Source organism: Pyxicephalus adspersus, chromosome 5, assembly GCF_032062135.1.
Source record: "Pyxicephalus adspersus chromosome 5, UCB_Pads_2.0, whole genome shotgun sequence".
NCBI lineage: Eukaryota > Metazoa > Chordata > Amphibia > Anura > Pyxicephalidae > Pyxicephalus > Pyxicephalus adspersus.
The window spans coordinates 62,212,717-62,284,805 of record NC_092862.1 but is presented as its reverse complement, the minus strand read 5'-3'; the positions used below and the strand labels follow the sequence as shown (position 1 = coordinate 62,284,805).

Genomic DNA, 72,089 nt, shown 5'->3' with positions numbered 1-72,089 from the left:
AATAACTGTTAATTTTATTTTAAAAAGGGTGTTGCACTTAAAAAAAACAAACAGAATATCTACTTAACATAAAGGGGTTGTCTACCCCTTGTGGTACACTTTAATTGTTGCCTTTGCATATGTAAATATCAGTTTAAAATGATTTTTTCTGCCTTTCAGCAATGGACAGCTACCTCTGACTTCACAAATCATTCTCACACAGCTTCACTATCAGTGGTTGCAGTAAATAACAGATTTGTTGCTACTGGGAGCAAAGATGAAACAATTCAAATTTATGACATGAAGAAAAGAGTGGAGCATGGAGCTCTGCTACATCATAATGGTATGTACCATGAAATACTCAGAAACAGTAGAATATGAAAGGTCTGGTAAACTTTATTCACTTCCACACATTTGCAGCTTATTGTACAGACTTGTCATGATTCCACGGGGACATGGAGTCCTTTTCACATGGAGTGATGGGTCAACACAGCATGCAAAACGCTGGGCACCAGCAGTTGAGTTAAATTCTGCTTTAAGACTTGCTGCCAGACTTTTATAGACACACTCTTCGATGAGTTGTGTGCCAACATCACCATTTTCAATAAACTTTTGTTACCCCTGTCCAAATGGTTCTGTTAAATTATTTGGGCTTGTGCAAACAGCAGATGTTTGTAAAGGTCGTTTGTGGTCACAACTCATGGTTGTGTGATGCCAAAATCATGCATCCTTCCAAGTTAGTAGTTCAAGCAAAGGTCACACCTTGCTAGTATGTATGTTAGTGGTGAATGTACCTTTTTAAAATATGTTCTAATAAATCTGATTTCTCAATGTTAAATATTGCTTGAAATAACTAATCTTTTAAACATTTAATGAATGACAGCTTGACCTTGAGAAAAAGATTCTGTTATGCTAAATTCTTCCTTTGCATGTCTAAGTATGCAAAGCATCATAGCTGTGATGACTCCTGGAAGTGGGGATTCTCCCACTGCAATATCACACAGTTGCATGTCTGTCCTAGTAGAAACGGAACTTGCAGGGTTTGGGCATTGGCAGCCTGCACCACATTAGAAGATTTATTCAGCTTATTTTATTGTATTCAGGTACTGTTACATGTCTGGAGTTTTATGGGAATACACACCTTTTAAGTGGGGCTGAAGATGGATTGATTTGTGTGTGGAATACTAAGAAGTGGGAGTGCCAACAGACTTTCAAAGCACACAAGTGAGTAATAGTTTCTTGTGCTCTATGTTCTGTCCAATATGGTGATATTAAATTGGGTTCATGTGTATTTTCCAAAAACAGCCAGGTGCTTACTGAAAAGTGCCGGGTGGTGCGCCTGGCTAATAGGGGCTGGGGAGAATACTAGGTATCTCAAGCATTTTAGCACAAAAAGAGGGCTACAGAACCCATTTTCATTACAGTACATGTACCTGTGCTCATTTTCAAAACACAGAGACTGTTCTGCAGGGATGGAGCTAGCAAGCCACTGATGGTATTCAAGCAGATAAGTAGTCATTTCAATTGGCTTTTTTTGCTGGCCTTCAGGGGGGGAACCACTAGTGTCAAATAGACCTTTCATCCATCAGTAATATGCATCCTGCTATTGCTCACCTCTTTGGAAATGCTAGCACCTTGGTTGTTTCTAGCTTTAATATTTTGTCACTGGCCTAGAACAACTATGATCCTAGTAAAATCCGAGAGGAGGCAAAATTCTGAACCTAATTAGGAGTCATAGTTCCAAAACACACTTGCAGCAAGTGAAAGTCAGGCAAAAATGACTTTTTTTATTTGTATTAGATCTGGGTTAGTGATTACGACAATATTGAAGCTAGAACACCAGCAAAACTGCTAAACAAGTTCAATGTTTTGCTTGACAGGTTTACTGTTGCCTCATATGAACCTCTATTTTAACTTTTGTTTTGGAAGAGAACAGAGACTACATGTAAACTTGTATTTCTGTTTTATACCTCAACACTACCGTTCTTGTATATGGGTATATGAGTTGATGTCCACACGGTGGAGATTTCCATGTGTTGCTTTAGCAAAATTGTTTTTGGGATGTAGCCAAAGATGTTGGTTTGGTTGCCGATCAAATCCAAATTGCCCAATAAAAAAGGCACAATGTTGTGTTGTGGCTGCTATACTTTATATAGCCAGCTTTGATTAGACATATCAGTGCTCAACCCAGAAATTGTTTGAAGCTGGGTGGGTAGAAATTGTAGGCAGGTGGAAGCCCCTGAATTGTGACCAAACTTATCAGTAACCACACATAAACCGCCAGGTGGTTACTGAAAAGTGTCGGGTTGTGCACCCTGCTAAAAGGGGCTGGGGAGAACACTGCTTATGGTAATATGCCTATAGCATGGCCGTCTGACATGTAATATCATATCTGTACATAAGCATACATCCTTAATGCATATGAAATCCATTTGGCACCATAGTGTGGATCTGTGTCATTTTGTTAGACATATTATTGTTCTGTCTTCTCACCATACCTCCAAATTACTGTTTAAACCAAATCAGTCAATATTAACAATTCATGCTTGTTAATGGAATTAGTTTAAGACTATCCTGAGAAAATGCTAAGTTTCATTAATGCATTTGACCTTCAGTTTACCTTATTCAAGCAGGTTTTATTAACACTGTTACTCAACAAAATCCCACTGACACAAGCACTAACAGAACACAATTTGCTGAATCAACTCTGATACTTTACTAGTGCAGAATAGGAAGTCATGAAGTCATTTTAATGTTTGATTGGTACACAGGTAAATGTAACTTTTGTGTGATTTTTTTTTTTTTTTTTTTTTTTTTGTATAACAGAGGGAAAGTCTTGTCCCTTTCAATCCATCCTTCTGGAAAACTAGCCTTATCTGTGGGGACTGACAAGACTTTAAGGTACGGCTATTGCAGTGTTGTTTATGTGAAAGAACTCTTGTGCTTACACATTTATACCTGATCATGAACATTTTAAGTTAATGTATTGTCTGTATTCAGTTGAATGTTCCTAAAATATGTAAAAGAGATCAGCCTTAAACAAATATTCTTCCTTTATATGCTATTGACTTAAACAACCTTATTACCATTAACCTCCCTAGCGGTAACCCCGAGTCACACTCTGGGTGTGTAAACCTATGGAAGGTAATAGTAAATACAGCCTTACCTAATCCGCCGGCATCCTGCGTCGTCCATCTTTGTGTTCTTTCTTCTTCCTCCAGCCGGCTTCTGCACGCGATGAGTCACCGGGAGTTCCCGGTGACGTTCGTGCATGTGTACGTTGCCAGCAGGATGCGGGGCGGGAAATTCAAAAACCATTTGTATTGCATTCAATGCAAAATAACTGTATTGAATGCAATACATTGAATTTATATGTGTAAAATCAGTACATTGTTTTCAAGAACATATATTTTACAGTATATATAATAGTATAAGAATAATATGTATTTTTTTTCTATTTAAAAAAAATTTAGATTTTTTTTAATTTATTCAATTTATTATTTTTACATGATTTTGTGTTTCAAACTTTAAAATACTCATACTATTATATTATACTGTAAAATAAATTTTCATGAAAAACAATGTATGGCTTTTAGACATATAAAACCGGAAAGAAATGAACCGCTAGGGAGGTTAATAATCAAATACTTGTATGCACATATAGGTAGCAGTCACTCTGTGTGGCTGTTAATCATTATATCAGTGCTAAGCTCCCTCTATTTGCTGTGTTACATAAGTCTATATGTAACTACAATAATAAGTACCAACGTTACCATCATTTAGGCTCAAAGGCTAATTAAAGTTTTAGTAACTATTCCTATTTAAAGCTGAACATTGAGCAAGAATTGATTACTTGTTTATACATCACTCCTGCTGCTGGTTTCTCTCCTTACTGTCTGATGGTTTAGTTTTGTGGAGGATGCTTTTGGTGAGGACAGTGCAGAGCTCATGATCTTGCACCAAAAAGGAATGACAAGTGGTTGGAGCAGCCAGGCAATAAAACGTAGGCAGTGGTTGTGAGGGAGCAGTGCAGTGCAGCTTAGCAGACCACCAGCTGCTGTGGGAGTGAGGGATAAGGTTAGTTTTATTCCAAAGGTACAAAACAGTTTAGCTTTAATTTAGAAGTATAAATATATATATTTTTTTACTGTGTTGCTGTGAGTTTTTCTTTCCCCCCCCCCTTACTTTCTGTCCTCAAGACAATTGTTGTATTAACAGGAAGTGAAAAAATCTCCAGCTACACTAAATTTTGACAGGAGTTTAAATCTTTCCCCATTTTATACAAACTATGAAAAAAAGACAAATTTGGGTAGTGATAAACATTGTTTGCAGAAAACTGCTACGTGCAATCCCAAGCAAGCATTCCTTATAAAGTACTTCACATTCAATTAAAGGGCTGTTGCTATCATTAAAGCAAACATGTATGGCTTCCTTTTCAAAATTCTGGCTGGCTTGCCGTGTATGTCTTTAGTTCTATTTAATTACAGAATTGAAACCCATTACTATGTTGAGGAGTCTTAGGCTGCATACACACTTGCAATAATTGTCATTGAAAACAAAACATCTTAGTGGCTGGTGATGAAGCGTAGGAAAATTGGGGTGGGGTCAGGCACAAGACCTTATTGCCCTAGAAAGTAATTGTGTTTTAGAGAACCTGGATGCAAACAGTGCAGGGGGACCTTAGCAGCTCCTCCCCCCCTTCCCATATTGTGGCCCAACTCCACAGTAACCACCCAGAACAGCAGGGTGGTTACCGAAAAATACTGGGTGGTGTGCCCGGCAGAAAAGGGCTGCCGAGAACAATGATACTTCAGAGTTCTTTAAAGCTAGTAAGTAGCAAACCACAAATACTGTGGACTACAAATGAACCATGGGATGCATGAATTGCAATTTTTTAATAGCAAGTACATAAGCTATCTCATTTAAATCATGTGACTATGTTACATTACATTTTTTTAGGACCTGGAACCTTGTTGAAGGCCGATCTGCATTCATAAAAAATATAAAACAAAGTGAGTTGAACTATTTTGTCATTTTGCTCTTTATATCATTTTAACAGGCTACTGTAATAAAACATTCTCTTATTCTTGCTTACAGATGCAAATATAGTTCAGTGGTCTCCCAATGGGGAAAAGTATGTAGTAGTCATACAGAACAAAGTGGATGTATACAAGCTTGAAACTGCTTCAATTATTGGTACAATCAGCAATCCCAAGAGGATTTCTTCTGTACAGTTCATTAAAGTAAGTAGACCCTTGTGTTAGTGGCCTATACGTATTTCCCAAATTGTACCAAAACATGTGCTGCAAAGGAAATGTCTCCCTTTTTGTAAAGGCCTGTGTCCTGGTATCTCCTTCACTCTTTTAAGGCTAGGGAGACACAGCAAACCACCTTGAATTATGTATGGATGTGCCATCCTTGAGGTTTTAGACTACTTGTACAACCTTGGTACTGCCTCGTGCTACTCTATAGTATTGGTAATGAGAGGGATGCTGGACAAATCCAAGACTAATGTAAAATTCGTGAGGATGAAAAAGGAAAAGTGATATGGTCTGTTGTGAACCGTTTGAGGATTGTATTCAAATGTAATGATAAAAAAACTTTTTGTGTTTTTATATGCTGACATTGGTAAATAAGTCTGAATGTCACATGTTGTAAAGAGGATGCCAATTATAGAAGTACTAATTTTGGGGCACATAAAGCAGCTACCGTACTGACATCAAGATTTCTCTGGGATTTTGCATACCAGTACATGAAGTTTGGCCTATTATTTGGGCTTTGTATAATTCTGGTATAGTTGCAAAGAGTAATGTTTTTATTCTGTTCTGTTCATTTGTGTCCCTGTGACCCCTGGTCTCCCATATGTCCTTTTGTCATAAGGAAGTTACTGGGGGAGGGTGAATCCCCCTGTGCATTTCAGGAAAACAATAAAAACCTGGCAAGTTCAGCCACCCTCTGTTCTATCTAAAACAAAGTAAAAATCTGTTTGCTGATTGGCCTTAAGGAGCACCTAAACTGTCAGGGTAAGCAGAAGTGGCATGTTGCAGTCACATATATTCAAAACTGGAAGAATTTTGTTTTTGGGTTATTAAAAGCAGGTTTTAGGTCTACACACAGTTATAAATTTACATTCATTTAGTTCACCCTTAACTGACCTTTGGCTAGAATCCTAGTGATTACACCAGGACTACATAAATTACATTACAATAAAAAAACAATAAGTCTCCTAATTTATAACAGAGAGCTTATTTTGTTCTCCACTCCTCTCTGCATGCCTTGGCCCATCTCATTCAATAAAATAGGGACAAGCTTTGTAGCTGTAGTTCTCCCATAAATTGGAATTAAACCAGACAGTGCCCCTGTTCTGTCATAGGGCACCGCCATCTTCTTCAGTTTCCCCTTGTGATATTTGGCCATCTTGATTGCCCAGGCTAGAATGATGTAACTTCAGTGCAGGCTCACAGCAAGGATTTGCTAGGTATCTTGGGCAGCCAACAGAGCGATCTGGCAAGTAGGAAGCAATATTGCAGAAGTGACATAACCTGTCCCTTTCTGCAATAATGATCTGCCTGATCCAACATTTGGAACTTTATTTAGAAGTGGTATGACTGCAGTGCTTTTTTAAATAAATGTATTTATTGTTAAGTTAGGTTATTTTTTATGTTTCTTTAAATTTAATCTGCTCAAAATTAAGAGAATTTTCATCTGGAAACAATCAGTGGAAGTTTGTAGTTTAGCAAAGCACTTCTAAATACTTTTTAAACACAATCAAGTTTTGTAAATGTGTTTTTTTAAACTACCAAAAGTCTTCATGAAATTCAAGTGCAGTGTTTTTCAGGCTGTATAAATCAGAGTTCAGCAAATCCTGGCACACATCCTTTTGTAATGTTGGCTTTTTATTGTAGATGGTTTCCATGTAATGCTGGTTTATTTGTGTCCATGATTTTTTGAATGATATTCTCAGATATTGCATAAATCCATGCATACACTAGGCCCTGTTAAGAACAACCTCTCATTTGGTTCAGTGTTAAAAAACATGAGAAGGCAGATTCTTTGTTTTTCCGAGAGAGAACTGCTTTTAGTTGAATGAGTTGGAAATGCTCCAAGTTACTTTGTTGTTGTATAAAATTCACTTCAGCCAACAATTTACAGTAGTGTCAGCCTGCAGCCAGTTCATTTGCAGTGTGTGGTGTTCATTATTTCAGGCTGCATAAATATTTAATTATGGGAATACTAAAATGTTTTCTCTGATTTGGAAAGACTTTCTGTATTGATATAACAGTGTAATACAATTTAAAATGTCCTGTATTATACATCAACAGGATGATGTTCTGGCTGTAGCAGGAGATGAAGAATTTATCAGAATTTATGATGTGGAGTCTCAGAAGTGTCTGTGTGAATTTACAGCCCATGAGACAAGGTTAGTTCGTGTTTAATCTGCTTTGTACTATATATGTTATGGTGTTTATTGAGAACTGTTATGTGAGAGTATTTGTCGTCTTTTTTTGCTTAACTTCTAACGCACTCTTTCTTTTGTACCAGAGTGAAAAATCTGTATTCTTTTAAATATGAAGACTTTCATGTACTTGCATCTTCCTCAAGTGATGGTTATGTTAAACTGTGGAAGCTGAATTTACAGAAGGTGAGGCATTAGGACTTCAGTTTTTTTCACCTTGTTAATCCGTACTGTTTAAAACCACATAGTGTTGTGAACTGTCTAGCATTTTTTTAAATCTATTTGTATAAAGGTGTGTTTAGGCATTCTGTATGTGCTTGTGTGCTGCATATTGCTACTGCTTTTTATTTTTCTGGACTCTGAGAGCTGCATATCCTTGGTGTCATTACCTATCACCAATAAACAGAATAACAAGTTATAAAAAACCCATATACAGCCATCAATAAGTCAGGTAAAATGTTTGTAGGCTTTTCACTTTTTGATCTTTGCAGTACCAGGAATCCTATTTGGTTTCCTTAGTGCAGTTTCAGCCATAGAAAACCAATTGGCTGCATATATCTTTACCTAGTGCAGAAATAATGACATTAAACTTTTTTGCCAGGTACAAGTTAAATATGGCACAAGTTTTTGGTGCTAAGAATAATTGGGACCCTGCTTGGCCTATGTTAAGAGCAATGGAGAAGGATGCAATTTATTTACCTGTAGATGTTTAGGTATGGAAGGGGCATATTTAAAATTTCAGATATTTTAAGAGCATGAAATTATCAACACAGAAAGCTAATTAGAAAAATAATGTAGAGGGGAGGATAGTAACAAGCGGGAGGTCCTGTCCTAGTCAGGCAGGATGAATCATTAAACGATTTTAGGAGACTTCTGTTCTTGATCTTCTCATGTAATAAAAATCTGTCATCTGTAGACAGCTTTAAAGGCCGTTCATATATATCCTGGGTACAGCTTTTAATGTTGCATTTATGCTGTAAAGAAAACAAACCATAAAGAAAGGTAGCATATTTTGTTGCTGTTAGAAAAATGCAGCATGTGTGCAAGTAGAGTAATTTTCATATTGCCACCCTAATTGCTTTATGAATTAGACATGTGTTTCTCAGCTTGTGCTCCAGAGACCACTGTCTGAAGAATTGTTTTTATTTTCATAATGTTTCAGGTTTGTGGTAAGGACTAAAGAAAGCCTGTTATAGAATTAATTTTTAAGTTACCATAAAACATTGATTGGGGTAAATGTTGAAGAGTTCTCAGTGTTATAGCTTTAGAATCTAGTAATGAGAAATCAGCCACTGGCATGGGTGTTTATTTCTGGAACTGCAATCGGGAAATTGTGACACCTTTATGTTCTGAAGCCACTGGATTTTTTAAGATGCTGTTTATCCTCTTTCGGTTATGGATAGCTTGTTTCCATACACACAGTGAGAGAAAGACATATTTGATCGCCTGCTGATTTTGTATGTTTGCCCTCTGACAATGAAATGACCAGTCTATAATTGTAATTGTAGGTTTATTGTAGCTGTGAGGGACAGAAAAACAACAAAAGAACCCTCAAAAACCCTGTGCTCAAAAGTCAGAGCTTGATGTGCATTGTAATGAGTGAAATAAGTATTTGATCCCCTATCAACCAGCAAGATTTCAGGCTCCCTGGTGTCTTCACTGTATGCAGGTAACAAGCTGAGATTAGGAGCAACCTCTGTAAGGGAGTGCTCCTAATCCAAGCTTGTTACAGTACCTGTATTAAAGACACCTGTCCACAGAAGCAATCAATCAATCAGATTCCAAACTAGCCACCATGGCCAAGACCAAAGAGCTGTCAAAGGATGTCGGGGACAAGATTGTGGACCTACACAAGGCTGAACTGGGCTACAAGACTATCGCCAAGCAGCTTGGTGAGAAGGTGACAACAGTTGGCGCAGTAATTCGCAAATGGAATAAACACAAAACTGTCAATCTCCCTTGGTCTGGGGCTCCACTGGCAGTGGCACTTGTCAATGATCTCAGGACAGCTGGGACCATAGTCACCAAGAAAACAATTGGTAACACACTGGGCCATGAAAGCCTGAAATTTTGCAGATAGCACATGTACAGGCCAGTCTGCAGTTTGCCAATGAACATCTGAATGATCCAGAGAAGAACTGGGTGAAAGTGTTGTGGTCAGATGAGACCAAAATTGAGCTCTTTGGCATCAACTCAACTCGCTGTGTTTGGAGGAGGGGGAGGAATGCTGCGCATGACCCCAAGAACATCATCCCCACTGTCAAACATGGAGGTGGACACAATGTGCCTTGGGGGTGTTGTTCTGCTAAGGGGACAGGACACCTTCACCACATTGAAGGGACAATGGACGGGGCCATGTACTGTCAAATCTTGGGTGAGCACCTCCTTCCCTTTGCCAGGGCATTAAAAATGGGTCGTGGACGGGTATTCCAGCATGACAGTTACCCAAAACACATGGCCAAGGCAACAAAGGAGTGGCTCAAGAAGAAAGCATATGAAGGTCCTGGAGTGGCCTAGCCAGTCTCCAGACTTTAATCCCATAGAAAATCTGTGGAGGGAACTGAAGGTTCAAGTTGCCAAACATCAGCCTTGAAACCTTACTGACTTGGAGGGGGTCTGCAAAGAGGAATGGGACAAAATTCCTCTTGAGATGTGTGCAAACCTGGTGGCCAAATGCAAGAAAGGTCTGACCTCTGATTGCCAACAAGGGGTTTGCCACCATTTACTAAGTCATCTTTTGCGAAGGGATCAAATACTTATTTCACTCATTACAATGCACATCAAGCTCTGACTTTTGAGCACTGGGTTTTTGAGAGTAATTTTGTTGTTGTTCTGTCTTTCACAGCTATAATAAACCTACCATTACATTTATAGATTGGCCATTTCTTTGTCAGAGAGCAAACGTACAAAATCAGCAGAGGATCAAATACTACTTTGCCTCACTGTACTTGAAAGAGGGAAGAGTGGAGAGGTATACCTGTCCAGTTCTAGTTGTTGTAATGGTAAACTGGGAAAATGTTTTGCAGACATAGCTAATATATGTCCATAGAGCATACATTCCGAGTAAAAAAAAAAAAAAAACACAATATATTTTTCATTTTTAGCTAAATACTGAACCCTTGTTACTTTGCGAAGTCAACACATCAGCCAGACTGACTTGTCTTTCCGTATGGCTTCCGGAACATGGTGACAATAAAGAAAAAACAAAGGCGCATACATCTGCTGGTAAGGATGGATTTTCTTTTTCATTGGTTTAACCTCATTATAGTTCTTTGTCAATATTGGGGTTTGGGTTTTAAATCAACTTAAATGTACAAAATGTATAAGGTATGTGCAGGTTAAAGTGCACCCATGCTTTTGTGGAAGGGAAAATAAACTTTTTTTTTAGAAAAGCTTCCCACATTTCAGGATTGATGGTCAGGATTTCACATAGGTGATAAATGTGGAGAAAAGGAGGTACTCCACAAGTCTCATTGTACTCTGGTACAGTTACTGTGGGGTTGATATTTAAGTCTGATTACGAGATTCCAGAGCTTAAAAACGTGACAAGAAGCAGTCCATGTAGCTGGAACTTATTCTGTGAAATATCCTGCTTATGTTTAAACCTATTCTAAATATTTATTTCCAGAGAAGGATGAATGTCCCAAAACGAAAAGGAAAGTCCCTGAGGACAAAGATGAAAATAGTGACGCAGAAGAAGCAATTGAAGAACAGGTGGTGCACAAGAAGAGGAAACGTACAGATAAACAAAAGAAGAAACAAACAAATACGGACTGAGTTCGTCATTGAGCATATTGTATTCTACAAATCCGTGTGACATCCACTTTGCTGACATGCGCAGAATAAAAGTTTTATTTTGTAGCTTTCTGTCCTAATGATTTGACCACTTTAGTTCATAGTAAGTGTAAAAGACTTTTTTCTGGTAAGAGCCACAGAACAGGTATTTTCTGTACCTGCAGAAATATTTCTTGGCCTGAAAAATGGGGAAAAAAGCAGCCACCTATATATACACAACAATATTTCTTTTTCTATCTTTCCCTTGGGTTTAGATATGCTCTTATGCTTGAAATGCATGTATGGAAGACACGCTACCTGTTTTAAAAAGGAGATTTTCTTCCATGTATTTCTGTACTGCACCCATCCACCTAAATCCCTTGTCAGTAATTTGGCGTTCTGGAAACACTCCTACTGGTAAAGGTGAATTACCCTCATTTTACACACTTGTATACTTTCCGGTATTTTTTCAGATATTTGTTATTAAATACACTTTGTTTTTTGTACGTTTTAACATTGTGTTGCTTTCTACTAAACATCATAGCACCAGAAAATTGTAAATGGTGTCCTTTTATAGCTAAATGACATTCTGATGTCTTTTAATAATTTAAGCAGAAAGCTCTGTGCACTGCAGAAATATTTCTTTAATATGGGTTATATGATTGTGCAATGACACTTAAAGTCCAAGTCTTACAAAGTTGAAAGTTGCTTCAGTTGAGTCATTCCTGTGCTTAATGACCTAGTTTACTTACATTCACTGGCCACTTTATTATGTACACCTTGTTGGTACTGAGCTACTTTGTGCCTTCAGGACTGGTAAAATTCTTCATGTCATATATTCAACAAGGTGCTGAAAACATTCCTTAGGGATTTTGGTCCATACTGACATGATGGCAGATTTGTCAACAAGCACATCCACGATGCATATCTCCTGTTATGCCAAATCCTAATAGATAATTTGAGATCTGGTAGCTGGATGCCATTAAAATACAGTGAATTCTTTGTCATGGTTAAGAAACCAGTTTGACAATGATTTAAGCTATGTATGTATGCATGCAAGTGCATTATCCTGCTGGAAGTAGCCATTCGAGGTGGGTACATTGTGGTTTTAAAGGAATGGACACAGTCAGCAACAAGATTGAGGCGGGCCATGGAATTTCAATGACTCCACCACCAGCTTGAACCATAGATATCAAAGCAGGATGGATCTTATTTAATATTGATGCCAAAATGTGACCCTACCATCCCAATGTCGCAGAACAAATCAACACTCCTCAGACCAGATGGGTTTTTTCAGGATCTCATGTCCAACATACTGTGTGAATTGTGTAAATCTCAGATTCACTGCTTTATAAAAAGGACCCTAGGGAGTTCTAAACAAAATAAATTCTAGAGTCACATACTAATAATAGAACTGTAAGAGACCTGGACCACCTATAGGTACCTGATTGAGGACAAAGATGTGGCATGCAGTTAAGACAGGGAGGAAATGGGAAATGCACAGCGCGGTGTTTGATAAATGCTTTCCTTAAAAGATTTATTGGTAGCCTGAAAAACAATCTAATACAAAAAGCTACAGAAGTTTTTCTTATGTCCTTATATTTGTAAACCGATACCAATGATCACCTTATGTCACTTACAGGGTACAAAAGTATTACTCTGTAGTACAGTAGCATTGCTTGTAGGAGAAAGAATGTCCCTGTGTTGGAGATCAGAGGCAGAAAAAAATGCTTTATATTGCTGTCAGTGTCAGCGATAACCCAACATTGGTGATGGTGGGACTAAAAAACAAACTGACCATACCTTGTGTGAATGGGATTGACAATACCTTCAGCAATGGTCCTTATATGGATGTCAATCGGTGCCCAGTGGCTTATTAGCCTAAAAGACTCTGCTAAGGAGTATTACCACTACAAGAACTATGCAGACACTATTAGTTGGAGGATCAATCCTTTTTCCAGGCTAAATGTAACTAAGAGCATGATGTCAAATCATCCAGGCAGGTAAATCAACCTTTAAAACAGCAGGCTTCCCTTGGACTTAAAGAGAATGTTATATTATACCTTGAGAACAAAAATACAGCAACGCTAAAACATAAAAAAAAATGTTATACATTTCAAGTAAAAGTCCCCCAAAATCTTTCATATAAGTGCACAAAAGCAACTTGGTAGTGTAAACACTGAAGCAGGGCCTTTTTTTCTGCAAACCCCAAACTTTAAACAATTTTTCTGTGTAAACATGCAGCACTGTCATATAATCTAGGCAATAGAAGTGATCATTATAAGAAATTGACCCAGTGCACACATAAATGTGTTTTAGGCAAAAAAAAAAAAAAAAAAAAAAAAGCTTTCATCCTCATTTTATCATGTGGCAAAAGATTCTCAAATCAGTACCTCTTGCACTCCAATTCTGGAATTTTCACGTAGTTCATATACATTAAATAATAAAAATTTGTGCAGAAAGTATGCACAGGGCAATCGCAGTGTACAGGTTCTATATGATCAACTGAAAATACAATATATATATCCACACAACTCAGCACTTCCATTACAGTAATCCACCTAGTACAGTAACACAGAGCTGAATATGTTCCTCCATGACCACTAGATGGCAGCAACGTCCTGCTGTACTCATTTTATGTGTATATGTCAGTATGCTCATTGGAATAAGAGGAAATGGAAAATCATCAGGCATAACAAAGGAGGGATACAGAGGTGCAAAGTGTGCACTGCACAAGAGCCCTGAACCTTTCCAGCCAACAGGGGCACACTCGTAGGCTACATATACCACTGAAAATAATGGATATATTGACACAATAAAATGTATTCTGAATAGCACTACAATCACTGTCCAATCACTTTAGCACCTCCCTTGCTGCCAAGTGACTGCTGGGAGTAAAATTAAAAAGCATGCTTTTATCTATGCGACTCTTCCTTTTCCTTATAGTGGGCCTATTTTAGGGTCCACAGCAGGGGTGTAGTGTGGCGGGCATGCCGTGCCTTTCCTTTTTCGGGACCCCCGTATAGGCTCTCCCTGTGTGCTCGCCCTGGATAGCCTTCACTATTATTGTGCCCCCTCTTCTCTTTTTAGAGCTACACCCCTGGTATCAGCCTTGGTAGGTTTATTGTCACCATGCAGAAATACCACATCTATGAACATTATAGAGGACTAAACCCTTAGCAGCTGGCATCATTCTTTGTCTGTACTATATAACCCCATATTAATTATTATTATTCAACAGTATTTATATAGCACCAACATATTATGCAGCGCTGTACATTAGAGGTTGCAAATGACAGACAGTGACACAGGAAGAGGAGAGGACCCTGCCCAGAAGAGCTTACAATCTAGGACAATCATATGCTTCAACATACCATTTAATCAACAGATAATGTAATGGTCTGTATTAAGAGTTGTACCAGAATCCCAATATTGCAAAATATAAAAGGATAGGCAACTTAATAGGTCAAATCTACAAGGGTCTACTTAAAAAGAATAATTTAAAAAAGATAAAATTTCAATCATTTAATTATGCATAACATTAAAAATCAATTTTGCATTTCACAACCATGCTTCATCACAGGAGTGCAGAAAGCACAAGACCTGGCCATGTTCTCCATTGTGTGATAAGAGTTTTTCTTGTTCACCATCACATAGTTATCCAATGTGTGTACAGATTACAAGGTCTGCACTGTGAATAGGGAGAACTCATTCATGTTTACAGTCACTCAATATCAAGAGACATCACAAAGAGATGCCTATCATCAAACAGTAGTATTATGGATGGCTTACAGAAATTACAGCAATGTGAGTTCTGGACAAATCAAACCTTTAATGATTGGATCACTTGTGAGTAGAAAGCCACATTCAGCAATTGCAAAAATGCTTATCAGGCTGTGCACACAACATCTTATCTAAGTCCTGAACTATACAAATTTTCTACTTCTGCAGTATCCTCTGTTAGACATAGACCAAAAGGAAAAAGGAACTAAAACTTCTACAGTTAGGTTCATAAATATTTGGACAGAGACAACTTTTTTTCTAATTTTGATTCTGTACATTACCACAATTATTTTAAATGAAACAACTCAGATGCAGTTGAACTACAGAATTTCAGCTTTAATTCAGTGGGTTGAACAAAAATATTGCATAAAAATGTGAGGAACTAAAGCCTTTTTTAACACAATCACTTGGCTCAAAAGTAATTGGACAAATTAAAAAGCTGAAAATAAAATGTTCCATTTCTAACACTTGGTTAAAGACCCTTTGCTGGCAATGACAGCCTGTAGTCTTGAACTCATGGACATCACCAGATGCTGGGTTTCCTCCTTTTTAATGCTCTGCCAGGCCTTTACTGCAGCGGCTTTCAGTTGCTGTTTGTTTGTGGGCCTTTCTGTCTGAAGTTTAGTCTTCAACAAGTGAAATGCATGCTCGATTGGGTTCAGATCAGGTGACTGACTTGCCCATTCAAGAATGTTCCACTTTCTTGCTTTAATAAACTCCTGGGTTGCTTTGGCTGTATGTTTTGGGTCATTGTCCATCTATATTATGAAACACCTCCCAATCAATGTGACTGCATTTAGCTGGATTGGAGCAGACAGTATGTCTCTGAACACCTCAGAATTAATTCGGCTGCTTCTGTCCTGCCACTGGCAGCCATGCACACCTAAGCCATCACACTGCCTCCGCCATGTTTTACAGATGATGTTGTATGCTTTAGATCATGAGCACCTTGCAGTGCACCCTCTGTATTTACTTTCATGCAGTCTTCTCTTTATGGTAGACTTGGATATCGATACGCCTACTTCCTGGAGAGTGTTGTTCACTTGGTTGGCTAATGTGAAGGCGTTTCTCTTCACCATGGAAATGATTCTGCGATCATCCACCACTATTGTCTTCTGTGGACGTCCAGGACTTTTGGCGTTGCTGAGTTCACCAGTGCTTTGTTTCTTTCTCATGATGTACCAAACGGTAGATTTGCCACTCCTAATATTGTAGCAATTTCTCGGATAGGTTTTTTCTGTTTTTGCAGCTTAAGGTTGGCTTGTTTCACCTGCATGGAGAGCTCCTTTGACCACATGTTGTCTGTTCACAGAAAAAAAAAAAAAAATCTTCTACATACAAGCACTCAAATGATCTCCAGGCCTTTTATCTGCTTAATTGATAATGAGATAATGAAAGAATTGCCCACACCAGTCCATGAAATAGCCTTTGAGTCATTTGTCCAATTACTTTTTAACCCCTGAAATGAAGTGATTGTGTAAAAAAAGGCTTTAGTTCCTCACATTTTTATGCAATCTTTTTGTTCAACAAAAAAGTTGTCTCTGTCCAAATATTTATGGACCTAACTGTATGTGCAACATTTATATTACCTAAGCACACAGGTCACAAAACAGGTCAAAATGTTCTTATACAGTGGAGAGTTTTCACTACGTTATTGGAGTTACTTTACTGCAGTGGTTTGGGGAAGTTTATTCATTTTAATTATTATTTTTTTTTATTACCAGCAAAGCATGCCTGTTCTCAAAGAGAGCAGGATAGAGTTATAAGTAGAAATGTCTTATATGTGTTTTAGGTAGTCATTGGAAAAGAAATGATATAGAGGATTTCCTAACACTATGTAGTAATTATTTAGGAAGAAATGTCTGGTGTACATGAAGGAGGTTGTGACATTGCCAAAGTCCAGTTACAATAATGTTTTGTGGTTATTACACAGTCAAGTTGTATAACAAGTAAATAATATTGCACTTCTTTTTTTTTTAATGAAAATATGGTTCTCACACAGAATGTAGTGATCCAATAATCCCACTGCATAGTTACCAATCAACAACATTAATGCTCCCTATGCAGCATGGTATTGGATTTAGTGTTAGCATTTCAGTAGTATGATTATTTAGGATTTTTAAAAGTAAAAGTGGTACATTTAAAAATCCTCATTATTTTAGATTTCCCACCCAATCCCATCTACCTGCCAAATGGTCCCACCCTCCAGTCTAAGACTCGCGACGCCTAACCGGCATCTGCTTTCCCTGGTCTCACGTCCCCAACGTTCAGATGCCAGGCACTGTTGGAGGATACTGCTGGAACGTGGGAACCAGGTAGGACTTGGTAAACCCCCTGGCCGCTGGACCGCCTTTGGTATGGAACATCCAGCCCAAGCCACACTCGGGAATACCGCCAGGGAGGTTAATTTAGTTGTATTCATCTCGTGCTGATTCTAAGTATTACAATCTTAAAGCAGACTAAAATAAACATAATGAATTGCAACGATTATTTTGAATTTTTTTAAACTTTTTTTGTTTTAAAGTTCCCGCCTATAGCAATAAAGTATAAAGGGGAGACCAGCAGCCTCCTATAATACATACATCACATATTGCAGGAGGCTGCCGTATATTCCTTCTGTGCATGCCTGAGATTGGGGCTGTTCTCAAATGTAAAATAAAAAAAAAGTGCTCAGTCTTACACATCTGCAGATTGACATCAAAACCTATTATCATTTGGAGGGGAAATGTCACCTAAACTTCTGCAGTGTGAGATTGGGGCAATGTCATCAGGAACATGGCAGCATGGACGATAATGAAGAGCCCTGGAGAGAAGATAAAAAGCAAGCCAGCATGGAATTCCCTGTGTGAGGTAGGTACATTGACCCATGGTCTTCAGCAAGAAAAGGTAAGGTATGTTTTTATGTTCTACTTTAAACACTGACTTCCTGTGGATCATTTCATGGCCCTACATGACTTGGGGGGAGGGTTCTTATGGTAGTGTTGCTGGATTTACCAAATATTTATTGTGGTAATATTTGTGCTGCTCAATTGCATGTCACCTGAAGAAGAGTTACAATTCTTCACATATCACAACTACATAATGTACAACATTCCCCCCTCCCCATATTCCCTTCTAAATCTATCATTAGATTGCAAGCCTTTGGGGCAGGGTCCTCTCCTCTTGTGTCGCTGTTTGTCATCTGCAACCCCTATTTAAGGTACTGCGCTGCGTAATATGTTGGCACAATATAAATACTGTTCATTATGAGGTTATATAGTACAGACAAAGAATGGTAAAGATTTTCAGAAGGATTTAGTCCTGTATAATGTTCACAGATGTGGTATTTCTGCATGGTGACAATAACCCTGCCAATGCTGTGTTATTTTTCAGTGGTATATGTAGTGCACCCCTGACTACCATGACAGCTCACACTCCTTCGCCAATTAACAGACAGCCTTTCGCGGCTCCACCTTAGCATGTGACCAGTCACATGACTTATGACGCCCCGCCCCTGTGCTTATACAGCGTGAAGCAGGCGCTGTATCTGGAGGTCGCGCAGCAGCTGTGTCAAAGGGTAGGGTCGCTCGGTGAATCAGACGTTTGGTCAGGTGAGTGTGACGTCATGCAGGGGGGTGCAAATACATACTTCCGCGTTGTAGGTGTATGCTGCTTTAAGTCACGTGGGTAGAAGGTAATATATAAATCTGTGAGGGGCAGTCAAGAGTTACTATTAGTAAAGTGTTTGACGTGCTCCGACCTGTGTGTGATATAGAATAGTTATATTGTAATATCATAATATTCCATGCATTCTATAATATGGAGCATGGGCAGGACAGCTACCGAATTACCATCAGCATTACCATCAGCTACCGAACATTCCTTATCTTCTAAGGCCAAGTGCTGCCTGTGTGGGAGGATAAGAATTGTGGGAGGGTCTGTGGTCGCACATGTATGGCTGCAGGGTTATTAGAATGCATTATGTAAAGAATACATACCTGTAAGGAAGACATCATACTTACCTTTCTGGTCACGTGTTACCTAAAATGGGGCCACTTCTGTGCACACCAGTCGCTGCTTGTATTCTACACTTTCTGGCTGTGTGAGTTACTTGCTCCCCCACTACTTGCTATGGTTTCTCCTGCTGGTAGTACATCACTGCAGGATTTGATAGTCAGTGGGAGAAACCACAGCAAGTGGTGGGGGAGCAGATATTCCTCACATCAAACATGCCTGCAGCAGCTGGGGAAGTAACAAAGAGGGGGCACTTTAACCAGCCAGCTCCCAGTTAGCTAGGAAACCAGGGTCACTTTAAAGGAGTCCTGCACTGATAGGGTACAAAGACTGCCATTGCTGGCTATTTTCAGGGTCTTGGGGTCTCCCCCTCCCCCGAAAAAAACTTGGAAAAACTTAATAAATATGAGCTAACTAAAGTATTGATGCGACAAATAATATCAAAAACTACACAGAACTTTCCCATTCCTGTGAGCTGTCTGTTTACATGATGGTTCCATCCATGACAACCACCAGTCTATAGAAATGCTGCCCACTGTTTACCTTAACAATGGGCTCACAGCTACTGATTACACCGGTTCCTAGCAGTAATAAACCTATTGCTATGTAAACAGCTGGATCACAATTCTGCCAAATTCAAACCTGCAAAAACATAATACTTTAGGGGATAAAAGGAAGGAATATGGGGTAAAACATTTTCACTTGTGAGGTTGGTTTATCAGACACCAAGTCCAAAAAAAAGTCCCATGTGATCTTCCTGCTTTAAAATAGGAAAATGTATGACTGGCCTGTCTAGTTTGGGTCCCCCTTAGATGGGATGGAAAATCTGTTAAATGAGCAGTATATAAATTTGCTAAAACCAGTATCATTTATATAATATGTATAATATGCTATTTTTTATTTTTTAGAATGGGTGTGGAATGGTTTGGCTTTGGATATGCGGCTCTGGTCGCCAGTGGAGGAATTATTGGCTATGTAAAAGCAGGTATGTTCCTGAAATACAGAGCTGTGAGGCTATCCTGTAGTTATACACACCAAGATGGAAGACCCTGGCTGTTGCTGTCATATTTATTAGTTGTATTTTTGTATATTTTTTTAAAACATTGTTTATTTAGATCAAAATAAAATCAATACAATAATGAACTTATGATGATCATTTGTCATCACAGTGATAGCACATGAAATAAATACAATCGCGGTAAAGAAGTAATATACCTTGAAATAGACAAAGTAGACTTGTGGAGCAGATAGGCACGTGTTCATCACATGTAAAGAATTCTCTTATGGCCCAAGAAGGGCTTTATTTTTTTTATGGAGTACAAACAATGGTAAGACAATTGGCATGCACGGTTTTTTGTCTTAGTCACTTGATAATGGTGGGGTTTTGAATCTAAACAAATAGCAATATAGTAACGTACAGTGCCAAAGACTAAAAAATATTTCTATATAAACCACCATGTCCCTTGTAACACAAACTATTCCTGAGTCTGTGCTCTGGCACACTTACCACCTATGTCCTGGCTGAGGCAGGTTCTGGAGTGGAATGAAAAAGAACCACCCAACCTTCCCTTTTATTCGTGAAATGTAATATAACTGTACAGCAGCATATATATATATATATATATATATATATATATATATATATATATATACCGTATTTTCCGGCGTATTAGACAACTTTTTAACCGCGAAAAATCTGTGCCAAAGTCGGGGGTCGTCTTATACGCCGGGTACCAATACTTACCTGCAGCTTGCTTCACGTCCGGTGTCCCCGCGAGTCCTCCTTCACGTCCGGCGTCCTTTGCAGCAACGCGAGCCTGCACAGGAGGATGTGAGCCTGGATTGGCTCTTCACTGGAACACCCCCATTCATTAAAGGAACGCGCCCATTCATAACTTAGAACTAGTACTGTACTGTTCCTTCTGCCTCTCAGTTCTCGCACAATAGCGAGATCTGACAGGCAGAAGGAACAGTACAATACTGGGCGTATAACGCGACCCCCAACTGATTGGTTAGAGTGGGGGGTCGTCTTATACGCCCAGTCGCCTTATACACCGGAAAATACGATATATATATATATGAAGATTTCTTTGTATTGGACTCAATACAGCTATTTTGTATTGAATCCAATACAAAATTATTTGAAATTCCCGCTGCTCCTCCCGCCCGCACCAATGTCACCGGGATACCTTGGAGATCGTCTCTGCAGTTCGTGGCTGAAGATCGGAGGAGGAGGAGGTGTCCTCGGGACCTGCTGGGGAACAGCAGGATGACGGGGGACGCCGACGGAGCAAGGTAAGTGAGATTTTATTATGTTTTTAGGTACCCCGAGTGTGACTTGGGAATACTGTTTTGTTTTTTTTTGCAAGGAAAAACCCACCCCGAGTCACCTTTGGGAATACCTCTAGAGGGGTTAAAATAACAACTATTTGTTGCTATACTGACCCTGGGCTCCTTTCCCAGTACTCTGGCACCTGCCTAGGGGGGCTAAAAGCAAAAAATTGAGGAATATACCACCCAATCAGAACCTGTGCAGTGGTCAGGTTTACAGGAACAAATCCTTTAGGCTCCTTGGAAATTGTTTTGTTAATATTGTAGAGGTTGGGGCATTTGAAAAATGATTGCTCATAGGTCCACAATTCATTGTGTTCAGAAATATGTTTTCTAAATATGTAATAACCAAATACTGTTGTGTATTGTGTTGTAATTCATAGCAATATTCAATATATATAAAAATATGTTAACATCTGTCAATCACTGAAGTGTAGCTGGTTGTATATATCACTTTTCTCTGTAATGTCCTTCTAGGTAGTGTTCCGTCTCTTGCTGCTGGTCTAATTTTTGGAGGTGTAGCCGGGCTAGGGGCCTACCAGATGTCCCAGGATTCTAAGAATGTTTTACTGTCACTGAGTAAGATTTTTTTATTTATTTATTAAGTTTCACCTTTTTTGTATATTTTTAATAAAATGGGGGAGGGTTAATACTTCTGACAGTTTTAATGCTGAATAAGTGTATATAATTATGATTATTCTCCAGCCTCTGGTTAAAGTTGAACTCTAGACGCAGAACCATCTGTTTTGGAAGCAGTCAACATTCCTTTTCCAGTAAAGAACGGTCCCTTAAAATCTGGTTTTTTCTAAGTGCAGGAAATCCTAATGTTTACAATGCAGCTTAAGCCTACTCATACTCTTACCTGTTAGTTGATTCAGACAGTTTTGTGGTCCTCCACTTCTTGCCATTAAAAAAAAAAAAAAAAAAAAAAAAAAATGAAGAATTTGGTTGTGTGTTTGATTGACCAGCAGAAGATGAAGGCCAGGATGCGACCACAGCACTGGTTGTATCTAGTTAGAATGAAGCTATATCTGAGAACTACACACTTATGGTATACACAGAGTGCTACATGTACAACTGGATAGAGCATGCATATACCCTCCAAGCCACCTACAGACACATTCATTTACAGTGGCTCCTGAAGTAACTGGTAGATACATTGCTGCCAGTAAAAAAGCTTGCACCAAATGGAAAAAATAATTGTCTGTGCTGTCCCCAAGCAAGTAATCAGTTTCCCTCTTTGTTTTTTCTTAACTGGTTGTAAACAGGAATAACATTGATTTTTATTTCAGGCATGAAAATGTGATATATATGTAATAAAACTCTAATATTTACTATGTTGTGAAGATAATCCCTTCTTGTATAAGAGTTTTCTTTATTTTTTTTATATTCCAGTTGCATCAGGCACGTTAGCTGGATTGATGGGTTACAGGTTTTACAATTCTGGAAAACTTATGCCAGCTGGAATTATTGCCGGTGCCAGGTGTGTACATGTAGTGCAGTTTTACTTCTAAAACTGCATGGATAACAATACCTTTGGTACACTGAACTTTAATCAAGTCCCTAACCCCAAGTGCAGCTCACCATCTCAAATATTTACTTTCCTCCTCAATTCATTAATTTTTGCTGTGTGTCCCTGCTTGGCTCCACAAAGCCTATCCTGCAAAACATCCTTTTTTAGGTGTGCATATGACTTCCCTATTTAATGTTATGCCTAATATGAAAGTCACCATTAGTCACCAAGGCTCACCTTTTAGAATGACTGGAGCCATGGCTTACACACATGCTGATTGACAGGGACATTTTAGGAACAATGTGCATTCTGCCATTGCTAACCACCTTATTAAAATGTACATTGTCTGGAAGTCTCTGACCTCTATGCCTTGGGTCACTAAACTAGAAAAGGGATGTAGCAAGTTAGACTGATTCACCAATTTCAAATTTAAGCAGCAAATTAATGACATTTGAGTAACTGGTGTTTTTAGAAGGGGAAGTCAGCAGCCACAGGCTCCACATTGCTGTCGGTAACCAATTCTTTCAATCTCCTAAATAACTTTGTTCAAACCATTAAATACAAATATGAGAGCATATATGGCAAAGAATTTTTACTTTTGTCCATTTATTCTTGAGATTTACACAGCTCTGCCACACAACACAACCAGGCTTATGTCCTGACTTCTACTTTAATAAACCCAATCACCCTCCTGCTACCAGCCTGTTAGAGGACACTGGGAGATCCCCATAAGTCATTGCTCTTCTGTCAGCATTTTGATAGTCAACACATGTGCATGCAGAAGGGCCAGAATCCTGACCCGTCCTCATATTTTCAGAGTTTTAATGTACATTTATTTATTCCAGATGGAAACATAACTGCATTGATTGCTGGGTTTTTATCTGTCCAGAATTCGGCTTTGAAAGTCTTCCTCAATAGGCTCAACAATATGAATGCTATTACCTTGGGGGAAAAATGTTGTGCTCTACTCCGCTGGTGGATTCTGCTGTCATATAGACTAATAAGTAGTCCACAACCCTGGTGGCAAACACCCCAATATTCCAGGATGCTGTTAAGTAGCACTAGGTGGCTCTTCTAAAAATCCTTGTTTAGACTGGCAGGCCCCATACTTATCCTAGACAATAGATTCTCAACCAGGATTCTGTGGAACCTCAGGTTTCCTCCAGAGGTTGTTAGGGGCTCACTTGAACTGTGACTGACATCCCAATTGATAATGCCTGCACAGTTCTGAGGCCAAGACTACTTAATAGAGTCAGCTGCATGACTGTAAAGATGTTAAGATTGTGGGCAGGTAGGAATTCTCTCCACAGGTCAACAATGCAGGAGGCTTTTTTCCCTACTGACCCCCAATAAATAGATTTTAGCAGGGTTTCCCAGACACATGAACATATTCCTATTCCTCAGTGCTAAAAAGTTTGAGAAAGGCTGTCTTAGAGGATCGCAGAGTGGGTCAAGTGTTTTCACTGTGAATTTCCTACTTGTTATATAGTTTGTACGTGATGCTTAGACCTTCCAATTTGGGTTTTATGGAAACTTCTCACCTCATTTTTTATAGGTCTGATTTCCATACCTATCTGCAGAACTATTTGTCTGTGCCAATGGTCCGCAGATCCTTCTGCTAGTCTGGTTGTATCTGCTCAGAGGTTTTGCTGGTGAATAAGGATCAGTATAGGCACTCTGAACCATTTTTGCTGTGCAGCTTATTAAGCAGCAAATGGATTTATGTTTTCTAACACCTTTCTCCCGTGGCCAGCAATATGTGTGTGTTTTTTTTTTTTTTTTTAATAGAAGTTTGTAGTTTAGTACGAGTGCTGCAGATTTTGGTTAGAAGGGCTAGCCTATCTACCACCACCCTTTTTTTTTTTCTCTCTCTGACTATCAATATATTATGAGGTATTTGTACTTGAATCGTACCAACAATACCGGTTTTGGAGATATTCTGACCCAGTCATTTACTTGTGCACTTGGTGGCTAGAATAGTTTATTGTTTTGGCTGATCTTTTTTATCTGTTCAGGTTTATTTTATTATTTATTTATATAGGAGATGTATTTAAGTTGATTGCATTTTTGAGTATGTTTACAATATACTAGTAAGACCATAATACATTTAGTACACATGCAAGGTTACTATTTTATGTGTTCTTTCCTACAGCTTGCTGATGCTGGGAAGACTGGGATTGAAAATGTTGGAAAAACCTCATAATCCTTAATTGATCTCACCTAAGCAGTGACAAAGATAAAATACATATCTAACATTTCACTTTTCTTGTACATGTTTAATATTTCTCATTCTTAGTAAAACAATGTTTTTACCTAAAATTGTTTCTGTCATTAAAAAAACAGTTATGAATAACTTTCATGTAAGCATTAGTGGAGAACATCAATACAACTAAAGCCACATTGCAAGAGTTTGGTGAACCCTCTGTGTTAGGGAGAGTGTTTCTCCCATTGGTATAGAACCACAGAATATCAGGTCTGCACTAGAAAATTTACCTAACTTTTGCTGATTCCTTTGGAATTTACCCTCTTACTGCCCCCAGGGAATGCTAAGTTTGTACCCTGTACTATAGAACAGCTGGTATACAGTCTTTTATTACTTTTACTTTTATTACTGCAATTTTTGTCATGCAAGTACAAATTCAAATACAATACTAGCTACCGTGATAAAACAATTTACAGGAAGAAATTCAAAATGCAAGGTATCCATATCAATAATGGCTAAGAGTAAACGCCTAGACCAGAGGCAAGGCAAGTCCAAGGCATGGACTTGAATGGTGGGATTTTCATAGAAGAATATTGGTATTATTGTTAGCCTGTGCAAAAATGTTACCATTGAAATTTAACCCAGAAGGCTACAAATAGAGAAAGAGGCATAGGATTTTTTTCTTAAATGAAATTAAAAAAAAAAAAAATGTTTATGCCTCTTTATTATAAGCTTGTTCCAGATTGAATGGGAAGCAAAACCTCTTTGTTTCCATATGAAAAGGGTTTAAATCTAATGTGAAGAAATAATTTTCTCAATTTTTTTCAATAAATTTCAAAGTTGGCCCGTGACTTATGTTTTTAATTTTGGCCCTCTGTGTATTTGAGTTTAACACCCCTGGCCTAGACCTTGACTTTACAAACCCATCTGTGGCACTGCAATGCTGAAAATGTCCAAAGGAAGGCAGTGCTGAGCATGAAGGCACAAACCTAATTATGTACTCCAGGAGAGGAGTGGAAATCCTTGTTTGTAATCCCTAAACACAGTTTAGATACAGCTGGGCTGGTTCAACCGTTGCTCATAACAACCACTTATAATATCAGTTGGCATCACACATCGTGGTGAGTATTTCCTTTAATGTGGATGTTTAGACACTTGACACACGATTCCATTCACCAGCATTTGAGCCCTTTCTGCTTGAAATAAACTTCAGTGTTTTTGACTATCTTGTAAGTTATGTGCTGCTAACAAAGCTGGTTGGATTCACATTTCTTTACTGACATTTTGTTAAAACGCACAACAAATTATTGCTGGTTGGAAGCATTCATAGAATGGAAGACAAAATGCATCTTATATAGATCTTCTCGGCTAATGTTGGAATGATTACCGTATTTTTCGCCGTATAAGATGTTCCGACATATAAGACGCACCCAATTTTAAAGGAGGAAAATCTAGAAAAAAAAAAAGATTCTTAACCAAATACTGTACTATTCCCCTTCTGATCACTCATGTGCCATTCATACCGTATTCCCCTTCTGATCACTCTGTGCCAATTTAAGTTTTGGGGGAGAAAAAGTGCGTCTTATACGTCGAAAAATACAGTATATCTGGTCTGCTTCACCACAGCTCTGATAATGAATGGTGTTCCAGCAATAAATACATTTCAATCTCTAAAAAAAAAATCTGACTATAACTGAACAGACACCCCAAAGCTAAGTAGTTACAAATGTCTTTATTAGTGTTCTGAGTACAATGGTGTTATGTACAAAATAAAATCTATCCCTTCATTGAACAGTTTAAAACCATGTAAATTCTAAGCTGGTAAGTAAAATAAATTTATTAAAATATATTACTATTTCTGAACTACAGAAAACACATAAGCTTGTTTATACAACTGTAGCTGGTGATATGTGGAGAGGAGTTGATATTTACCTGTTAACAACATCAAGCATGTCTGTTTTTTTTTTTAAGATAAATTTACAGAAACTGGACAATGAACACTGCAGCATTATGATACTTTTAACATTTGTGTTCACTGCTAGGTGCCATATGATTACCTATGTTAGACATTAGTTATGAATTGTTATGTTTGTGTTCAGATGCTTAGAAAGTTATTTAGGTTACATGGCCCATTTCTAGCTTTTTATTTTTTTAAACAAACTAAGATGTGCCACAAAAAAAGCATAATTGTAAAATAGTTCTACTTTAAATAGGAATGTATGTAAAGATTATATTATGTAATCTTGCATGTTAGGATATTTACACTTAAAATGTTGTGTTTTGAATGTCTCCCTGTACAGAATAAAAGTGCAGTATTGCTCATAAAATATATATTGGGTATTTATAGCTGCAGTTCTCTTTTGACAGCTGTCAATTTTTGTAATATGAAGTATCCACTAGAGTGCGCTATTGTATACCAGTAAATGATGGATTTCCTAACCTTAGGCAGCTCAATGCCACTTTTCAGAAAAAAAAGCTATGACCCTCATAGTCCGAAAATACACATTCTTATTTTGTACTACTGTGGCCAGAAGTAACCTGCAAATTGTATCAGAACGTCTTCCATACTACATGTACATAGGTAAGTAAACAGATTATTAAAAGGCGGGCTTTCATTTTCACAGTATTCTTGTATGTGCATAATATATATACACATGACATTGATAGGTGCCTGGAAATATGTTTAAAGAGGATCAGTCATAGCAACTCGCCTGGTACAGTTAAGGCTTCTTTTTGGAGGCTGCCACTGATTACCAGAAATACAGATGGTTCTGAGGCTATAGAGGTTTGCGGTGTAGAACTTTTATCACGGTTAGAGGGTCAATCAGTGATGATCACTAGCCCTAAAAATATAGTCTTAACTTTACAGGAAAGAGCTAACACCAGATGCTAAACGTCAAAGCTTATTTACAGAATCCTCCAAGCAGTATGCGGACGTGCCAAGTCGTTTAAAAAGAAAAGTAATGTAACATGTTTTAGAGATTTCTTTGATTTGTCCCTTTACTTAAATCAGTATGTACCGGTGTAGAGTAGCAGGTCAGAAAAGTGCATAAATGAAAAATTCAACTATTTGTTAAGTTCCATGTTACCTATGTGAGCATGGACATTAACACCTGGACACTATGTAGCTATTGCATCACTATAATAACCAGACATTGGGAAGCAGTGGGTTGTGCCCTATAACTGATAGGAAGATAGGCTGCATGTCCTGTATATATTTCAGGGTTGAATTTTCAAATATATAACTAGTATATGGTATATGGTATATATATACCATTCTAAAATCTAATTTTAAAAATATATTTAAAACTGAAATGAAGTGTGCTAATATTTTGCCTTTCCTGGTCCCCCCCTTCTCCCCTCCTCAAACTGCTAATGAAATTACAAAATACTGTCCATACAAATTATATACCTAGTTTTAGTGAGAACTGCAAAACAATGGTGGACATCTTTAATTCTTAATAAAGTTCACATAATGCCACAATGTAGGGTAATGGACTATGGCTAATGGGAAGCACATTGAATATTAGAGTCTAAAATGAAAATTGTATATATGCGATTGTGTAAGACAGCAGCGATGTCACTGCAGCAATCGTGTCCCCTGCTCTGTCACCATTGCAATCATTAAGACTTGTTCTCCTCTGCGTTCCTGTTTTTGGTGCTGTACTAGTGACTTAGCATTGGGCAGCTGCAGGGAGATTGCTGTTCTCACACATTTAAATTTAATATTTTGCTAATACTTATGGCCACTATTTGTTTTATTTTAATTATAGGCTGTTGCATGTGTGTAGCACAGACTACATTCCCTGCATTTTTCTGCTGCAACAGAGTGAATATATACTACTACCTTAACTATGACATGATATCCATTGATAACTGAATATAGAATATTTAGAGACAAAGTAAAGACTTCACACCAAACATCTTGTTACGTGGAAGTTAACAGCCACCAAGGATGTTGAAATTAAATTTAAGAAAATGTAACAAAGCCCATGTCCATAGGGAAATCTAAAGCAGGGAATTCAGTGACAGGAAAAGAAAAGATGAAAAAAAGGAAACAATGCAGAATAAAGGGTAGTGGGATAGAAGAAAATAAGCATGGTTACAAGACTGATGTATAAGGATGACAAGGGCAGGGTACTGAGATGCAAAATGTGTGTAAAGGGTGTCTAAAATGTTACCAAAAAAAAAGGGGGGTCTAATCTGACAAGAGCATTGTTTGTACAAAAGACATGAAGGTGTAAGGAGAAAAAGAATAGAAAAATACATTGAATAAAAAGGAGGACAAGAGGAGAAAGACACAACATTGGGGTCGGAAAATGGAAAATAAACTACCAAACACCTTAATGGAGCAAGAGTGTAGCTTTTGTCACTATGACAGGCCCTAAAATATAACTTTTATAGTTACAATGACAACTTTTAATGAAGTTTATGGAAACGGGAGCAGGTTTGAAGGAAGTTAGAGGCTCCTGACCTTAGTGGTGAGGGTGGTGAAGAGAGAATAGATGAAGGCAAAGTTATTACAAAGTGGATTGATACCAATTATTATTTAACAAGGTAAAAAGGGTTACACATCTTAACCCTCCATATCCCAGGAATACTGAGAGGAAAAAGAAATACACAAATAAATGGCAGTACTTTAAATTCATTTACTACCACAACCAGTACATCCGATTCACAGCTACAGCTTATGTATTTTGGAAAGGACTAAAGCAAGCTTATGGTGCTCATGCTTTGACAGATAAAAGATTATAATTATTAGGTATATTTATTATCTTAGAAATCTTTGGAACTTGCGGGCAGAACAGTGGCTCAGAGGTCAACGCTCTTGCTTTTGCAGTGTTAGGACCAGGTTCAAATATAAGCAAATATAAGGACACTATCTGCATGGAGTTTGCAGATTCTCCCTGTGTCTGCGTGGGTTTTCTTCCCACATTCCAAAAACATGCAGTTAGGTTAATAAGCTTCCCCCAAAATTGACCTTAGATTGCATTAAAAGACATACGACTATGATAGGGGCATTAAATTGTGAGCTCCTTTGAGGGACAGTTAGTGATATAACTTTAGATTTTGTAAAGCGCTGCATAATATGTTGGCGCTATATAATTGCTGTGTAATAATAATATTAATAGATATCAATGACCTCAAGCTGTCATTTGTTGAGTGACAATATCCAGTGGAACACTGCATATCTGAACATATTAAACTGGTATCTTTTATAGCCCATAGATAATAACATTGAGAAGGAGTGTTCATATTTGCTTTACTGGAATACTTTGGCAGATGTTTCTGGCAAAAAATTATAACAGTTCAGTAAGGGATGTACACTAAATGGTTTTCAGAGCACATCAACGATGACCACCATACTTGGCAATCCAGTCTGTCCTTCCATGCACTGGTTGAAGTTGTTGAGGTCTGTTGAGCACAGAAAGGTTTTTAGCTGCCGATTTAAAGGGAGGGCCTGGTAGGTGAGGTCGCCCAGCTTTTGTTTTCCACATGTCATAGTCTAGAATACACACAAAAAAAACATAATTCAATAAATGGCAAACTTTTGCACTTTTTGACTGCTGTGTTACTGAAGTAGTAGTATTCTGTGTATAGCCAGCTGTACATCAATTACACACTATAAGTGTATTGTCCCAATCAATTGGTTTTGGTGCCAAAGCCTTTTTGTCCAACAATTGGACTATACTTTAGGGAAAGGAAGAGAGAAGATAGGCTTTTTAGTGGCACCATGAAGGTAATTATGTATAAAATCAATATAATTTTTGATTAAGGTACAAGAAACGTTAAAATAGTAATAAAACAATGTTACAAAATGGCATAATAGGGTACTCTATCCACACTATATTAGTTGATAAAGAAATTTACAGACTTGCATATAGATCATGAATCAGAGGACAGGGTCTAATAGTAATGTATGTAGATATATATATATATATATATATCAATATCCCTTAGGTACATGTAATAATATACCGAAGAATACAGCAACTCCTGTAACACTCAGGACATTCAGGAAGACTATATTCATGATAACAAACTTGGGACTTACTATAATATAGCGTTGGATTTATGTCAGACCAATAATAGTGGGATTGCCGTGGGTCCACCCCTAAAATTATATGGTTAGTAATCTTTTCTTCCCCTCTTGTTAATACTTGATTGAAACACTTTTGTATAATAATCACATTTAATATATTTGCTAGTGATAGTCTCACATATCGCTATACACATATACTCATTAGATTTTGGTTTTATGTCATTTCATCATAGGTTTTGCCTCATCAGAATCCTGCACTTTAGGATTTATGCACTCATCTTCAGCTGCCTTCTATTCCTGTACATCGGTTTCAAACACAGAATATCAGACTCTAACAAGTTACGGTACCCATTGAAATTTATTACTATACATGGTCAAGGGTCGCCATCTTGTGGTTCTTTTATTTATTACACACATAATGCAATTGCAATTCCATATTTTTGGGATTTAGGAATGTAAGTAATGGTAACTCTATACGTCATTTATAACCCCAATACATATTTAAATTTTTGTTGCAGCGATGGTTTTACTGTGAATCTCTAATTTATCGATATTTGAGAAGGAATTACATATACTCCATTTTACTGTAAGCATCCTTTATTATATCAAATCACATTAATTCATTATTCTCTCTTTTATAACACTATTAATTTTACTAATCATTATTATCTATCCATTAGATTTATCTTACATTATTACTTCAAACTTAAAATACAACATTAAGGTTTTACTTCAGAGACCCAAGTAAGACTTTTTTATCTATGATTTAATGATTCCCTCTATTTTCGGTTCATGATATATACAATTTATTTTTCCTCTCTCAGAGCACCCAAACACTTCTGCGATTGTTACATCAAAGTGTTGCAAGAGTTGCTGTATTCTTCAGTAAATTATTACATGTACCAAAAGGATATTGCGATATATATATATATATATATATATATATATATCCATTACGAATGTTATTCTCAATAAATATCATTGTATTCCTAGGGTCTCTGTATCCGCTGAGGAAGCCCATCTGGGTGAAACGGGTCGGGTTGAGACCCCGTCCTCTGATTCATGATCTATATGCATGCAAGTCTGTGAATTTCCTTATCAACTAATATAGTGTGGATAGAGTAGCCTAATATGCCATTTTGTAACATTGTTTTTTTACTATTTTAAAGTTTCTTGTACCTTAATAAAAATATAATATATAAAAAAATATAAGCCTATCTTCTCTCTTCCTTTCCATAAGTTAATGGAAAACAGGAATACATAGCCCTGGGAACATACAAGGTACTGAAATCAGATTTCCCAAAAACTGCCTCTTTTAAACAATGAAGATCAGTCCTTTCAGCTACATTTATGTCACATTTTTTAGAGAGGAACTCTGCTATGCACGGCTTACCTTATACATTACCCATATAACATGGACCTTCTGAAATTTTCTAAATAAGTTTCTTTTTTGGGGAAAATATAGTAAATAATCATGTATAAAATATTTATTATTGTAATGTGACATTTCTGGATCTTTATCATGGTTAGCTCAACTGAAAAATTTAGATTTATATGAAATCTTTCTGAAAATACATAGGACAAGATTAGGACTGGGTAAAAAGGGATCAGAATAGGCAGAGCACAGATTACCTGAGCTATTCTCATTGACTGCCTTTTGGCAGCTGGGTTTTGGTTTGATAATTTTTGGTTTACCATTCACAGCATCAGTGGGTAAAGCTAAAAGTAGAATTAGAAAGAACAGAAAATAAAAAGACAAATGAAAGTTGACGAAAGAATGAAAGACAGAATAAGACAAACAATTGCAGCATAGTAAATTGAAATTTTTTTAAACATTTCCGAATGTGCCGCTAAAGATACTCATAGAAAATATGACTAACTGTATTTCTTAAATCATCTTAGTTATACATTCATCCCAGAACTGCTGTAGATACACCAAAAGGTTTCCACATAACTTTAAGCAAGCCAGTGGCCCTAAAGTGCTTACAAATTACATTACAATGCATTTGATGAGAATAGAACCTAATCATCCACAACTCAACCCTAGGCAGGAGCTTAATGCCCAGGGGATTACAGGGGGCAAATAGATACAACCATGCTGTGTAATCTTATATCATGTCTTGTGCTTAGTGCTTACTATTTGGAGTCAGTATTAGTGGCCACATCTTGGCTTTCCTATACTAGCTGCTGAATCTAAACTGTTTTTAATTTAGGTTGCCATTTATCTATATAACTCTAGACCAAACTTTATTACCATTATTATGGTAAGGTTTTATTATGGGGATTGGTTAGAATCTCTGTTAGAAACAGAAAACAGTAAAACATATTAGAACAAAATCTACTCTCATTGTTTGTACTGAGAATCATTGTCACTTCACAAAAATCAGAGGGAATCACAATTTTACACCTGCCACTGGCACAGGAATACAGGACATTTTTTTAATGGGAACATTTGTTCCAGGTACAATGTCAAAATTAGGATTGTGATTTTGGTTATAGTAAACCAGAAATCAGATTTCCTTTTTTATTAGCTTCCTAGATACATCTCTCTTTTCACATTTGCTTCTATCGAAACATTTTTTTAACACACAAAATCTTACTTGTAGTTGGACCAATTGCTGCAAGCTGAATCCTCTGTCCTGCTGATCCAACCTCCTTTTTGTGAAATGAAGGAATGTATCCTCCTGCAGTGTTGAATGTAGGACCAGCAAATCCTGCAAGTGTACCTTACAAGGAGAATAAAAGCAAACATATTAGCTTTAAAGTTTAATTTCAGGCATGGAAGGGAAAAAGAAAACATACTAACTCTATGCCTACCCAACTGCCCCACCCCCAATTCTCCATCAATGGCTAGATGGTAAATATAGTAAATGTTTTGACTTCCGCTACTAGTCATCTTAAACCACAGCCCAGCAAACTTTTTCTCACCCAGTTCCAATGTTGATGAAGCCACTCATTATTCTGGTCTTGTTACAGCCTCCTTTCCCTCACCCGACTACTTATGCTTCCCATTCAGTAGGGACATCATGAATTGTGAAGAAAAAAAAACCAAACAGGCTATTTCATCTATCGATTACCTTGTGAGTCCGAATTAGGGAGTTGGCAGCAGAGACTCTACAAGGTGCTTGTTTTGCTGGCCATAAAACAATTTGCCTTTCTGATCTCCCCTGCTCTACGCATATCCTGAACATCAAGAACAAAGGGGGAACCTTGATACTCAGGGATTACAGGGACTAGGTTGAATTAGCATTATTTGTCTCAGAATAGAATCCTTCTGTCTTTCAGAAATAGCTCCACAGATCATGTAGGTATAACAGCTGCAATTACTTTGTTTACTATGTTTGCAAGCTGCCAGGGCTTAAATGTGTTGATTTTCTAAACAAGTTGGACTTCAGCTATCAATCTATCAATCAATAAACTTTTTGGTGACTGCTAACACATAATCTTTCAATAAAATATTACATAAAAATATTGGTAATTTAATAATCCATGGAATGGTGGCATACATTTACATTACATTATTTGACTTGGTAAGAGTAAACTATACAACACATCATACTGTGCCAAATTATTTGCTTATCAAGCTGTAAATTATTTTTTTCCCCAGTCTCCATTAAGAACGATTACCTGCATTATTTCTGTTAAATGTTACTCCGCCACTAATTGGAGCGAGAGGTTTGGTGGACAATGCACTGCTCCAAGTTGGGGGGTTTGCTTCCTTATTAGCAGATAACAGTGTTACACTCTTGGGGTTCATACCTCAATTAAAAAATAAAAATAAAATCAATTTATAGTCATATAAAGTGCATACAAAACAGAATTGTTACATACCAAATTCAATTTCACTGGAGCAACAGAAAGATCCTGATTTTCAAAGACTTAATAATGATATTTAGTAAACGAAACTTTCATTTATTATTGTGATTTAAAAACTGATATTCTAAACATGTATAAATGCTATACCCTCCACTAACAAGGGATGTGCACTAAATCTAACCTTTGGTCTTCTTGATTGGCTAGCTAGGGATGATGTAACTCCCACACAAGTGCATGTGAGTTACTTCAAACCCAATACCTGGCAGATGTGTAGATCAGTGTGCATACCAAAGAAGGATGTGAACAAAAAGGTAGGAAGGGTTCATAGGAGGGGGAGACAAGATATGTTAAAAAACCTACAGTGTGCATTATTGCTGTATATATATGGGAGAACCAATTTCATTTGACAAGATTGAAGTTGTACTTAAGTAAGAAATGCTCCAGTGACCTTTAATCTATCATATAGACCTATAGAATATGAGTTGCAATCTGAACCTTATTATGTGGAAAAGGTAACTGCTTAAGTACTGAGTAAGGGACCACTCACTTATTACAAAAATGTCTCATTCACAAAACTGTGAAATCAATGAGTAACATAATGTGAAAACAACCAAGGGACCAAAATATTAAAAAGCAGATGCAAAGCTGAATGGAAAGAGTGAATAAATAGAAACAGAAAACAATTGTTTGCTGAAAGCTGTAAGGTGCTGATCAGTGTTGCCTCTAATGTTAGACAACAGCTTCACCATGTTGAAGATCTGTTAAGGGGCCTAATTTTTGTTGAAATTATGGTAGTATGGCAGAAAAGTGTACTGCAGATTGTGTATGCAGCAAACTACTAAAGTATAAAGATATGGCTTGTACTTTGAAAACAAAATATTAGAAAAGGTCCATTCAACCTCCTTTTATGTCTGAAAAAGTGTGTACAAGCTATTGGCCATTCTGCACTTGTTGCAGAGCAGTTCCTACTTCTTGCTGTAAAATACCCACGTTAACAAGTCATTATTGACACTACAGTAAATAAAGATTACCTGGTAGATATCTTGCTTGTCTGAGGTAATGCTGTTTGGCAGACAACACCTTGCCCGAGTCAGTTCTTGATGCACTCACATTTACACCTTTGTTTATTTCTGTAGAAACTGAATCTGTAAAGCTAAAAATAAACCAGTAATCAATGTACAATGCATTGACTATGACTGTTCCTTTTGAAGTTGAACTACAGGCATTAGTTATATTATGTTGTAGTGGCGTGATAAATGTGAAGTGATGTTTTTTGGCAATGTTTTTACTTGGGAAAGTGGTTAAGGAATGCAGGTAAGGCTGCAGATGAATTGTATGATTCCAGATTTGGGGCTCTTTATTTGAGATTTGGGTCTGGAGTGTCTTGGAAGGAATGACTGGGCCAAAACTTCTGCCCATTTCTTAGGCCAGGATTTTTAGGTGCCTCTGGAGCACCTGACTGATCATAATAGGAAAAGGAATTTACATTTGTGAAGCAGAAAATATGGCCTGTGTGCTGAGAAAGCAGAAGTGCAAGAACCCTAGCTAAGGGTGAGGGGATTCAAAGGTGCTGGAAGTGCCAAAAAAGGTCTCCAAATTATTGGAGCTGGCCAAAAAGACCTAGTGTTGTTCCTTTCACATAAACATATGTACGTAACCTTAAAAAGTTTACATACAAAAAAGAAAGCCATTTCAGGTGCAAAAATAGAACCTGAGGATTTGCGGTTAACCAGGTTGGCGGTTAACCTACTGGAGTGTTTCCATGCATTTTGACCTGTGACAGAACAGGGAAGGAGAATCAGCCAATGGATAAGACCTTCTTCCCGGCCTACTGAATTTTTAAATACATGGACATAAAAAACTTTTTTTTTATTTGCATGAAGTTCACCATTCTGAATTGTAAAAATACAACAAAAAATGTAAGTATTGTGAGTATTGGCAGGGGCACTTCAGGTTTAAAACCTTAAAGCTGCAGATCAATACATTACAGTGCAACACAATATACTCAGTTTACCCGATCAACAAATTCAAGCATATTGTGGTTCTGTAATAGAGAGCAACTCACCCCAAATCGTCATTTTTGTTCTCTTTAACTGCTGTCATGCTGGGCTTCTTTGAAAAAGAAATGCCAAAGTCTGTGTCAAATTCATCCCAACTGTCCTTCAGAACTGATTGCCCCCAGCGTCGTCTTCCATGTTTCACACTAACAGCACTGTTTTGTGGTCCACTTGCTGCTGGTTTCTGTGATGGAGAAACAAAATTCTGATTAGTTAGACTGCATGTTTTCTGTAATCCTGTCCTTTTTCAATATTAAAGACATATCAATATCATTATTTTGGATAGTGTGTGTTTTTATTTGTTTATCATAGAACAATCTCAGATCAACACAAGTTAAGAAGCATTTTAAATGTCTAGGTGCATGTCACAGAGTGATGTTCCAGGGGGCATAGCGATTTGCTTTACATAGTTTTAGTACACACAAAAATGTATTCTTAACAGATAAAATATCATTTTGATTGGATTTCTCACTTAGAAAAATAATACATAATTTTTCTACATACATAATAATAATGTAAATAATCCCCCAGGAAGGGTTCCACCAACCATATGTCTTTGTTTAGTAGCACTCGCTTTTGTCCAGTATATTGTTTATGATTACTGGTTCACTACACCTCTGAAAAGAATTGAGCACTTGTGCCAAATCTTGGCACATTCAATGGCAAACTGGCTCATGGGGAACAAATAAACTAGTTTTAAAGTGAAAATACAATTATTATAAAGAAAAAACACACACATTTCTGCAATGCAATTCTCTTATGTTATGTCACAACAAAGTGCTACAAGTACAGAAAAAAAAACACTGACCTGACAGAATTTTGACAAGCTCCTGGTGTAGCTGACCTATGCTGCATTAAAACCCCAAGCAATGTTATCAACCCTGCCTATTTTACCCTGCTTAACTATGGAACAACTCACCTTCTCCATAGCGATATATAGTGGTTTTCTAGTACAATTTTCAATGCAGCAGAGGCACTTTGCTGTCAGTTCAAACAGGAAGTTAGGAATTTTTTGGCACATCCATACATCACAAAGTGTGCCACAGACCTTCACTAGTTACTTACTGGTGAAATGGTTTTGCTGATGCTGGGTAGAGTCATCGGAGGATGCCTGGATGGAAGCTGGTTGTCAGCTATGCTTTGTGGCAGATGTATTTGCTGGAGGGGCTTGTGTGGAGCAGGTGAGTCATTAGATGTCTTCTCTGGTACATTAGGAGAAGAGGGAGATTGCTTTTTTATCTCAGATGATTGCTCAATAGACTGTGCTGGCTTATTTACAGCCTTTTTCTGTTCTACAGTTTGTGCTGGAGGGCCCAGTGCTTGTCCAACTTGAAAATATGGGTACCTTAAAGCCTTCATACAATGAGAAAAGATTATTTTCATCCATTTTTATTGTTCTAAAGTCACACAATTACTAAAATGTCCACCTCCATTGGCTTTTTAAACAAACAGATACTATTGTAAATTGCAGTAGTTCAAACAAATATTTACACAAAAAGATTAAATAAATCATCAGTGACCAATCACTTATTAAAAAGCTCTGAAGTTTCAAGAAGACAAAATGTTTCATTTGTCTAACTGTAACTTTGGAGCATTAGTATTACATTTGGAGCAAAGTATTACATGAAAGCTCCTACCAGGCAACATCCACTTTTCATATACTACAGATATTTTACAGATATTTTCCTATGTTTCCTATATTTTCCTATTTTTGTAATCTCTTGTTTTTCAAGATTTTTTCTTGTGATGGAGTTTTTTAAAGTTCACTTTTTTTTTTATTCTACAGTGTTACTCTGGCTATACAATAACAGCAAAGCCTAAATTATACAAATTCAATCATATGATAAGAGACAAAAGAGAAATACATTTATCTATTGATTTCGTGTTCATATTGGGAACAATAAATGAACAATATTTGGCATTCAATTAAAGTTGAATTGATGTTGTTATGGCATATTATGTTACAGAGCAGCCAAACGGCCAGAAAAGGAAACGCATGGGAAAAATACAAACACTATTTAATGATGATGCTCACAATTTATATCACATTGTTACTTTAAAACAGTTTTTTCATGTTAAGTGATTTAAAAAGGATATCAAAACTCCCAGACCTTTTTTTAAACTAAAGTAGTTGAGCAACAATAATTTTATCTGAGTTCAATCAAAGCAATTGTACCTTTTGGTAGTTCATACCTGGCCTGAATACAAATGTTTACAGCAACAATTTACAAAGCATTCTGCATTTTTTCAAAACCTTAAGGCACCCTTCAGTCTGGGAGTGGTGAACATGAATCTTCTACCTTTTAGTGGCCATGCCAATACTGAGGTTTGCAAAAAGCCTGTTATAAGCTTGAAAGCAGCAGTCAGAATAATCATTAACCACCCTAGCGTTCTAATTCTGTCAGTTTTTTTATGCAAAAAGCGATCCTATTTTTTTTTTTGCATAGAAATTTTTGTTTATATTGTGGGCCTGTAATTCTTAGGATTAACTCCCAGGTATGATAATTATATTTATTAATTATATTATAATCATAAATTATAATATAATACATATTTCTAAATAATAATTTTAAAAAATAATGAAATAATAGACAACAATGTAATCCTAAAATAAAATAAAAAAAATTAAAAATGTACTTTAAACTGTATTTTTATTTCATGTTGTGTGGTGTTTTTGTACTGCAAAAACCATTTAAAAGCAGATTACATTGTAATCTGTTTTTAAATTTTCCTCCCAGACACACCCCCCAATACATCACCACTTGCATCACCCGGAAGTTGACTCATCCTCCCGGGTGATGCGAGTGGGGATGTCCCGCCTGCTTCACACAGACACTGGAGCTGCTGCTCTGCATCTCCAGAGAGATGCAAAGCACAATGCAGAAGTCCTGCATTGTGCTTCACATCTCACTGCAGATCCGAGCAGTAAAACCAAATTCCGGGGGTGACCAGGGGTTTGCTTTTGCTGCTTGCATCTGCAGTGAGATGTGAAGCACAATGCAGAAGTCCTGCATTGTGCTGGGCATCTCACTGCTGATGCAAGCAGCGGCGTGGCCGGGACCTGGGTGGTATTTAAAAGCAGATTACAGCGGGACCATCAGATCGCCGCTGGAGCGCGGGGCAAAGGTAAGAGGGGCTTCTAAAGTTACCCCGAGTGTGACTCGGGATTACCGCTTTTTGCATGTACAAGCCACCCCGAGTCAAACTTGGGATTACCGCTAGGGGGGGTTAAAGTAGATCATTTTCGCTATCCCTAAGTAGACCTAAACCCAATTTTACCTAACAATGAACTTCTTTAGTTTAAATCTTTAAACATACTAATTAAAGCATGTTAGATAAAGGCAAAAAACTGTTAATTATGCCAGAAATTTAGTGAGCTGATAACTTAATTTACAGCAAAGTTATCAGTCGGCAATGTTCTAAGTTTCCTCTAACAGGGGGAGACCCCTGTACCTCTAACACACTTCCTGTCCCAGGATGACATCACTGTCCCCTATAAATACAGTACTGTGAGTGAGTTAGAGTGCTGTAAAAATCCTAAATACCTGACTAGCTGTGGGGCGCTTCTTGGGGTCCCACTGTAGCATGTCTCGCATTAGTGTTAATGCCTCTTCACTGGCATTGGGGATCAGAGTTTTCAAATTTATAGGGACACACTGTGGAAAACGGAAATTCATAGCTGATGCAAGTTGATATCCTTCAGGCCAGTCACTCTGTAGAGTAAAAGTAATGTTTTAATTTGTGTAAAATGCCGGATATCACATGAAAGTGTGAAAAAATGGAACAAAATATTTACTTTCTTTGGTGTACCAAGAACTTGGCAAATTTTAAAGATCTCATCAACCTCACTTGTTCCAGGGAAGAGAGGTCTAAGGGTATACAATTCAGCCATAATACTCCCAACTGCCCATATGTCTATGGGAGAGCTATACGTTAATGATCTCAGCAATACTTCTGGAGCTCTGTACCTGTAAAGAAAATAACAGATCTACAGTTGGACAAATGTCAGCACAATATATTCCTGTGTGGAGAACACAGCTAATACCACACAATATTGGCAGTCCAAAAACAGGTGGAACTGACATACTGATAAAGAACAAGATGAATATCTAAGGTCAGGGTTCACCTCAATTAAATTAACAAAGTGATTCCAGGAAGCAGAGGATTGCACTTGTCTTTCCAAATATGAACAATTGCTTTTGGATAACAAAGATGTGCAAAGACAAGTTTTACTTTAATGGAGGGACCAGAGTCTGGTTGTATCTAACTTTCCAAACTCCACCACCACTCATCAGGCTGTTAAAGTTTGACTTACCAAGTTGAAATTTACACAAATCTATACATGCTCCCCCATGACATGTGTTGCATGATAATGAGGCAGGGGGAATGTCTCATATACCTACATACCCCAAATACTGGGATCTTTCTGGGTGTGGGTTACAGAGGAAATAGGTTCAGTATGCTTCTGAAAAATATAGGTTAACTTGAGTCAGCTAAGTATTACACAATCTCTAAAATCTCTAAAAAAGTAATCACATGTAATGCTTTGTAAGAAATCATTTCTATTGTATTTTCAATCTACTGAACATAATAGATACACTAATGTTTGCATTACAATTCCAAATTTCCATAAACTTACCACCGGGTAGACACATAATCTGTATAGGGAGGCTGAGATCGCAGTTCTCTCACTAAGCCAAAATCAGCTATTTTCACAAGCTCTGGACCCATACAAAGAAGATTTTCAGGCTTCATATCTCGATGAAAAAACCCTGTTACAGTAAAAGAAGACAAGGTATGAGTAAGGAACATGTGCATGTTTAACAATAAAAAATAATGCAGCCCTACTTGAGTGTTTTCCCTTTCCATAAATGCCTTATTTTTAGTCACATGACTACTACAGAAGTGTTAATTCTCTATTACAGCCCTCCTTGCACAGCAGAGCCGTCTTCTGTTGATCACCGGTTTTGGTAGTGTCTAAATACTTTGGGGAGGCAGCGATGATGAGCCAGCACATAATCACCTACTTACCTAACCTTTTATGTACCTCCCTTGGAAAAAACAAGGGGGAATACTTAACAGACAGCTCAGAGTCTTCTGGGGCCGATGCCATCAAATACATGATAGCGCCAATCTCTAGCATTTGGACGTCTACACAAAGGAGGATTTTATAGGTAGGTAATGTATAAAATATGTTACATGCAGATATATTCCTATGGCAAGGCTGTTGTTGATTGTCTGTTGGCAAGGTCTCAAATACAAATAAATAAAATAATAGCACTATAGAAATTTCAAAATGGACAAATCCACATTAAAAATGTAGGAAAGGATCTTAAGACGTTCTAATAATGACCTAAGGTTATGAAAGGAAGGTTGTTTTTCTACATAAAGTTCTAAACTATTACAAATATATTTCATAAAGCAATACCCTATTGAAGTTCTAACAATACAGCAGTAATAAAAAGGCATAGCACATAATAAAGCATACAATGATAAAAAAAACAAAACTTCAATAACTAATACTAAAGCAGTACACAAATGAAAAAAGCACTCTAAACGCTTACCATGCTTGTGTACAAAAGCTAAGCCTGAAAGCACCTGAAACATAATGTTCCTTATTTCGCTCTCTGTGAACATCTTATTCTCTCTGCCAAGAGTGTGATTTGGGAAAGCAGTAGCAGAAAAACAGAACAAACAGGAATGAAAAGAAAATGAAAATCAAAAGGCCAGTTGATACCATTTAAAAGTCTTATCAAAAAACACAAAACTCTATTCTTGGGGATATCTGTATCCTTTGTTTAAATGGCAAAATAAATGTTTCAATACATTGGGCCTGATTTATCAAAGCCCAAGACTAAAGACGATAGACTATCATGGGTGAACCTGGGTGATCCAGAAAACCTAGAATGGGTTTCTTAAATCACTTAGAAAGTTTGGTATGTGATCAGTTTCTAAGAGATAGGATTCATGACTACTTAGGTAGTGTTGCCGGGCCTAAACATCTAAAGATTAGAAGAGGATGAAAAGAAAAGTGGCCCTTTAAGGCAGTATTATTATAAAATTGATTAAAATCTTTTATTTATATTCAATAAAATAAAATAAAAATGTCTTAACATACATACATATAAGGTTTAGTACTCTGGTCAATATACCAAGGTCTGAACTCCCCTGAGGAAGCCCACGAGGACGAAAGGCGTCAGGAGAGACCATTAACAAGAAAATCACCTATATTGACCCTCACTTCATTGGGGTTTGGTGTACATTATACCCAAACCAATGTAATGTATCTAGATTCATAATGTCAGAGTACTAAAACATTATATGTATGTATGTTAAGACATTTATTTTATTAAATATAAAGAAAAAAGATTTTAATCGATTTTATAATAATACTGCCTTAAAGAGCCACTTTTCTCTCCTCATCTTCTCCTTATCTTCTTAAATCACTTATTGGCAAATGTTTTCAATTCTGGACCAGATCTGTACCAGGTTTACCGGATCATCTAGTTTCACCAAAAACTGTCTATCAGTTCCAGGCTTTGAGAGCTTAAATAAACCAGGACCATTGTGACAATGACCTATAAGGCAAAGTAGCATCTGCCTACTATTCATCCAAATGGTATCAATGACCCTTTCTGCATGCTGAAGCAAGAAAAAGAACAGTATAAGTAAATTATGTATAGTTTGGCATCATTTATAACACAACTTTACATTTTTTGACACTATACTCAGAAAATAGGCACTGGTTGGCAAAATTCCACCTAAATGACAACTAACAAAAAAACGGTATCTGAAGAGGTTTTGCACATACCACATTCCATAAAATACTTTTCTATTTATTTAGTAAATCAACTTCACTGTCTCAGTAAAGGCAGTAGCGCTTTTAGATAAGACAATGGCTGCTTTGCATGTGTAGCCGGTAGATTCACTTTCTCCTGTCTATCCCTTTTTAAATAAAATAAAAATCAAATGGGGAATATACATTCTCAATAGAAACCAATACAGAGGTTAGTTCTAAATTTGTAAACCTACCGTGCTTATGGATAAAAGCTAGGCCTTGTAAAATCTGATACATTATGTTTCTGATGACTGACTCGGGAAACAATTTATTTCTGTGAAAAGACAAATTAAACACTTCAATAATGATACAAAGGAGCTAGTGTAAAGTCTTAAGCTACATACACACTTCCAATTATTATCGTTGGAAAACGAACGACGAACGTTCATGCACGATATATATGAACGATCGTATAGCACCGATCCTGCACATAGAGTTAACGACACGATCGTTCGTAGATATTGTACACACAATAGATACGATCGTTTGAGCGATAGAGGAACTATGTGCACGACAGGAAAGTGAACGGACGTTCGTTCATCACGCATGCTCTGAACATGGGCGATCAACGAACGACCGTACACACGAACGATGTTCAACGATCGTCGTCCAATCCGATCCGTCGGTCCGGTCGTTCGTTTCCAGCGACTTTCCTCGTTCGTCGGCGTCGTTGGTTACTTTTTTACGAACGATTTTTTGCCCAATCGATCGTTCGTCGTTCGATTGGAACGATAAAAATTGGAAGTGTGTACGCACCTTTAGGGTACATAGAGTAGCTGCATTTGCCATATTTGCTAGGCCTATGGCTACATGCTTAGCAACCATTACCAATACTACACAAAGCACCAGTACTACTTGTCTAAATTATTTGATTATTTTGCCCATGTTTTTGATAAGCAATCTGAAATCAAAGACACTTGTTAGATGTATCTCTAACTGTACATCGATAAGAATATGCCAAGACAGCCATTATTTGGTACATATGACCACAAACTCCTAAAAATAATTATCCAAAAATGCTTTAATTAAGAATTAAAATATTCTCTGGTGGAGAATTGACTGTTGCCATTGAAAACCATGGACCCGGAATTTTCTTCACCAGAGAATATTTGCTGAATGTCAGATAAACCATTTTATAAATAGTCCCTAAAGTCAACTTTATATGGAATTTAGGGGTTCACATGTTATAATTGCTTTACCTTTCAGTTGAAAGTTAGTTTAACAAGGTCTCATCCTATTTTGTATTTTTTTTTGGATTATAGGGTTAATAACACAGGGAACTAGGCTGATAATAAAATGTAGGGTACACTAAATTTATTCTTTATCCTTAGCTTCTGGAGGCGGGCATTATTAGTTAAATACACTCAGTGCCATGTGGTTGGAACTAAAAAAACAGGTAATCTAAGTAATCCTCCAAAAGGGTAACATGGCTGGTCTGCTATTGGTTATTGAATACTTGAGTTTTAAATGAACAAAACCACTTCCAATTTGAGAGCAAATTAAACTGTTTACTATTGAGGAGGTGCGGTTGCTGCTGGAGCTTACTTTCTACCTATTGTCCCACTTACCTGTTCACCCACTGGAGTCTCCTTCAAAATATCTATGAAATCTCATGATCAGGCTGGAGCTTACTTAGGCTAAAGATCTTCTACCTGCCTCCATATTACATTGTCAGGACCTATCAATAGGCCACTTAGGCACCTGAGAGCTGTATTGTGGGAGGAGGGGGAGAAAAATCATGTTTCCACACAATTAGTAGATTTAAGGTTTTCTTCAGGGTTTTATTGGGTGACAGGGGAGCATGTGAAAAATACCTGTGTAAGGCAAAAGTGTAAGGGTACGCTCAGCAGTAAATTAGTTGCTTTGTGAGAAATAAACTAGGTAAAAATAATATTAATAGTTAACCTCATTTGATCAGTAGAGTGGAATATACGATTGATCCTACCTCTCTTTCATCAGCTGATAAAGATTCTCCTTCATATATTCAAATACGAAATAGAGTTGATCATTTTCTCTGATAACCTCCTTTAACTTGACCACGTTGATGTGATTAAGTTTTTTCAGGGACTGTCAAAACAATAAAAAAGTATTGAGAGATATTTTCCTATATATCACTAAAAACTTAGTACAAAGAACTTATATTTGTATGTGCACATGGAAATATATAAACTTCATATGTACACATTAATCCACAGGGTCAATGTCAGTTTAAACACTTTTTTTTCCCTTTTGTGTCACCTGGCCAAAAATGGAGCGCTCACAGATTTGTTCGGGTGAGCTGGTACCTGGACGTGTGCTTATTTGATTATCTGTTGCCATTCAATCAGCTGGAACCAGTCTGGCCATTCACCTCTGACCTCTGGCATCAGCAAGGCATTTTCACCCAGAAAACTGCTGGATATTTTGTCTTTTTCAACCCATTTTTTGTAAACCCTAGCTTAGCATTTTCTGAAATACTCAGACCAGTTAACCTAGTGCCTATTACATTGCAAAATTCAAAATGACTTAAATCACTTTTATTCACCTTTTTAATGCTTGGTTTGAAGTTAAGCAGGTCATCTTGACTATTTCTACATGCATGATGCATGGAATTGCTGTCATGTTATTGGCTGATTAGTTAACTGTGTTCACAAGCAGTTGAAGAGGGGTACCTAATAACTTAGCTGACGAGTGCAAATATGTATGTGTGTGTGTGTGTGTGTAAATAAATATATATATATATATATATCTAAAGTTAGTTTGTGCTAATGTTAGCAAGGTGGTCATGGCAGATAAAAAGGCATAAGATATTTATATACGTTTATGACAAAAAAAAAATCAGGTGCACAATACAATAGATCATAAAAGAAAATGATAGAAATTTCCCTGAAATAGTTCTGTATCTTGCTAAAAAAAAATAAGGAAATGCAGTAAAAGCAAACTTCTTGACCGTGTAAATTAAAACTATATGTAGACCAAACTAAAATGCAGTTTCTTCTATGATACTACCTTTACTTCTCTTAAATTCATACATTCATCCCAAGAATAGAACTTCCTTTTCATCCTGTAAAATAAAAAGCAAAAACAACCACTTATAATCTGTCTTATTTATCAAAATGCCTCTAATGTTGAATAAAAAGCTCTATACTCCTACTATTATTTTTCAATGCAGGTTCGAATTTGTTTGGTTGGTTGTTTGGCAAGACTGTTTATGTAAAGGGAACATTGATAATTGAAGTCTAGCATTGCTTTGAATAGGGAAAACACACAACACAGCACTGACACTAAAATCACTATTGACCCTTCTACCTCCAAAACATGCTTACTTTTTGATGGCCACCAGTTCTCCAGACTCATTGCTTTTCCCCATCAGTACATTTCCATATGTACCATCTCCAAGCTGTTTCATAGTTGTGTACCGATTCATTGTGAGACTGTAGTTTTTAATTCCTGGATGGTAAAAGTTTGTCTGTAATCAACCACTAATAACAGTTGAATAGTTTATTTGACTGAAAAGAATATGAATGGGAACATTTTGTATCTCTGTGTTAAAATGACAAGACGAAGACGGAAAATAAATCCAAGTCCATTGATTCTGCCATTCTAAATAGTATCTGAAAGGGAGAAAAGAAAAAAAAAGTAAAAAGTCAGCATAATGTCATACAATTGTTACCTGCTCTATTTTTATTGGTATGTGGAAAAAAAGATGGCTGGGTTAGATAATTTTCTGGTCAATTATGTTTTTGCATTTAAATAACAAACATATTTTGTGACTGTATGGCAAACACACCATATGACAAGAATCAGCTGTATTTGACCCGCTTTTCCTGTGGATCAAATAAACCTTAGAAGGATATGTTGCATTCAATGAAATGCAGAGCTAGACAAAGCAGGTCAAACAAAGCCTCTGAACTACAATGTGCAGTGCACAATGACCTGCATTTGTGATGAGTTCCAAACACAAACCTAAAACACAACAAATTACCACCCATGGACACCTTACCTTATTGTGCTGCAATTTGTAGGAGCTCATAAAATGGCTACTGTAAATTAAGCTCTAAGAATACAAATTTTTACTTCTTGAATTCTCTCAAAGTAAAAATGACACTGCGCTGTGAACTAGGTCACTAAGGTAATGGAGAGGGGGGAAAAAAAATCACTTCAATAGTCAAAAGCCATTTAGAAAGACTTAAGGCTAATTCTCACAGGCAGAGAGGTGCCCCATGACAACTGTAAGCTTTTAGCTTTAAACTCCAAGCAAACATAAAAACACACACACATTATTACTGCCCTCTATTCATTATTATAATAATGAAAAAATATGGTCCTATTTATATATTTATAAATTCAAACAGTATACCAATTTGTATGTGATTTTGATTTGCAGCAGAGCTCAGAATGTGTAAGGAAGAAACAGCACAGGAAGACAATCAGATGTGCTGATGCACTCAATTGCTACCAAGTATGAGGCTAAAAAAATTGATGCATAGACTGGAGGGCAGGCAGGTAAAAACATCTCTCTTGTATCTATTCTGTACATTTAGCTACTTGCATGGGTTTGGTTCTAATGTAGTCCATTTATAACAGCCACCAATCTACAATCTAAAGCTGCACACACACGTGCAATTATTGTCGTCCCTTGCATTAGGATCGTTCGTTGTGCATCGTCCGTGGATCTGCCAGGACAGTCATTCGGACAATGGACAACGGGTGCTGAACACACGGCCAGTTGTCGTCCGATATCGGACGAGAAACATTGGACATGTGTACATAGCTTAAGAATCCAATGAAGGTGCTCAGATGACAAATGCCAAGATACACTGTAAACAAATCACATCAGACCAAAAAACACATTCCAGCCATTGTTTAAAAAGAAGTCGGACACTAGAACAGTGACCAAGTGTTTCTTGTTTATTCACTTAAACAGTGGAAGCGATTTGTCAATCAAGGCACAGAGAGAGGGAGCATGACAAGGAGCTGTGTTCTACTATTTCACAAAGGCTTACTGATGCTGGCCAAACACTAGTCAGATCTTACCAAGCCTTCGGTGTATATCCAATCAGATACATCATTACACTGCAGCTTGCCCTTTCCCTTAAAACTAACCGACCTCCCCTTCACCAATATCCACCTATCAATATCCAATCGTTAGCATGGACACACAGAACTAGGACAATGAAGACTGTGGTGCTGAATATATACAAGCTGCAGAACTGTGGCTGTCAGATCTCAGTAAGTTTAGCTTAGGGTATGGGCCAGGCAAAGTGGGGAATACTGCACTAAGTCTTTATTATACTTGATTTAAAACTTTAATTGCTACAACTTTTAGATATAATTGGCCATCAATGAAAAACATACAACTATCAACTGTCCTGCTGTTTAAAGTTCCACATTCATATAATATTTTCTAATGAACAATACCAGAAATTAAATGAACCACTTAACATCGACACATATCGGTGTTCTCTCCAGCCCCTTTTAGCCGGGGGCACCGCCCAGCACTTTTCAGCAACCACCCGGCTGTTTTTGGGTGGTTACTCATGAGTTGGGTCGCAATACAGGGGCCACAACCCGTCGACAATTTCTTACCACCCAGCTTAAATACATTTCTGGGTTGAGCACTGTATATGTATTGTTTGGCATGAACATACCTTCTTGGAGTTCAGCTGTAATAAATTTCAAGTTTCTTAACTACTAGGGAAATTATGTATCTATAAAGAACAATTGTAGTTTCCACATAAACTATATAATTTTTCTAAGTGTGCTACAAAACACATCTGTAGTACAGACAGCCAATAATTATATTCCAATTATAGTCACTGGAAATGATTGTTACTGATCATCCCAGCAATATTAGGATTAAACGAGACCTGCAAGGACGGTGCAGTTTTTTCTATGGAGAATGAGTTGAACTAACAGGTGGTGGTCCGCTGTGTAGCAATCACTCCTTTCAGTTTATTCAGTTATTTAGTGATCCAGCAGAATCACGGAAACAATGTTATAGACAGCTGCACAGATGGTATATTTTCACCCAACGCAATCAGAAAAGTTTATCCCAGGCAGCAAAAGTCTATACATAGCTAAAGACCTCTGCTTTTTCTGTGAGGGAAGCAATCCAGCCATTGTCCTCTCACCCCCTCCGAGTAACTACCACAACTCTGTAATCATCAACTCTTGTGCTCCCTGGTGATTGCAGCGCAGGGACATGTCTGATTGCTGTATTGGTGCTGGGGGCCATTTACATTCAAAATGGGAGGACATTTTTTATAATAAGTACCTAGCAGTGTGTTAAATTGTAGAGTTTGTGTGGATGGTTGTGCAGATCTCAGTAGCCATGTACTTACAGCACATGAAATGCATGTATTTCAACTGATTTCTATTGACCTCAATACACAGATCAATAGAAGAAAACATGGGGAACCTCAAATATTTACCATGCCCTACTTATATTATTCAGACCAACTAAATACAATTTGATGCCAAGTTACATGTGTTTGTATGCATACCGCCAATCTCTGGGATCCCAGAGAAACTGTTGCTTATAGACTCCTTCCAGTCCAACATGTTTTAGGTGTGTTGAATGCCTAGTCCCATGCTGAACCCATTGATTTGATCTATAGACCCCTTCATTAGTACTGTACTAAAAACAAAGTAGGGCCTGTAAAGTAAGCACCATGGCATATACAACAGAGGACGAAGTTGACACTCCTAGAAATGTCTGATGGAGAAGATTTCGCACCAAGATCATGACGCGAGCACAGGGACTGGGGAGTAATACGTTATCGTTACAGTTTTCATTACAGCAAGGTATTTTTTTAACTTTCACTGCTACCAACAGTTTCTTCAGTAGATAAAAATAGATTTATCATCTGTATATTTAAGTGTTTCAAATGAAAGAGTAAGATATTTAGAAAATTACAGTAAAGGATATTTACTATATACCAGAATAAGTATGCCAACTTTTAGCCTTCGTTTGCATACACAAAATGCAGCTGGAATGCTTTCCACGCTGTACTTTGTATACTATGATGGAAATGTTTCATTGCCATATTATTTAGTATCTCTACCCTTCTACAAAAAATGACTTTCTGTACTACTTCTGTATTCTGTATTCTTACAAGCTGTATTATGGTCTTGAACTTTAAGTCCCGGCTGTGACCTAGTTGTGCTCACTCAGGCGCTGGCTAATAGACTTACACCAGCTAGACAAAGTTACAATATATGATGTTATCTTTACCTTGCTGATATCCTAAGTAACTTGGCATGGACGTAATCTTTAATTATCCTTGTCATTATATGTTACAGTGTGTTCTTGTGGCTGAATAATCCAGTAGTAAACATTACACATTGCTCTTTGGTCATATAGAGAATAGAAAACATACACGTAAATACTGTAGGTAAAGAAAGCTCAATAACAAATATGGGTCCTGACTACTACTACGCTTACTTCACAGTGTTTTCCTTTGTAATTTTTTTTTTTATTTCACTTGCAACATGCCTCTGGACTAGTTCGCAAGTTTGACAACTTCAGAAGAGTTAATTCCCTATCATAGCCCCCTTCATTGTGCACAGCATAGCCCTCAACTCTTTTCTGAGTGTCTAATACCTGTCTGTGTTGGCCCAGCTTTTTCACCCTACCTCTTACCAACTTGTTTATTTAGCTGTTAAGAAGAAGCAAAGATAATACAATAGAATGTCACTTAAGTGACAGCTCTTACGCTGCTGCCATCACATTCAAGATGGAGGCACCCTCCAGCAGTCTCAGGACTTCTGGATGTCTACAGCAGGTAAAAAAAACAGGTCTAAAATATATATAAAATACACAAGGTAAGGTAAAACTGTTGTTAAAATAAACAAGGCCTTCTAAGTATTTATATATTCTTATCAAACAGCAAGCATGGGTGACCATGGCAACACCCCAAAGTAATACAAGTGATGCAGTGTTATAATATTTATCAGTTCACCTGTACAAAGAATAAAGCAGAACATCAATTTCATTTGTTCTTGGTGCAGAATGCATTCTAGTTTGAAAAGACTAACTCCATGTAGGCGTTTAATTCCAAGATCAATCATTTTAATTGAGAAAAAAAACAATCCTCCCAGGGTGATCTATTGCGAGAAATCTCACCTTTATTTGTCCTGAAGAAATATCTGTTTCAGCTTGTCCTTTGCAAACATAATCCTGGATGGGAGTAACTAATTCATTATAATTAGCTAGTGCATTTTGCCTGCTCTAATGAGGAAAGATGCTGTGTCTGCATCCTTTTAGAAGTAATTAACCCCTAGGGGGTCCCCACCAAAACTGAATTTCTTATTGCAGGGTGTTCTGTCAGATAATCTACCTGGTTAGATTTGACTTTCAAGCGAAGACTTTTATAAAGAACAGCAAGTTCATTACACAACCAAAAAACTTTTTAGGTCACATTTATGGATGTCTCTAGGATGCAATATTAAATCTCATTTTTGACAGTTTTTAGATTAAAAGGGTTCAATGTTCAATATTAGACCACATGTGCAGAAGGTAAGTCTACATGTTATGCTCTGTAGCCATACAGCAGAGCTGAGATCCCAAAATTATTTTTTTATATTACAAATATTTTTGAGGGTTTAACAATTCCTATATACATGCATGTGTTTTCATTTGTTAAAGCTTATGTGAAGTATAAGATTGAAAGATGACTTCCACATCATTGGTGCTTCTATATATGTTAGAGTTCATGTGATTGTAAAAGCCCTGTTCAGTAGTGGTGGTGTTAGTGGCAAGGGGTAGTTAGTACTCATTAAACCACTTCTTGCTGTCAATTAGGATGGGCACTGTTGCCATTTGCCAAACTGACTATAGAAAAACAGATACACCTTGCATCAGAACAGCAGCCTGTAGATTTTATTAAAAGTGACCACACTAGGACAAGTCTCCCTTAGTGATTAGCATAGTCAAAACTACAGAAAATACTTTAAATGGAGCTGTCTATGGAAGGCCTCATGTTATAGACTATATGAGAGGAACTGTGCTGCATTATGCATTCACTTTATAAAATTGGGCTATTCTACTAATCAGCTGTGATGAGAAGAAAATCCAATTGAGATCAGTCTGTCGTCAGACATAATGACACACAAAACAGTAATCGCTTTACATAAGATTAGGATGATTATCTAAAGGACAAATAGAGGACAACATACCACATGTTCATATATACACTTTTATGGAAAAATGCATGGTCAAATGGATGAAGAAGCACTGAGCTTGCACAATTATCATTTAATAATCAGAGGTAGTGTATCATTTGTGCCCAATTTTACTGTCGAAAGTCTAAATCAACAGAAGACAAAAAAAATATGTATATATATCATTGCATGTATATTTAGCCGAAACCAGACAGAGTTCTCTATATATTCTACACCACCAGTAATAAAATACATAGACAAAATATTGAAGCTGTTAATAATGATTTTATTATACATCAAATCTTTTTATATCTGGATTCTGATGTGTGCGTCCAAAGAAGTACCTTACAACTTATAAGTAAAAGAGAAGACTAAAGACTCACATGGCCACTAAATTAGGTGTTTTGGGCACTTTTTTAGGGAGTGGGAACACGAAAACATTAGTTACAGGGGGTGGGGTTTGGGCCATTTTTTGTGGATGCAGGACAAGCAGATTATCTCCTTCAGCAAATTATCCTTTATCAAGTCAGAAGCTCATACTGTAATAATGAATAAGTCTTCTCTGCTGATTCACAACTACCATGTAGAGTGGTGGTTCATTGTACCATGGGCCTTTTTCTGTCCTTTGTCCTTAAACAGTTTAAAGGGCATTTCAATTCTGTAGGTAATCTATACTTACTGCTACCTCTAGATCAACCAAAGGGCTGAATGGGGGCCACGTCAAGCCAGCTTAGTAAGAAGAAGACCCAATGTGGTATTTTGGAAATAAAGGCTCTCCAGCACTTGGCAGAGCTGTACATGTATGATATTTGTGGGAATGTGGAGGGGGATAAGTATCTGACCAGGTGGTGTGCACTCTGGGGGAGTTTTATTCACTATTTGTACTTTTACTACATGTTGCAGTGGTAACACAGGGCATAATACATCTTCTAGAGCACAGCAAAAGCCATCTGTGTTCAAAAGGCCCTTTCACAACCGTGGCTGGCAGCTCTGTGCACACACACAACAAACTGCTTCAGTGTGTCGGCAAACCACACTATGGGTAACTAGATTTGTATGTGGCTGAGGTGCAAATCTTCAAATAACAACTGTGCAGCAAAAAGCGACTTTTTGGAAACAGCTCTGCAATCTGCTGTGGCACTTGAATAGGAGAGGTTGGATTGCGGTTCAGCCGACATCAAACCGCTGCTTTTCACTGCAGGTCCAAATAGCCCATAAATCTCAGTACAGAACCAAGTAGAGTATAGAGGGATACAGGGCACTTTGCTACCGTTAGCTTTGAGTATAATTTAAGCTTAAACTACCGTACATTTTTTTTTCAGCAAAGCAGTCAAAATGTGCCTAGTAAACAATGAAAGGAACAGAGAGTAAACAAAAAAGAAAGAAAGAAACCAGAAAGTAAAAAGCCCACTCATATCAACCCAAGAGAAAGACATATAAAGTGTGCAAGCTGAGCTGGACAAACACCTAACAACCCTATACACATATTCTGGTATTAGGGATCTCCATGCTGCTGGCAAAGCTTGCTACTGACTCCAATGAACATTTTATGGTGACTACTAAAGATGACATCATCATAGTGCATCCCTGTGATATCAGAGATGTACACCCGCTTCCCCCCCACAGGTAAAGGGACATTTATACTACACCCCCCAACAGGTAAAGGGGCATTTATACTACAACCCCCCAACAGGTAAAGGGGCATTTATACAACTCCCCCTCCCAACAGGTAAAGGGACATTTATACTACAAACCCCCCCACCAGGTAAAGGGGCATTTATACTACAACTCCCTCCCAACAGGTAAAGGGACATTTATACTACAACCCCCGACCAGGTAAAGGGGCATTTATACTACAACTCCCCCAACAAGTAAAGGGGCATTTATACTACAACTCCCCCTTATTCAAAAGTGTTTTATTCGGTACATCTAGAACAGTCATTCTTCTTTATAGGAACAGGAAATATTAGTGTTATCTACTTAAGGGGGGAAGGGGTGGGTTTAGGGTTGTTAAGTACATAAAGGTCTTCAGTAAACAATATTGAAGTGTATATGGTAATAAAAAAAACATAAACAATTAACAAAAAGTAAATAAATACAAAGGACATCCAGTCCGTGTAAACTGAGAACACCGCACAGCACAATCGCTTGGAAATTACAGACAGTTCTGTACAATACGAGCTGCACACAGACACAGGAAATAAAACACAACCATCAGCCCCATATTTTCCTCTCACCTGTTGCTTCTGAGCTTGAGGGGCGCTCTACAGTCACATGACTCACACCTCACTTCTCCTGTACCTCGCAATGTGTGACTCGTCTCCCTGGCAACATCATACAGCGCAGGTGGGAGGGGCCACACTGGTAAAGCTCTCCCTGAAAAAGGGCGGAGAAAGACACCGAGTACTGAGCGGCCTCTTGAAATTGTACTACACTAGGGGCGTGCACAAACGGGCGTGTATAATGACGTCATTGTCAGCTCAGCGTGTTAGCTGTGAAGGCTGCATGTCATTTACTGTAGCCTAACAACTGTGTGCAAACCTTCATGTCTCCAGTGGTTGTAACGACTTGAAATGTTCAGGGACCTTCTTGGCTATTAATACGCAACAGCCACCTATAGCTTTAAAGGATTTATAGATATGGAGGTCACAAGTTTAAAAACAAGTGGAAATACAGCATTGGGGTATCTGTTTCTAAAGCAGGCTCACCGAGGAGCCTGAAATTCAAAATGCAAATTGTAGATCCTCTGAGCTACTTACATAGCAAGGAGCATTGGGATGGGGCCCCTAAATTTATACATACCTGTCATTATACTATAATGTACAACATAAAAAGCGCTACTTATCGAAACACACTGTCCTGATACACATAACTGGTAGCTTCAAATACTTGAAACACAATTTTTCATCCACGGGGAGATGCAGATTATCACATTTTTCTGCAATCGTGGTAATGTACAGAACCAATATTAGAAAAAAGTTGTCTCTGTCCAAATATTTATGGACCAAACTGTATATACTGTGTATGACACAGAAGTGACTGGAGCTAATGAGACATTGAATGGCAGAGCATTGCACAGACATTGCACTATAAGACTATAGTGACAGAAAAGCTACAGTTCACCTGTCATAGGAGAATTATGTGCTGCACAAGAAAAAGGACTGCCCTCCCATCCTCACTGCCTCCCACCCCACTCCCCACTTTTACATGGAGCCTTCTCACTCAGAAAGACATCCCCAGCATCCCTGTAGACGTGCAGCCAGGCTTTTGCCTTTCCCTTTGCTTTTGCCTTTGCGATCGCCTGTGATGTATGAGACCGGGATGGGGAGGGGCAGAGAACTCTCACTTGTCACATAGACACAAGTGATGCCAAGACTACAATTCCTGGCATTACTTGCGTCTATGGAACAGAACAACAGGGGCCACGCAGTGATGCGAGTGATGCCGGGAATTACAGTAGCAGTATCATTTGCTGCAATAGGTAGTAGCAGGAGGGCCAGATGCAATTCACCTTGCGGGCCAGAATTTGACATCCCTGCCTTACATGAACCCCATTTTCTCTGTAGGTAAGCATCAATACAGTATATGTGAATGTGGGGGACCCTTTAGTACTATGGCATCATTGGAGAATAAAAAATCAATGCACTGCCCTGTCATACATAACTGTTTATTTCCCTTCTCTGAAACTGTAAATGTATAGCTAAACAAAAATGTAGGTACACGTGAAGACACTTGTGGCTAACAGCCCCAGAATTTTCATTTGGCTTTGGCTTTTTCAATTTTACTTTGGCTTTATTACAACATAAAAACCCATTCCAATCAAAATGCTCTTCTCTATTATTTGTAACTATCTGCTTCCAATACTTTATATCCAATTTCTCTGGAATTAGGAGGTGCAGGCAAACAAAAATTTAGGTGCAAGCAGGGGACGCATGTGGTTAACACCCCTAGTAATTTATTCACTATGATATTATCAAAAATGTTCTATCACACATATATATCTCTTTCCCTTCCATGACCAAAAAAGCCCTAAAACTGATAGTGATCCTTAGATGATCCCCTCTTGAGAAATGGATTGTCAGTTAGATTGCTGGCAGTTTGAGTAGGGCCATGGCAGATCGATGAATGACAAGGGGGGACTGCTGTATGCATGTTAGATAGTGGTTGTCTTAGGCTTCAAAAATCTTGCATGTGTACCCAGCCTAAGTGATGCCTAAATTATGCCTTTAGGCTGTACCTCTTGCTATTCAGAGGGCATCATTATTTCACTTGTTATACGCAAAGTACTTTTCTGTTTAGTCAGTTTTCCTTTAACCTGAAGGTGGGGTTGAAGTACCAGGCTTAATGACCATGAGCTTCTTGGCCAGTTGGAAGAGTTAAAGAGTCCTGTGTATGATCAGGTGTAACTGTCTCACCTGAAATGCATCCTGCAAATTAGGCTGGGGATATAAACTCCCAGCCTGCTTATTCCTGGGGCTCTGTTCTTGGCTGGTGATCTGGGGGGAGGGCCAGGGTGAAGGGTGAAGGGTGAAGGGTGAAGGGTGACCAAAGACACTGACACTGACACTGACTTTGTTGCAAAAGATGTATGGTTAGTGCATTAGAGTCCTGCACAGCACTAGGTTGGGCTGGATTGCTAGTTAAGGGAACTAACAGTGAGTTAAAGCTTTCTTTTTGCTGTTTGTTTTGCCTGTTTTTGTGTGGAATTAGTATTAAGTGAAATAAACCCTTGATGCATTTTAAACCTGCTGGCCCTGTTTCCTGCTTGAAACACCCCCGTTGCTATGGATGATCTCACAATATGCTGCTATTGCTTATTGTGAAAATGCTGGTCAGCTGGTTCTCTGACTTCAATGTGGCATTAGGTTACTAAACCAGAGACCAAGTTGTTATAAACCACAAAGCTCCTGGAAAAAAATTAAACCAAGATCCATCTTACTGCAAAGCTGAAAACATTTCTACTGTGGATGAGGAATGGTTTAATTTGATTATTTATATGTGGCATGTAATTTACCAAAATGCAGCATGTCTGCAATTGTAATGTACATAGGCAAATCATTCACTAAAGGCCAGTCTGTAGGAAGACTTATATATAAGGGTAGCTATATATAGGCGTAATCTTTACAAAGACTAGCAGAAACAGATATGCCATCCTTGTTCAAATTGCCACCCAGTAAAAACATGAGCCCAACGTCCATAGACACATGCCTATCAGGCGATCTTTGATGGTAGAGCTCAAGGTAAGAACTAGAACAGACATACAAGTGATGGTTTAGCTAACACCTCCAACTCACAATTCTGGTTGGTCTTTTGAAACAGAAAATGTGTAATGGCTACGCTTATTACAATTACAGCCAGCCAGCAAGAGCCCACTAGCTTAAGTTAGAGCCAGAACTTTTCATTTCCCCAAGGCCATGTCACTCTGTCTGAAAATAAAATTAAAGTCCTGGCCCAAAGAAGAAATATAAATGATCCCATTTTCGGTGAAGAATCTCAAGCTGTCTAACTGTCCTACATTTTTATGGTGTATCAGATAAAATTTTTCAACCGGGTGTTCAACAAGCCTCCTCCCAAGTGTAATTGTCCACCTTCTACTGCAAAAAGAAAAACGGACAACTCTCTTTTTATTTCAATCTTTTTACTGAGTTTTTTTAAATGATTTTCATTGACAACATATTTGACTTTTTCTAACAAACAGTAAGACACTCAATTCAATGAACACCCTTGATTTAAAGTTACCAACTATAAATCTTAGACAAAAAATGGAAAATTAAAACCAAACAAAAACAATCTGTCAAAACTTAACAGAGATTAAATCAAAGGGGAAAGTAGGGTGAAAGGATGGGTGAACTGTCATATTTTGCAATACTATTAACAGGATCAGATCTCTCCTAGATCAGTGATTTTTAAACCACTGTGCCGAGGCACACTAGTGTGCCGTGAGAGATCTTAGTGTACCATGGAAAATTATCTAATTTCAGTTAATTGCTCTGAAAATGATAATTTATTTACTGCAAATAATTTGTCTTCATTTGTCTATACCAGCGATGTATAGTGATAGGCAGAACAAAGAAGTACTCTTCCACTAGATGACAGCAGGTAGCTAATTAACCTGTCTATGTGACATTTTTGTTTAGTGGTGTTCTGTGGAATTTTTCTGATTTAAAATATGTGCTGCAACTTAAGAAAGGTTGGGAAATACTGCCCTGGATGTTAATATGTGTTTTCCAAGAGTTCGTTTGTGGGGAGTTCTTTTTTACTGAGTAAGTATTCATGGCTGAGCACTCCTTGCACATCTATTATATCCTGTAAACAGCAAAACCCTTTTCCAATCCACCACCCAAATCTTCCCGGGGAAAACTCTAGATTGTCCCAAAAAAAGGGCTAATAGAGTTTGCGGAGACACTATTTTGGGATGATGTTGCAGTTTATCCCATACAGAAGGAGAGTGTGCTAAAGTGGGACACCGTCATAGACTCAATTGCTGCCATTGGACTGGCCAGAGCTTCTAGATTAACGTATTGTGGTTTGGCTCCTTGAATTTTGCGCAAGGACAATGGTGCTATTTTGGCCTCTTTAGCATATTGCAAGAGGTATAGGACCCCCTACGCTACCCTGGACATGAGTAGTGTACAAAGTTGCTTTTCTGATCCTGCTCCCCCCCCCCCCCAGATGAAGTTTAATATTTGGGATTGAAGGTGATTTAGAGCCAGACCAGGTACCGGAATTGGGAGTGGTTGGAAGAGATACAATATTCTCGGTAGCACATTCATTTTAACAGTAGCTATCCTTTCGAACCAGGAGGGTGGAGATTTATAGACCATCTCTGTAAATCTGATCCAATCTTTTTAAAAAGTGCACTTGTTTGGTTGGCCTACATTGTATGTCTCTAATGTCCAGATTTGCATGGATGGCTATTGCTAAGGGCTCTATGGCTTGGGCAAACAGTGTAATGCACGCGGGTGTGGACCCACTGTGTTACTGACTGGGTATGCTCCGGAGGGACGTAACTAAGCCACTAGAGCCTCTGATGGTGAGGATAGGTTTGGGCTGCAGGGTAGCTGCCAGATGCCACTCTAAAGCAGTCCCCGAGTGGCAGCTGACCAGAGGGGTCAGGGCACTTGATGCAAGCACTGAGGGGGCTAGTGTGGCTTGGAGGGTATGGGTCAGGAGAGGCGGCAATCGAAGTCCATAAACAAAATCCGAGATCAAAGGCAGGCAGTAAACAGGCAAAAGTCTATAAACAAGATCCGAGGTCAGGGTCAGGCGGCAATCAGGCAAAGTCCAAGTGTTCAGTAAACCAGATCCAGTACACAGTAAAGCAGACAGAAGAAGCACCCTTGCACTAGGAGTTAGACTAGTTAAAACCATGAGATCACTCAGGCATCTTCCAGTAGTAGGAAGCGCCTTTAAATACCTGTAGAACTCCAGCCATAGGCTGGTGAAACAGAAGGTGTGTATGAATTGAAGAGGGACACACCCACACCAGCACAAACACCAGAGCAAGTCTCCAGCAGGAAGGAAACTCCGGCATGGAACTCAGGTAGCAGGGTTATGCTACCTGCTGCCCACGAAGTTAGTATGGCGGCAGGAGAGGAAAGAGAGGACCTGGCGCCCGTGCCTGTGATTAGGGGCAGCGGCGCCGGTATGACCCACAGGGCTAACAAACAGTAAGGGGATAGAGGACAACTTTGTTGTGTGCCTTTTTTGATAGTTATAAATGGAGAGAGGTAACCCCCCCAAAGAGTTTTTTGCTGTAGGGGCATCATACAAGGCTTTCAATAAATTGGTGAAGTATGGTCTGAATCCCATTTTGTCCAGTAGGTGGAAAAGATATTGCCAGGACAAACTGTCAAAGGCCTTTTGTAGGTCCAGCGACAGCAGCATAGCTTCCCTATTAGGACCATGGTCCCATTTAGAATGCAATATCAAGATAAGATTCATAGACCTTCTTGTTTGGTCTGGGGCTTGTCTATGTTGTAAAAAATAAATTTCTGTGAAGTCTTTTCCAGGTTTTGGGATAATGCTAATAAATGCCTGTTTGCATCAGGGAGGAGGGGATTCCCTTCTCTAATGTAATTGAAATATTCAATTAGATGAGGAACTAGTTTGGGACCAAATATCTTATAAAAGATGTTAGAAAATTCATCCAGACCAGGTGAACTTCCAGATTTAAGTAGTTTTAGGACTACCAACGTTTCCTCTATAGTAAAAAGGTTTTTTTTCTAATAGTTCCTTGTGTTTCATTTTTAGTCTGAGAATGTTTTCTTTAAAAAAATTCCTCCATACCCGCCTCATGACATTGTTCTACAGTTCCGTAAAGGTGATCATAGAAAGTTTGAAAATCCTTCATCATCCGTTCAGGATTCTTGGTCATTTTACCATCTTTTAGTTTGATTTTGGGCATAATGGGAATTTTTGTTTTGGGGTTTGGGGAAGTTGGTTTGCCAATAATTTGCCTGGTTTATCACCCAAAGTATAGAATTTGTTGGGCTTCCCACCTGAGAGATTTTTCTGTCCTCGTGGTTAGTAACAGATTGTCTTCTGTTACTAACTTTTCTTAGTTACTAAATCTTTTCAATTTGAGCACCAAGGTTAAAGTTGAATGATGTGATATTCTTTAAGTTTGGCTTCTATTTGCTGATTGTGGGCTTTTTTTTAAGCAGGAGCCTATTTTGATAATTTCATCCTCTAATTGTTGTCTTGTGTGCTTCCCAGTTAAAAGCTGGAGACATGTTTCCTGCTTTGTTGATTTCAAAAAATTTGTGACCATATTTTTAAGTTCTCCCTGTACTGCCGGGTCTGTAATTTGGCTCCCATTGATCAGACAATGGAGTAGAGAGTATGCAAGCCCTAGTAACCAATGGTGTCACATTAGCAGGCATCATAATGTGATAAATTCTAGAATACTGGTTGTGGGCTGCTGAATAATATGTGTAGTCCCCTGATGAGGGGTTCAACTCTCTCCAGATGTCTAATAAATCATGTTGTTTCAACAGTAGAGATAATTTATGGCTTTTCTTAGGTGGATGTCTGTATCTTGGTTTACTAGTTTTGTCAAGGATCTGGTATAGTGCCATATTGGAATCAGAGCAGGAATGAAATTGCCCTTGGATCTAAGATAAACCTCTTTCATGAGTTTTTGTAAAAACTCTAACTGGCCTTCATTAGGTGCATAATAAGTTACAATAGTGAGCATTGTCCCTTCAATGGTCCCTTGATACCTGCAATCAGGTATCTCCCTCCTGGATCTTTGGATAGAAAAAAAATTAAGGCTTTTAGAGAAGCACAACATTACACCACACTTCTTTTTATTAGTTAGCTAGGAAGAAGAGTTTATAATTCTTGTTTAGGAACTTTGACACCGAATTATGCGAGAAGTGGGTTTCTTGCCACTATATAGGCCCTAAGTAAGTTACAATACTTGAAGGCCTTTGATCTTTTAACTGGGGAGTTAAGGTCTTGTACATTGTGTAAAAGAAGTTGGGGTGGGGCTTTGTGGGTCTGTATTAATATTATTACCCATGTTACATCTTAATGGAGTTGAATCCCATGCAGTTTCCCATGGGTGGGAATGGGAAAGGATGAACAAAAAGGCGGGGGGGGGGGGGAGCAGACACTAAAACAACAAAAACATAAAAACCATAACAAATATAAACAAAAAGTAGAACAGTAACACACTTTGAGACCCATGAGGTGAGCCCCTCCCCTCGGTCCTAAAAGGACCAGAGGAAGGCGCCCCCCTCCCGGGTTTTGCCTTGGTCCCCTTGCCAACTTTGCATGTATGTTCTGCCTGAGGACTTTTTTTTTTCTTTTCAACCCAATTTCAGGTGAATCTTACCTGTAATCCATATCTTGTATGATTGTTTCATAGGATTTATTAGAAATATCTAGTTTCTATCTCGATATGTGCATATATACATATACATAGAGAAGTTAAATACAAGGTATTTTTTAGATAGCAGCATGTCATGGAGGTTTCTACGTTGATGTAAAAATATGCTTGATATGATAGTGCATTGCCAAGGATCTTTATATATGAAATTTGCATTTTACTTTCTTTTCGCATCTGCTTACAATTTTGCGTACTCATGTACATGGCACCATAATTTTTTGTGGAGATTCCAATTTAGTTTTAAATCCTAAACTGGATAGATATGTTTGAGGTGGTTCAGTATCTAGGGAGGAAATGAATTCCTTTTCCTCTTTACTATGTGACCTGGGAGTGACAGATGTGTACAGGGAATGTCATCCTGTGGCGTGAGATTACACCTATTTTTCCCATCCACACTCCTCTTACTCCCTTTTAGACCACATATTCGTTTCTAAAGCTCTTCAGACTTCTAAAATTTTCTGTATTTGTCTCAAAAATATACAGATACTGTATTCTGATCCCACTTCTATATCTATAAAAAAAAAGCCAGAAACATTTCTGTATTTCTCTAAAAATATAGAGATATTTTATTCTGATCCCACTTGCTATCTATCAAAAAAGCCAGAAACTTTTCTGTATTTCTCTCAAAATATACAGATATTTTATTCTGATCCCATTTGCTATCTTTTAAAAAAGCCAGAAAAATTTCTGTATTTCTCTCAAAAAAATACAGATGTTTAATTCTGATACTACTTGCTATTTACCAACAAAACCATTTGGTGCATTTTTTCCCGAATAAGTAAAAGATGAGCGGTAAACGCAGGGACGTTGATGTGAAGTTGGGCAACCTGCCGCATCTGGCAGGGGGCATACTCCCCAGGAGTCCGCCACTGTAGGGCAGCAGCAGCAGCAAACTTTCGGAGGCAGCAGCACAAGTTGTCAAACAGGTCTGAGATGTGTGCAGAGCACCAATACACGCTGGTAGATTTATTGAGAGGGCATACTTCAATCATACAGCCACATCATGTGGAGAGTATTGTGGACTAGGTCCCAGGGATCTCAACTGCAGCAGGCTCTTCTGCCGTGACAAGAGCAAAGAGAGGAGTTAGCATGGCTAATGTGCCTGTACCTCCCGATAACTCTCCCTTGTTGTTTGACGAACGAACTGAGGATCTGTCATTGCGAATTTTAGAGCAGGAGGCAGACTTTGAGACCCTTACAGAGTTTGGTCAGCACTTGCTGGGCGAGGGCTCTGCATCAGTGGCTGCATTTGCAGTGGTTGGCAAATCATGAGGATAATGATGATGACCGTGATGTCACCTGGGAACCACCAGTGCGTGTAAGGGCTAGCAGCAGTTCCGAAACAGTTGTAGAAGAAAGGAAGCAGCAACAGACTGGGGATGGAAGGGGCCGCAAATCTGCCTCATGTAAGTCCCAAAGAACACACAGATGAGTGGGCACAAGCAGGGGAACAGTCAGAGATGATGTGACCATGGGGAGATGGAGAGCACCCAGCAGTTGCAAAGGCAGGCAAAGAAAAAGAGCAGCAGAGTGGTTGCACACCTCTCCAGTGTGGTTCTTTTTCACACTGAAAGACGATGACGGGTGCGTAGCAATCTGCATCCTGTGCCACAGGCAGATTCGCAGGGGACAGGCCGGATCACATTTGGATACAATATCCCTGCTTCCCCACATGTGCAAGAACCCCAAACCAAAGTGGGAGCAGTACTTGCGTTCTCTTGAAGGAGGTGCAACCACGTCATCGTCTCTTCTTCCACCTCCATTGACTCCTTCTACACCTCCAACTGTCATTGATACTACATCTCAGAAAGTTGGTGACAGCCAGACTTCAAGCTGCGAGGAACAGCTTCTGGCTGCAGGTTTTGTGGTGTCAGACAATGTTTGTCGCCGAAAGATGGGTACTCCAGTGACCCCTTCAGCTCCCCTAGCTCCCAGTCCCTTCAGCCCACTCTACTGGAGTTCTGCTCAAGGTATTAGGCTAAGGGCCCAACCAACAAAAGAGTCATCGAACTCAATTCACATCTAGCCAAACTATTGGCCTTGCAGCTACTGCCATACAGCTCTGTGGACCCTGCTCCCTTCCGTGACCTAATGGCCTGTGCTGAGCGTCGGTGGAATATACCAAGCAGGCATTACTTCTACCGCACGGCTGTTCCCAGTTTACATGCACATGTAATAGGTAACCTCTCCTGGGCATAGGCATTCTTGGTTGCTAGTCAAATCTACATCACCATGGACAGCTGGACAACCAGGCACAGAGTGGGACGCTACCAGTCCTTCACCGCTCACTGGGTGTCCTTGCATAGCTTAGTGGGGGGTAGTCTGCAAGAGGAATTGCAGCAACTGGTACCTTCAAAGAGGGGTGTGGTGGTAAAGCATGGACAACCCCAGTCCTCTCCCTCCTCTTCCTTCATTCCTTCTATCTGCAAACTCTCTCTTTTCGACACTTCGGAAAGGCCAGCAGTAGTTAAGCGGGCACGCCACTACGGCTCCCTCAAGCGCACCCGTTGGCCAGGAAGTGCTGAAACTGGTGTCCTTTGGGGAGAAAAGTCACACCGTCAGAGAACTCTTGTCCGCTTTGCACAGAGACGTTGAGGCTTGGCTGATGCCCTCCCGGCTCACAACAGGCAACGTAGTGTGAGACAACGGTGCCAACCTTGTGACTGCGCTGCACATGGGCCGCATAACACATGTGCCCTGCTTTGCGCACGTACTAAACCTGGTGGTGCAGAGGTTCCTCCGCATGTACCCAGGACTGCAGGACTTACCGAGACAGGCGGCGCTTAGCATGATCCAGCACCAACAGAGGCTTCCACCGCATGGACTGTTTTGTGACACTGTGACTAAATGGAACTCCACGCTGCACATGCTCCAGTGTCTGTGTGAGCAAAAGCTAGCTATCTGCCAACGTGGTGCATGGAGGCAGCAGGGCCCTTGGTACAGCCACACAACTGAGCTATTTTACCAGTGACCAGTGTCTGCAGATGGAGGTGCTGTGCAAGGTACTGGCCCCCTTTGAGCAGGCCACAAACGTTGTCGGGTGCAGTCAGGCTGCAACAATGTCATTCCCATCATCTTTCTGCTTGATAATACACTGTGTGGCCTGATAGAAAGTGGCGATGGGAGAGGAGGGTGACATTACACTCCATAGTGCACAGCCAGCATCAGGAGGTTCAAGAGAAGGAGGAGGAAGATGATGATGATGATGAGGGAGACCATGTTGGGGCTGCTGGACAGGACCCGTCCAACCTGCATTTGTGCTGTCACGCCCCAGGCATTGTGCGGGTAACGGAACAACAGGAACTGCTGCAGCTTGAAGAAGAGGTGGGTGATGAGGGGGAAGATGTTTTGGCGCCTACTGAGGGACAAGAGGAGGATGAACTCCGGGAACCCCTCTATCATATGTGTGTTCACGTGTTGCAATGCCTACAGAAAGACCCCCGCATTTGCAGCATGAAAAACCAGGATGATTACTGGCTGGCCACCCTTCTGGATCACCGCTACAAAGACAAAATGTCAACAATTTCTAAAAGAACCTTCAGTGCCGCTGGCGGAGTGGTAATGGACAACAGATCACGACTGTCACCAGAAAATATCAATCGCCTCACCTTTTTGAAAATGAAGGAAAGGTGTATTACTATATACTACTACTATTATAACAATTATCATATCCCTATTTAAGATGTCACTGATTGACTGACACAAGGACGCACTAGGCCAACCATGATGCCTCTGTGAAACCCACACTCCTGTGCTGAGTCTGTGGCTGCCTATCACCAAACACCCTGTCAGCTGAGCCTGCCTCGGGTTGATTTTTTTGCAACTATGTAAATTCAATAGGGGTGCATACATTAAATAGTGATGCGTTTTCCTGCTGTTTTTACGACGGAGACTGTTGCTTGTGGTTGAGTTCAACCTTTCTCAAAGTCCTAATGTTTGTGTTGCATTCTGGACGCTGTCCATTACGCAAAAATCCTATTTGCCTGCTGTCACTTTGCCTGACATTTTCTGGAAAACTACAAAATCTTTTTTAACTTTCTATTTTTTCCTTGTTGCCACTGTTCTCTTACACTTACCTAGCAAATTTGGTGGTTCTAACATGTATAGGGGCTTTGCTATTAATGGTAAAATCGGCCCATTGACTATCAGAGACCTTCTCGCTCATCCCTAGTATTAGCAACTGTTCAACCCTCTGCTCGCGTATTCTGGTAACCGGGTACAGTAAGTCCATGTAAACTGCAAAATGGGGAAATTGCCCGGGGTTCTTGAGGCACTCCGTCCTCATTTGTAATCTAGTCCCTGACATTCACCAAAGTAGGGTGTTTCAACTGGGCGGTACAAAATTCCTCCTTATTTACTTTTAAACCGGGATCGATGAGGCTAGAGGAACATTCCCCCCCATCATCTCCTGCCATAACCTGGAATGGCCCCCCCCCCCCCCCCCAACAAGACTGGCAAGGCGCGGGATCAGTATTAACCTTTCTTTTAGGGAAATTTCTCCATCAAGGTTTCCCACCTGGTGGGGCTGTACCGGAATCTTTCCCTGCCCAGTAAGAGGGAGAGCATCCTCTACCCACCTATTAGGCATTTTTTTTCCTATTCCTCCCCCCACAAGTTCCAAAATAAAGGAAAGTCTTGCTGCAATAAAACCTCACATATTATCAGGTTTCTTACCACCCCTATGAGGTAAGTAACCGAGCCCCATCTTGTGCTGATCTGGACCGGCGCGGTCAGGTATGTCTTAGTATCACCATGTATACACATTACACGAAGAAGTTTTCCCCAGATGTAACCTCGCCAACCACTTTAGCATGTACTAGAGTCACCATGCTACCTGAGTCCAACAGGGCTTTGGCCGAGACCTGTTTCACCTGCACCCTGCATTCGAAACTGTGCGGGCCTGTCTCAGGACTAGCAGTACACACTCCTTGAGTGTAGAAGGACCTCCTCCATGATCCTCCACACTGCATGGGTTCCTTCTTTAGGGACATTGGGTCCCAATGTGGCCATAGGCCATCTTGAGGTTGGTACTCCTGCTGGAAAGACGGTGACCCTTTGGGTGTAGTCATGCGGGTTCTGGGGTTCCTCTGGTCAGCATTATCTACTGGTGAGGGAGGCCTGGTTCTCCTGGTGGAGGTGGGATTTGGGGACAGTTTGATGACAACAACTTCTCCACGACGGTGTATTGCTCCACATATTCCACCAGCTGGTCTGTTGTTTTAGGTTCCCCATGACTTGGTGGACCCTGAGGTGGACACACCTCTGCAACCACTTGGTAGCCAACTGTCTGAGATCATGCATCTGGGACCGGGGGGGATAGATCGATACGATATCTCCATTTAAACACCCTGACTGCCGGTCATAATTTGCGAAGTCCCTTGGGGTAAGGTCATAATAGGCCTTCCTTGGCTCCCCAGCCAAGAAGGGGGCAATGAGGCCAGCCCATTTATCTCGGGGCCACCCATCCCTCCCGCAGTCCTCCCAAACATTAATAGAAAGGTTTCAACATCATCTGTGGGTGTAAACTTTTGGAGGAAATGGCTGGCTCCCCTCATGGCCTGGTTGCTAGAGGCAACCCTCATGGTTTTTTCCCCCTCTGTTACCTGCTGCACAGTCTCGGCAAACATCCTTAATTGTGCCTCTGTGGAATCCTGTAAGGCCACAGCTTGGATTGCCGTTGCTTCCTTAAGCGCTACCATCTGCACCTCTGTGGGTTCCTGCTGGCTGGCCACACTCCTCTGCAGCTGCACAGTGGCCAGTGTCAGTGTCGCAGCAGCTCCTCCATAGCAAAAACGTGGGAGCCTAGCCCTTTAAATGTCACTTCTCACTTTTAAAAAAAAAAATTTCTGCAGTGCTGCTGCCTGCTTCCTGCACCAGTTGTAAAGTCTGGGGATTAGCTCAGACCGCAGCCAGCACGCTTCCTACCAAAAGGGTGTAACATACACAAGACTTTATTGGGATAACTAAAGAAAACAGCTTCTTTTCAGCAACCCATGGGGGGTATAAACAAAATAGAAAATTGCTTACTTCAGCCTAGTTGTGTAATTGTCCATAATCCATCAGAATGTCCCCCCAATAAGGATGAGTCTAAGATAAGTATATTGTGAGGGTCCAAGCCTCAGCCTGGGGTTCCCACAGTCCATAAACCCAAACAAAACCAAATCAGCATCAACAGCCTCCCATGTAACAGCAACACCGCTTCTTAGCTTGATTCCCCACCAAGCTTGTTTGCAGGCTACTTCCTGCAATTCTACTAATCCTTCCCTCTTGCACACCAGAGACCTTATGGGATCCCCCCTTCCTCCTGGGCAGGTGCAACTCCTGGTGTGTACCTGAATGGACTGAAGAGGCCCACCTAATCCTTCCCCATCAGTCCCGAGTTCCCGTCACAACTAGCAAAAATAGAGCAACAAAGTTGCCTAAAAGAAAAATAATCTCGGACTCCTTTACCAACACACCAAGTATTTTGCAATACTAGTACATCTCCGGAGATCTTTGGTAAGAGGGCCCACACGGTGGGATGCATTCAACTTTGCATATGTGATCTAAGCCCAACCATTCCGGTAAAACAGAGGAACACTGCTCAGTTTGATTCCAGTTCAGGGAGTCTTATAATCCTCAGAATATTCCTCCTTGATCTGTTTTCCAGATCATCTACTTTATCTGATAATGCATCTGTAATTCCGTGGTCACTAATTGAGTTCTGGGTTAGAGCATGTCTTTCTCATTGGTTAAAATTTTTGTTTCAGCCGTAGAGATTCTGGTGCTTTGGCTCTTAAACTCTTGTCTCAAGGATTTTATCCCCTTGTCTATCTCTATATCAATGATCTGAGGAGGACTGCTTACGCCTCCGCAATCATAGTGTGGTTCTGGGGGAGATTAGTTGACTCACGCTTAGTAGCTGCAGAGAGAAGCAAAGAGGGGCTGTTCGCCCTCGTTGGAAAAGACACGCGGCCTTTTCCATCAAGAAACCAGGGAACCAAGAAAAGTTACTATTCGCCGGGTGCCATGGGGTTGGTTTATTGGAGTAGGGTTGCGGCACGGAGTTGACTGTCGGATAATGAGTAAGTTACCTTAGAGTGACCAGGAGCCTCAGTAAGCTGCTACACATGCAAAACGACCCGGAACCAGAAGTCCAAATCTATTTTTAAGCTCTGTCATCTTTTACTTGTATTGTCTTTCATTCGCACTCTTTTGTGGTGGTAATTTTAGCTTAACCAGAAATTTTTATATATCTGTATGGTTTGAACAAATACCTGTTCATCTTGTCAAATTCAAAACTTTTCTGTGTGCAATTTCTACATTATGTTATATAATAGAATAAGTCCTTCCATTGTATCTTGGACTACAGAACAATTCTTACAAAGAAATGTGCATGCATTGCAGACATGCACTGTGATTGTTTTGTTTCATTTTTGGTTTGCTCTAATATCCATTTTATCCTCATTTTCTTTTTTTCTCTCTATTTAGTTTCCCATTACAACTCTATGTGAAATAAAAAATCTTCAGCTGCTGAAACATGAAAGTGTTGTAAATCTTAAAACTTTGCAGGACAAAAGGTATGGAGTGTTCAGTATTTAGACATTGTTCAGATCTCTCATAATGGGGGTTATTTGCATGTTATCCCTGAATAGTTATAATGCAAGTGAGATATGTAAATAAATTCCTGTGCATTGCACGGGTCTAAAAAAGGTCTCTTTTTTTTTTTTTTTACCCAATTGGCTGATTTGCGATTGGCTCGGAGTTTCAGACTGATGAAAAGAGGCAGCAGAACAGATTCACCAACCGTGTGGTCACTCTTTGGTATCGCCCCCCTGAGCGACTTCTAGGTAAGGTTGTTGTATAAGATAAGAGTAAATCTTGCAATTGCATAAATTTAATCTTGGCATTTGTTTCCCATTAAAATACTAACACATACATAGGGGATGGTGAAAAGATCTCCTCATCAATAGGGGATGCTTCCATACATACCTTACATAGCCCTATTTGTTGATAGCAGACATTATACAGTACCCAAAAACCACAATTACCTGTAATGTGATTCGACTGTGCACCGAGAGCCCCAAAAATGTTCCAAGCATAGTGCTACTTTACATAATTTGTCGGAAGATTACATTTAGGGATTCAGTTTGCGGAACCAATTGTTATGTTCAATCCAAATAAACCTAATTGTAGGTTAAAGTGAACCCTGAATGCCATATATTCTGCTGTGAGTGACAAGATGATCTCTTTTAACTTACAACTGAAGTAAAACGGAATTCAATATATTGTTAACCCTTTCCAATTTATCCTACATTTATCTTAAGTTCAACGTAAGCCTATGAGGTAATATTATTCATTGAGACTTTAAAGTTTATTTTTTTCTTTCCATCAAATGTACGCATTCTTGTTTAGAAACTTGATGATTGTATGACCTATCTCTGGTTTGATATTTTTAGGAGAGCGTGATTACGGTCCTCCGATTCATTTGTAGGGTGCTGTATGTATTATGGCCGAAATGTGGACCCACATGCCCATCATGCCAGGTAACACTGAACAACACCAGCTAACTCTAATCAGCCAGCTGTGTGGTTCCATCACGTCTAAGGTGAGTACTTGGGTGCATTGTGATTATTTATTTTCATTGTACTGCCTTGCATAAATTACTTCTACTTAACAGTTAGGACAGTTTAGTAACATGTAAGACAAAAGGCTCAAAAAATGAAGGCCTCAGCAACCAGCAAATCAGTGCAGAAACCCTGCATTCAACCAGACTATATTTGATCGAGTCTACTGAGGATGCATTGCTCAGTAAGTGTTACCGGGACCCCATTGAAGCTTCTTTCAAAAGCTGATGTTATGCTAAGTCTTGGAAAAAAACTGATTTAGCTACTTTTGTTCACATTGAAAATTCAAGCTTTGCTTTAAAAGCAATATGATAGACTTTTAGGATATGTCAGTAGATGACAGTAACTGAAGACAAATGCAGTAAAGAAAAGTGATATTATCGTGTATTCTCTGTGAGTGTGTATTTATGCAGAATTACCAGTAAAATATTAAAATTTCTACAAACTTGCTGTCTCGTGTTTTTTTTTATACTTATTTTTCATTTGGCCATGTGTGTAGCCACAAATGGACCTCTCTGTGCTTACAACTAAGTGCACTATGAACGTTAGAAGAAAGTCCACTTATGCTTTTTGCCCCCTTTACCTGACAGTTTTAACCGCTAGCCCCTTTTCGCTGGGCACACCACCCGGCACCTTTTTCTTTGTATGTTAAAAGTTA

General features: G+C 38.8%; 4 protein-coding genes across 9 annotated transcripts in view; 3 read left to right on the top strand and 1 right to left on the bottom strand.

Moving 5' to 3' along the window:
• Positions 1–11,296, top strand: part of PAK1IP1 (PAK1 interacting protein 1) — an 11,966-nt gene extending 670 nt beyond the window's left edge. The window contains exons 2-10 of the mRNA XM_072411716.1: positions 160–322; positions 1,083–1,203; positions 2,806–2,880; positions 4,939–4,991; positions 5,077–5,222; positions 7,302–7,399; positions 7,522–7,621; positions 10,540–10,660; positions 11,064–11,296. Of these exons, the coding sequence (XP_072267817.1) occupies positions 160–322; positions 1,083–1,203; positions 2,806–2,880; positions 4,939–4,991; positions 5,077–5,222; positions 7,302–7,399; positions 7,522–7,621; positions 10,540–10,660; positions 11,064–11,212 (1,026 nt within the window). The 3' untranslated portion in view covers positions 11,213–11,296. The remainder of the gene's footprint in view (positions 1–159; positions 323–1,082; positions 1,204–2,805; positions 2,881–4,938; positions 4,992–5,076; positions 5,223–7,301; positions 7,400–7,521; positions 7,622–10,539; positions 10,661–11,063) is intronic.
• Positions 11,297–18,443: 7,147 nt separating this feature from the next.
• On the top strand, positions 18,444–25,148 carry LOC140331025 (transmembrane protein 14C-like). Of its 2 annotated transcripts, none has more exons than XM_072411714.1 (5): positions 18,444–18,582; positions 19,894–19,970; positions 21,794–21,895; positions 22,712–22,799; positions 24,982–25,148. In XM_072411714.1, exons 2-5 carry the CDS (start codon positions 19,895–19,897, stop codon positions 25,037–25,039), a joined length of 324 nt encoding a protein of 107 aa, XP_072267815.1. In that variant the 5' UTR covers positions 18,444–18,582; position 19,894; the 3' UTR covers positions 25,040–25,148. The 2 variants fall into 2 exon arrangements, with proteins under 2 accessions (XP_072267815.1, XP_072267816.1); XM_072411715.1 differs by lacking the exon at positions 18,444–18,582 and adding an exon at positions 18,615–18,665.
• Positions 25,149–26,745: 1,597 nt separating this feature from the next.
• Positions 26,746–55,309, bottom strand: MAK (male germ cell associated kinase). Of its 5 annotated transcripts, none has more exons than XM_072411709.1 (15): positions 55,168–55,309; positions 47,092–47,379; positions 46,775–46,829; positions 45,732–45,853; positions 43,981–44,060; positions 41,588–41,720; positions 40,745–40,916; positions 40,494–40,661; positions 38,014–38,301; positions 36,957–37,132; positions 35,923–36,044; positions 34,703–34,834; positions 33,676–33,801; positions 32,708–32,794; positions 26,746–30,538 (listed from the first exon to the last, which is right to left on the bottom strand). In XM_072411709.1, the coding sequence occupies exons 2-15, from the start codon at positions 47,190–47,192 to the stop codon at positions 30,381–30,383; spliced, it is 1,920 nt and encodes a 639-aa protein (XP_072267810.1). In that variant the 5' UTR covers positions 47,193–47,379; positions 55,168–55,309; the 3' UTR covers positions 26,746–30,380. The 5 variants fall into 5 exon arrangements, with proteins under 5 accessions (XP_072267810.1, XP_072267809.1, XP_072267811.1 ...); XM_072411708.1 differs by lacking the exon at positions 43,981–44,060 and adding an exon at positions 42,513–42,595; XM_072411710.1 differs by lacking the exons at positions 32,708–32,794; positions 43,981–44,060 and adding an exon at positions 42,513–42,595.
• A 16,013-nt stretch (positions 55,310–71,322) lies between these two features.
• LOC140332060 (cyclin-dependent kinase 9-like) overlaps positions 71,323–72,089 on the top strand; it is a 7,424-nt gene continuing 6,657 nt past the window's right edge. The window contains exon 1 of the mRNA XM_072413357.1: positions 71,323–71,412. Coding sequence (XP_072269458.1) covers positions 71,323–71,412 — 90 coding nt within the window. The remainder of the gene's footprint in view (positions 71,413–72,089) is intronic.

What these genes read in the sequence shown, in the direction of transcription:
- LOC140331025 (XM_072411714.1), top strand. Translation starts at nt 19,895, where the DNA reads ATGGGTGTGGAATGGTTTGGCTTTGGATATGCGGCTCTGGTCGCCAGT. An exon ending in TATTGGCTATGTAAAAGCAG is followed by an intron (nt 19,971 to 21,793) that starts GTATGTTCCTGA and finishes ATGTCCTTCTAG; the next exon opens with GTAGTGTTCCGTCTCTTGCT. An exon ending in GGAATTATTGCCGGTGCCAG is followed by an intron (nt 22,800 to 24,981) that starts GTGTGTACATGT and finishes TCTTTCCTACAG; the next exon opens with CTTGCTGATGCTGGGAAGAC.
- MAK (XM_072411708.1), bottom strand. Translation starts at nt 47,192, where the DNA reads ATGAATCGGTACACAACTATGAAACAGCTTGGAGATGGTACATATGGA. An exon ending in GATTATGTGTCTACCCGGTG is followed by an intron (nt 40,917 to 41,587) that starts GTAAGTTTATGG and finishes TTTTCTTTACAG; the next exon opens with GTACAGAGCTCCAGAAGTAT. An exon ending in ATTTAACAGAAATAATGCAG is followed by an intron (nt 33,802 to 34,702) that starts GTAATCGTTCTT and finishes TCTCCTTGTAAG; the next exon opens with GTACACTTGCAGGATTTGCT.